General features: G+C 38.6%; 2 protein-coding genes and 1 long non-coding RNA gene across 3 annotated transcripts; 1 reads left to right on the forward strand and 2 right to left on the reverse strand.

Annotated features, from left to right (window-relative positions):
• Nucleotides 1-12,719: 12,719 nt before the first annotated feature.
• On the reverse strand, nt 12,720-29,862 carry LOC309805398 (V-type proton ATPase subunit S1-like protein; the record flags this gene model as incomplete). The annotated part of the gene is given in 7 exon segments (XM_082623310.1): nt 12,720-13,059; nt 13,061-13,081; nt 17,954-18,194; nt 24,161-24,211; nt 29,442-29,491; nt 29,495-29,652; nt 29,850-29,862. Coding segments are annotated over 7 exon segments (816 nt in total). The 3' UTR covers nt 12,720-12,777.
• A 1,553-nt stretch (nt 29,863-31,415) lies between these two features.
• Nucleotides 31,416-49,825, reverse strand: LOC309804010. Its single transcript, XR_014294034.1, has 3 exons — nt 49,796-49,825; nt 31,716-31,762; nt 31,416-31,474 (listed from the first exon to the last, which is right to left on the reverse strand). It is a non-coding gene; the product is annotated as an uncharacterized lncRNA (long non-coding RNA).
• A 4,222-nt stretch (nt 49,826-54,047) lies between these two features.
• RPS23 (ribosomal protein S23) lies at nt 54,048-55,886 on the forward strand. Its single transcript, XM_082620994.1, has 4 exons — nt 54,048-54,152; nt 54,614-54,773; nt 55,445-55,565; nt 55,692-55,886. The coding sequence occupies exons 1-4, from the start codon at nt 54,149-54,151 to the stop codon at nt 55,836-55,838; spliced, it is 432 nt and encodes a 143-aa protein (XP_082477120.1). The 5' UTR covers nt 54,048-54,148; the 3' UTR covers nt 55,839-55,886.
• Nucleotides 55,887-61,392: the final 5,506 nt, after the last annotated feature.

Genomic DNA, 61,392 nt, shown 5'->3' on the forward strand with positions numbered 1-61,392 from the left:
GTCTATTAACAAAAGAGATGTGGAATGGTGCTTAGTCCATCTCTGCTCTAAGGCCCCAGAAGAAAAGCTATTTTCCATTTCCCCACTGGCTTCCTCCTGTCATATACAGAGTCATAGGACAGAGAGGACCAAATTCAGGGCGTGGGCTCACAAAGCCGAACTGTGGACTAGGATGGTTGCAAGCCTGAAGCCTAGAATCTGGAAAGCCTTAGACAGCTGGTTTTAATAGTATAAGAGAAGACTCTATCCAAAGAACAGCATTGCAAACTCTGTCAGAGTGGAGATGGTGCATTGTGACCATGGCAATTTAAAAGTATCTCTTTAGGGACTTCTGTGGTGGTGCAGTGGTTAAGAATCCGCCTGCCAATACAGGGGACACGGGTTCGAGCCCTGGTCCGGGAAGATGCCACATGGAGCAACTAAGCCTGTGTGCCACAACTACTGAAGCCCACGCGCCTAGAGCCCGTACTCTGCAACAAGAGAAGCCACTGCAATGATAAGCCCGTGCACCACAACGAAGAGTGGCCCCTGCTCGCTGCAACTAGAGAAAGCCCACATGCAGCAACAAAGACCCAGTGCAGCCATAAATAAATAAATAAATAAATAAATAAATAAATAAATTTATTAAAAATATAAAAATAAAACGTCAGCACCAAAATGAAAAAAGAAGTATCTCTTTAACTATAAACTTCCAGTTATAAGATGAATAAGTTCTGGGGATCTAATGTACATGTTTATTATTACTAATAATACTGTATTGTATACTTGAAAGTTGCTAAGTGATTGCATCTTCAATGATCTCACCACAAAATAGATATGGTAATTATGCTACACTACAAAGGTGTTAGTTAACACTATGGTGGTAATCATTTTGCAATATGTAAGTGTATCAAATGAATAGGTTGTACACTCTAAACTTACAAAATACTATATGTCAAATATATATCAATAAAGCTGGGATAAAAAAAGAAAATCAAAGTATAAAAAACAGTATCTCTTTGGTGTGCTATTTCAATTGACATTCCTTGGCTACAAAGATGGAAGAGTGCATCTTCCTTAAGCACCTCTCCCATTCTTGCATGGACTCTCAGTCTTTCCAGAGCCACTAACACAAACTTTACTCATCCAGGCTACCAGTACCAAGGAGACCAGCAACAATGGTTTGAGTGACACAGAGGATGGAGCAGCAGAAAATGTCTTACTGTCACATCTAACAGAACCTAAGAGCAAAACAAACTAGACAAGAAAACTTAGTTATTTCAGTGAGCTGTGGATCCTAAATAACATCCCAAATGCAAGTTTGTATATGAACAGCAAAAACCTTTGAAAATTTTATGATTTTCCAGACACAACAACAGGAAACATTAATGGACACTTGGGGATAAGCAATAAGCAGTCAGAAAATGCCCTGCATGTAGACTGGCATTTACCTGAAGTACTTTGAAAGACTCCAAACTTCCCAGGATTAGCTTGCCACAAAACTGAAATTTTTCATTGTTAGAGTAACTCCTTCTGTGACTTAGAGTCTGCAAGAAACCACTATAGAAATATAAATGTGTTTCAGATATATTTGAAAATAGAAGTCACAGATTCATTAACAATTTATTATTTTTCTATTAGAGTTCAAATCCTGAGCAAAAAAAGAATTTAAAAGGAAGGCTTGATGAAAAAATGTTGATGGGACAGAGGAAGAACTCAGGAACCTCAGGTAGCCAGGGGTTCACATAAAGACACAGGGCACAGAAGGGGTAGAAAGAAGAGTCTTGCAATGACTTTGTGTCCTTCAATAGTTTGCCTGGAGCCAGTCTAGTGGAGAATGATGGAGACTGGGAAGGGGAGGAGGAGTGCACAGGGAGAAGACTCTATCCAGACACTTGGCGTTTCCTTTTGGGTCCAGTTTCATGTCAAGATTTCCTACTGCTACTGTGACAAATCACCACAAACTTAGTGGCTTAAAACTCATATTTATTATCTTATAGTTCTGGAGGTCAGAAGTCCTAAAATCAAGGTGACAGCAGGGTTGTATTCCTTCTAGAGCCTCTACAGGAGAATTTATTTCCTTACCTTTTCCACTTCTTAAGGCCACCTGCATTCTTTGGTTTATGGCTCCTTCCTTGTATCACTCCAGCCTCCAATTCCATTGTCACATCCACATCCTACTCTCTGATTGTCTCTCTCCTGTCTCCCTCTTTCTCTTATGAGAACTTTGGCAGTTACATTGGGTCCACCTGGATAAAAGAGAGTAAGTTCCCCATCTCAAGACCCTTAACTTAATCACATCTGCAAAGTCCCTTTTGCCACGAAAGCTAACACATTCACAGATTCCAGGGGTTCGGACATGGACAGCTTCGTGGAAGGGGTATTATTCTGTTCACCCCAGTCCATATCAAACACATACACCAAGAGTTTAGGAATTATATATCCTTCCCCTAGAAGTAAGTATAATTAGGAGTAATGAGAAACAAAAGCTGAAATCCTGGGAGATTGTGCATGAGGAGTCAGCTTGAAGTGTCAGTGGTGGATAAGGATGTTGTATGGAGCCTGTGGCAGGCTGCTCTTAGTGAATCACAATGAAGACCCTTAGGATTTTGAAGCAGAACTACGCTATCCTGTGCAAATAACTACTCTCCTCTTGAGAAACAGCTTTTGGCTTTCTACTTGACCTTAGTAGACCTAAACACTTGACCATGGGCCACCAAGTTACCATGTGACCTGAGGTGCCCTTCATGAAAGAGACAGTCTGACTCACCAAGCCCATAAAGCTAGGCACGTACAGCTGTGGCATTCCATCATCAAGTAAAAGTGGTATATAGAAAGCAGGCTCAATAAGGTCTTGAAGGCACAAGTCAGCTGAATGAGAAAGTTGCCGAGATGCCCATGCCCCCACTCTTGATAACTGCCTTCTCTCTCAACCCACACCTATGGCCTTGTGGGGAGTTCTCTATGAACAGTTAACTAAGAAAGAAAAAACTCAGGCTTGGTTTACAGATGGTTCTACTTAATATATGCAGGCAGAACCTGAAAGTGGGTGGCTATAGCACTATAGCCCTATGCTGGGATGGCCTTCATGAACAGTGGTAAAGGGAAATCCTCCCTGTAGACAGAACTTTGAGTGATGTACCTGGCTGTTCATTTTTCCTGGTAGGAAAAATAACCAGAGGTATGGGTCTACAATAATTCTTGCGGTATGGTTAATGGTTTGGCTGGGTGGTCAAGGAATTAGATGAAACACAATTGGAAAACTGGTAACATAAAGATCTGGAGAAGTATTGGATAAACATCTCGAAATGGGCACAGAATGCAAAATGTTTTGTGTTCCATGTGTATGCTCACCAAAGTGTGACCTCAACAGAGAGGGATTTTAATAGTTGAGTGGATAGGATGAGATATTCTGGGACTGTCGGTGAACTTCTTTCTCCAACTACTTCTGTTATTGTCAAATGGGCTCAAATATAATGGCCATATTGGCAGGGATAGAGGTAATGCATGAACCTAGTAAAATGGACTTCTACTCATCAAGCCTTATCTGGATACAGCACTGCTGAGTACTCAATCTGCCAGCAGCAGAGACCAAAACTGAGCCCCTAAAATGTCACCATTCCCTAGGGACAATTAGCCAGATACCTGAAGGTGGACTGATTACATTATCACTTCTGTCATGAAAGGAGCTGCACTTTGTTCTCACTGGATAAGCACTTACCATAGGCATGGATTTCTCTTCCCTGCCCACAATGCTTCTGCCATTGTCTGTGGCCTTACAGAATGCCTTATCCACCATCATGTTATAATACAGCATTGCTTCCAGCCAAGCATTTCACAGCAAATGAAGTGCAGCCAATAGGCCCATCCCCATGGAATTCACTGGTCTTCCCATGATGCCCATCATCCTGAAGTAGCTGACTTGATAGAACAACGGAATGGCTTTTTGAACACTCAGTTATAGTGCCAGATAGTTAACAGTACCTTTCAAGGCTATGGCAATATGGACCAGGAGGTAGTATATAACCTGACAACAAATGTACAGTCCTGTTTCTCCCATAACCAGGACTCATGAATCTAGGAATCAAGGAATAGAAATAGGAATAGCAGCTCTCACTAATACCTCTAGTGATTCACTAACAAAGTGTTTGCTTTCCATCCCTGCAACTTTAGGCTCGGCTGATTTGGAGGCTGTAGTTCCCCAAAGAGCAATGCTTTCAGCAAGAGACAGAACAGTGATTCCATTAACTGGAAATTGAGACTATCACATAGCCACTTTGGGGTCCTTATGTCTATGAATCGACTGGCAAAAGAAAAGGGTTACTGGGGGCAATTTTGTCCAGAGGACATTTGTAACATCTAGAGATATCTTTTGTTGTTGTTGTGATAATTGCAGGAGGAGAGTGAACTAGTACCTGGTGGTTAGAGGTCAAGGATGTGGCTAAACTTCATACAATGCACAGGACAGCCCACTACAACAAAGAATTATCTAGCCCAAAATGCCAATAGTATGGAAATCCTGGATTGCTCAAATCATCCTGGTGATTGATCCTCACTATCAAGAGGAAACTGGATTGCTACTGCACAGTGAGGGCAGAGGGAAACCCTGGGAGAGCCTTTCAGCATTCCTTTGTTATGTGATTAAAGTCAATGGAAAACTAAAACAAGTCAATTCATGCAAGACTACTAACGGTCCAGAAACTTCAGGAAAAAATGTTTAGGTTACCTCACCAGGAGAGGAACTCCAACCAAGAAGAAGGCAATTATAAATACCAGCTAGACCATGTAACTAGCTGCAGAAATGAGAAGTATGGTAGTTGTATTTCTTCTTTATTTTGATATGAATGTATCATATCAAATACTGTACACTAAACAAATACTTTTATTTTCTTTCCTACTCCCATTTCCTGAGCAACTAACATAAGATATATGGATAATTGTTAACCTTATATCTCAGTATTTAAGTTACAGGATAACAAAGGGGGAGTTTGAATAACTTAAGAATGAACATGATCAAAAACACAAAAGGGAATTAGTATCCACTTAGGGGGAAAGGGTTAGCATATTTTCAGTTGTACATAGGGTAGTTGTATCAGGTTAGGCAGAAGTATGACTTTGTTAATGTATTTATTTTTAAAATAAGTATAATTTACAGAGATGTATATGGGTAGCAAGGTGACAATGGGCAGACTATGGTGGTTTTGTAATACATCAGTATACCTAGGCTGAACCATGTTTCCTAGCATTCACTTCCCTGTATGTTTCTGGTTATGGTGAACCATATTTGAGAGACTTATTTGCATGAGATTTAGACGGTGGAAGTGAAGCAGCAGCCATATTATATTTAACCTTCAAAAGGTGGAGTCAGGTACATTTGTAGCTCAAGCACATTATCATTGATCTGCTGGTTTACCTTGTTGGCCACAGGGCAGCACCCAGGCCTGCAGCTGCTCCACCTTCTCCTGGGATCCTCCTTCAACATCTTCCTGAGACATTTGCTTAGCTCTGTAAAAAAGGGCACTATTTTATAAAGATGAAGGCAGTGAAAACTGACACAGGTCCCAGTTCATTCTCATGATCCTGGCTCCTCTTTGTGGATTCTAGCTTGTCCTTGCTCTCCCCCACTTTACATCCATCTTCCCTTCCCAATTGTTTGCTATGCAGACTTCAAGTTTTAGCATCTGACATGAAGACAACAGGCCCAGAGAGACTATTTAACCAGCATCCACAGTTGTGTATAATGTCAAATCTCTGTAAAAATCCCATACACACACACACACACACACACACACACACACAATTTATACAGGTCTCTTCCATGGCCCTAGAAGGGTCCTTAGCCTTACATTCTCATGAAAGTATGTTTTTGAAAAAGTTGTAAAAATAAACTATTTCAAACTCAGTCAACTTTTAAAATTTTTGTTATTATGTTTTCTCTTTCTAAATAGATAATCACCTTTATGCCTAATTTATATTTATAATTTTATATTCATTTTCCTAAAGAGGGTCTTCTAAATAGTGCTTCAAAATCTGCATCTGTCCCTGCAGAGGTTTTCCTGCACTCGAGGTCAGTCCAGAATTGATCTCCCTGAAACCAAATCAGAAAAGCCTTTTGCAGCTGCAGGGTGAAACAGATGCAAACTGCAAACAAATGGAGAAGGCTGGCAAGTCCTGAGTTCTAACCACAAGGCATTTAAACATGAAGTGAACTCATTTCAGTCTGCATTAAGGAAAACATCACTGTAAGAAGGGGCTGTACTGGAAAATCAGGCTCAGTCTTGGCAACATGCACATCCTCAACAAGAAGAGGGGTGGAATCGAGGGCACAGGAGCTGCAGAAAGGGGGAAAAGACTAATTAAGGTTAGAACATTTAATCCAAATCTCCACAAGCATAATCTCCTGGACCTTGGATCCTCCAAAAAGCAGAAAAATTTGTAACACATAAAGAGATTTTCAGAACTCATTGAAATGATTCATTGAAGTAGGAACAAGAGTATGCCTTGTTTAAGGAGAAGAACTGAGACTACTGAGTAGGTTTCTAAATCCAATGCCTTACATAAATGTGACAACAAACTCTTAAGGCCAAAGATGAGCTTTGCTCAGAATGCCATTGCTGGATAAAAATGAACACTTTATGACTGTAATAGGTTGGAAATAAAATTTAGCTTCTTAAAAACTGTGATAATATGCATTCTACAGTTAAGTATTTTACTAAGAACACAAAAATTTCTTTGTTTCATATTTCCTAAGCTTTTCTGTGATAACTTTCGAAGAGCTAGTATGCATCTTTTACAGCCTAAACATATAGACTTTTTAAACATCTTTCAAGTTTTTTTAACATTGTAAAACCACATTCATCTTACATATGTACCAGATGGATGGATAAAGGAAAGAGAGAGAGAGATGGGTCAATAGATGAAGAGATGTTATTTTAAACCTGGCTGTCCCAAAGAGTTACAGGAAAACTGGATCTGTTCATTTCATTACCATCTAACTCTTAAAGGTGAGGTCATGAAAAGCACAAGCAGGGATAGAGACAGAAGGGACAACTGTTCAGTATTCTCCCTGGAAGGTTGTTCCTTCTATGTGTCTCCACTGAAGAAGCACAAGTACCTTCTCCACACCATCCCCAGAAGAAAATCTATAACACAGAGGACCTTGTTCCACCAATTTACTCCCCTCTCTGGAGTATATATTTTTAAACTTTCTCTACACCCTGGACTCTATATCCTTCCTTCCAGTCCAAGGGTTCCCAACTATAGAGGCAATCAACTTTATGGGATGCCCATACAACTTGTTGGCAATGATTGTTTATACTATTTGCATAAATCAGAGAGTAGTCAAGGGCTGCCCTATAATAGCACACTCTCACATTCCAATATGCTTTTTTAAGTAAGAAAGCCTCAGTTTGTTACCTGGGAATTGTCTGTAGCCTGTAGCTACCTATTTCTGTTACCCACGGACCTTTATGCAGCAGGGATCTCAGAAGACTACCAGGCTGTAGGGCCCTGAAAATTGGTGCACAGAGTAACATGTGGGCATGTCTATGGGAGATTATTACACATGTGAACATCATCGTTCATAATGTCACAGGAGGCAAAAAAAAAAAAAAAAAAATCCGCCACAACCTCAGAACTGCTAACTTACCCTACAACATAACTCAAGTTTCTTCTATCTTATTAAAATGTTTTAAATTCTTTCTGAAAAACTGCTAGCTATAAAAAATTGCAACAAATAAATTTTAATTTTTCTAAACCTCTGTATAAGTCTGATTCCCAACAGGAAGCAGGCACCCTCAAAATAGGATAATTTAAGGAGGGTTTATTTACAAAGAAGCCATTACATAGGTCCCAGTAGGGTACAGGAGATCCATAAGGGACAATGCAGTAACCTGAGGCTACTATCAATGGCGTTGTTACCACCTCTGAGTCCAAAGAGACAAGGGAATAAGAAATTACCGAAAGCCAGGAGAGAGTCATGTGTAGGAGGCCATGTTAAAAGAGGCAGTGACCTTCAGAGAAGGGACACAACCAGTCCAAGTTATTCCCTCCAGGAGAAAACTGGGGCAATAGATACCCAGAGTATCTCTAATCTCTCTTTTTCCATGAAGTTTGATGTTCATCGATGACCTCCTATTGATCAATCCAAGGAATAAACACTTCTTAAGTTCTTTTCTTACTTGATCTGTCTCCAGAATTTGACATAACTGACTACTCCCCTCATCCTGAAAGCCTTTTCCCCTTTAATTTCTAAGACAATGTTCTTTTCTTGGTTTGCCTTCTTTCTTCTCCAATTGCTCCTACTCTAGCTCCTTTACAGAGTTCTCTTTCTCATTCTACTCCGAAAATAATGGCATTCCCCAGAGATCCATTATCAAACCACCCTTTCTCCTTGGCTGATCTCATTCATTTCTCCATCACCACTACCACCTTGTTTTCAACATTCCCCCTATGACCACTACTGCTTGTCTTAGTTTGGGTTTCCTGAGAAGCAGACCCCAAGACAAGGATTTGAAGGCAAGCAGTATATTTTGGAGGTGATGCCAGGAAACATCATTAGGGGAGCAGGAAAGTAAGACAGGGCAAAGAAGGGAGTTAATAAAATGAACATTATCAAGCAAAGATGCCCCAATGGGCAAAAGAGCATAGTCTTTGAGGAGCTCCAGGAAATGGTGTAAACACTCTAGAGTTATTCCAGTCAAGGGGAAAATGAGCTGGGGTATTTATACACAACTCCTCAGGGTCATTATACGAAGGTTACTCCCAGGGGACATTAATTCCTCAGCACTTCCAGCCTGCCATGAACACAGGCAGAGCAGCCTCTGAGGGCAGTTACTGGCGAAGGAGAGATGGGCCAAGATGCACTGAAATGGTAAGGTGCAAAAGTGGACACTGACAGCAGCTGCTACATTTCCCAATTTCTATTTCTAGTCCAGACCTCTTCATTGTACCCCATATTCATACATTCAACCACCTACTTGGACCTCTACTACAGGACCTGCCTACAGGAATCTCCCATTTCCCACTCCCACCCTCACCTGTTTCTCCCTGATTGCAGAGATCAGCATCACCTTCCACCAGCACCCAAAATAAGTTATCTACCAGTCATTTGTGACTTGCCACCTGGTCACTATGTCTTATTGAACCAACCTCTGAATCCTTCAAAATCCTCTCAATGGCCTCTCCATTAACTCAAGTCATGATTCTAAGTCTTTACTTGAGCACAATGATCTGTTTCCTCTCTCCATTTCCAGCTGCATCTCTCTTTCACTCTCCAAATACATTGTATGTGCCAACCCATATACATGTATTTATCATGTTCTCTGCACATGATAAGGTCCAATCTTTGCATATGTGTTTCCTTCTGCCATATCTGTCCTTTTCCATGTTACCTGTCTGGTTAACTGCTACTCATGTCAAATACCACTTTCTTTGCCATATTTTTCCAGACGTTCCAGGGAGACAGACATCTCTTAGGCTGTGCTCCTGCATCACTAACAATTACAGGACAATAATCACATACATACTAGGTTAATAATAAAAGTACCCATGGGAATAGTGTCAGTTATTTACCTAAAAGTCAGAACATACCAGAAGTGATACAAAAAGACAGATACCTGATGGACAAACATAAAATTGTTCATGATAATACTCAACATCAGATACAAAGACCAAAGACCTTCTTTTAATAGGTCTCTTCTTCAGTCAAGGGCTCTCTTCTTAAGTCATGAACAGACTCAGCTCCATGAGTCCACCATGATGGCTCAAGTAAGGTCTTTTTTACACCAGAACTAGATCATTTATTATTATTATTATTATTATAATTATTAAGATAAATAAGTATTCCAATGGACTGTCTAGCCAAATCTACCATAGAACACTTTACCATTAATAAACATAACCTAACCTGATTAACACTCTGCCCTTCAGTCCCTTAAGGCTGCTCTGCTGCTATTTGACCCCTGCCACTCCAGGATCCCAGCTTCCCTATAAGACTAAGTGGAATCCTTAGTTCAAGGATAGCACCTCTTACCTTCACCCATAGACTACAGAGGACAGTTGCTGGAACACTTTTCAAAAATGCTAATACTATGTTCCCAATGTGTTTCTCAGTGCTATGACAAAAGGAGTATCCTCTGGTCCTTCACAGAGGAAAATAGTTATAAGGATGGAGAACAGGTCATACATGATAAATCCATTCCTATATCCCAATTTTCTAAGTTTAAATTTTTTTTTCTCCATAGTATACCAATAAATTTCTGGCCTATTTTATTTTGTGTCTGTCACTGTTGAGTTTCAGATTGTAATCAACCAACTGAGAAAACTGTTATAAATACTCCCAGCTGCTCAAACAACCACAATTAATCCAAAATCTGGTAAGAGAACCTATCTCAAAAGATTCAGCCTGATCTAAAATTATACACCTCACTCTCTGAGCTAGCACCTCCAGAATCCATTCACACATATATTCCCCAAGTCTTATTCTGCATAAATTAGCAAAACCTTGCAATTTTATTCTCCCATATTTAACTTCGCAATTGGTTCCCTGGGATATGCTAAAATATGACACTAATTGTCTAGAGGCATTGAGGAAAATGGGCAACGTAACTGTCTCTGATGAGGTCATCACAGGACCTTCAAGCAAGGCAAGAATCATTTCATCTCAGAGAGAATGCTTCTGCTAGCAAGAAAAACTTAATGGAGTTTGGGATTCAATATACCTTAAGTTGTCTAAATTCTCCCAACAGTTACCATTCCTATTTCAGTCTCCTTCTATTTTGAAACAAATGTTCTCATGTATATGTAAGAGACCTGGCAAGGCTGTGAATTCCACATGCAATGCAGTTTACCAATTTGCAGGATCAGACCTGTGTCTGATTTTCAACTATGTCAGCCCTTTGACAAGAGGTAAGAGATCCTTGCAGATCAGTTACAGAAACTCCCTGGATTTTTTTTTAACCATGCCTTGAGCTGTGAATTTAAAATCCTGAGCTATCATTTTCTTTCTGTAAACCCTCCAGCACAGTTAGAAAGAGCTAGCCTACCTTACAGGGTTACCACCATACCTAAGGTGACTATATACCCCAGTTTGCCTGGAGTCATCCCATTTATGTCTGTTATCTTAGAATGGTCAATGACACTCACTTTTACTTTCAAAAGTGTCCCAGCTTGAACAATAAATTATGTTGACCCTTCATGTACTTACAGCCTCTCACAGCAACCATTTATACCACCAGTGGACACTCAAAGCAACCACAATGAAAATTTCATTATGGAATAGCATGGGCTCTCAGTTTCCATCCTCTAATGCTAACCAAGTCCCCTCTAATTTTAAGCTAAACAGAGTCAGATAATCAATCCTAGATTCCCATTTTCTTGAGGGTGTGCTCCCTGCAATCATCTTTGGTACAAATAAGTACATAAATTAAGATTCTTAGCTGCAGGCTACAGAATCTACTCCAGGTATTAAAACAGAAAGGATGTAAATCAAGTACACTTCAATTAAAAAAAACAAAAAGGAATTCACTACAGACTAATAGGAGCTTACAGAATTCTGAGAGGGCTGCAACCAAATCTACATTCACAGCCAAGAATAATGCAGCCAAAAGAAATGTCCAACATGAGACTGTTTTATCAGAAATCCCCCAGTCATGATCAGTCACACTTGGCATCAAAGATGAGACTAGACTATAGACCCATCACCACAGCTGCCCAGAGGATCCGATTTCTCTGTGCATGACCCCCTATCTTGCATTGTTCTCAACTGCTTTCGAGGTTTTGTGCAGGGTATCTTAGTAGAACCTAGCTCATGTGTGAAACCCTAGTTAGGGAAATGCAATGTAGTTTTTACATATAAGATCTCTTTAACACAGAAGGCATACTAGTGAAGCTTTAGTGAGGATGCAGAGTGAGCCATTCTTCAGTATCTGCCAAGAACTGAAAAGGATTATGGGGAAATCCATGTGGAAGAAAATGGTTATAAGAAGATCAGTGGTGGTTCCAGAATTTCTTTAGGGAATGCTATCTCACTGGAAGGGGACTTGGAGATGTATCTGCATAGTACGCAAATTGTTTTTATTTAGCTTAGTTGTTCAAGTGGTACCTAGGAGAGCTGATGGAAGTCTAAATCAGACACACGAGGCAAGTCTTGGCACCACAATGAAATAAGAAAGGTAAGATACTGCCAAGACTATTATTGCTCCTTCAGAGACTGAATCGGGCTGCCTCTGAATAGCAAAGAAAAAGACAAGAATGCCCTTGAATAAAGTGTTCCACCATATTGACAGGAGTCTTCCCTAAACAGTTCTGTGAGAGAGAAAAAAAAGACTATTTTTTAAAACAAAATTGGGACATAACTTCTGAGAATGCAAACTATGTTACAAAATACTTTAAATTCTGAACTTCCAGATAACCTTATATTTATCATTTCTATATTTATCACATCCAAACTGACAAAGGCAAGGAAGACCAAGTGTGTTTTCCCTTCTTTATATTGCATCATTCTTTTTTTTGGGGGGGGGGGTCCCTAACTTGAAATATTCTTTTACTTTCAAGACACCTTGGGGCAGCAATCATATTTATCTCCATGGGATTCCTGAGATACCTTTATCATTGCTCCAAGTCTATCTAAGAAGGCCAGTGGATGTTCCAAAATGTATTCTTTGCATGTATTTCCTTTAAAAAAAGAAAATCAAGCCTTTTGGTGAAAATCTTCTATCACAAGTCAAACAGCACACAACAGGAACGCCTCCTTTCAGAGCCTATCGTGGACTTCCTGAGGAAGAGGGACCTGTGCTGTTAAACATAAATTTTGCAGATCTGTTGGCTTCTCAGTTCATAGCATCCGACTCCCTGGCTCCTCAGCAGCTCCTTCTCTTCTGATGCATCTCGAGCTTTCAACTGGCAGAAGTGAGCCGGAGAGGAGATGAAATCATAGTGCCAGTCCAGATAGCGCAGGTAGATGAGCATGTGCAGGGCATAGGCCAGCACCAGCAGCAGGATCTGGGACATTGCCAGGCTGATTGGAATGGCTGGTGAGAAGGAAGAGGTGCAGTTTCGGGCCTTGGCAAACTGTCCCCTCCTTAATGGTAAAGCCTTGGATCTGTCAGCAGAAAGAAAAGAGCTGAAGTGACATACTCTTTCCTCTGAAAATCTGCTTCACAGTTGGGCTAGGGGTCCTAGAGCCCTAATCAGTCAAATTTAAACACTGGGGCCATACTTGCTGAATAATTTAAACACATTATCTAACAAATGTGAGTGTGCTCTTGGGGACAGTGAAACTTAATTTTAAATCAAGACTGACCCAGAAACTCTGGGATACATGGTTGTCATAATTAAGTGGCCAGAGAAATTCAAGGCTCTGAAATAAAACCTCTTTTATCTGATCCTTAGTTCACCTAAAACCACGTCTGTTGTCTCTAAAATTCAAAGCCTACTCAAAATTTTATGTGTTAATATAAATTTCACAAAGAATATTAATTCTCACTTTCTCTGCCTTTGATTCTGTTGACAGGAAGTAGATAGGAAGAGTCTTTTAAGAGAAGATATGATTCCCAGTGACATAAAATATAGATAATAAAAGCTAACACTTATTGAAGATCTTTTTTTACATACCAGACACTACCTTAACTCATTTAATACTTACAAGAGCCTATGAATAAGTTACTATTTTATCCTAATTTATGAATGAGGAAACAGGCACAGAAAAGTTAAGTAACTTGCCCAGAGTCACACAGTATTAAGTACAATGAAGCTGTAATTCAAACCTTAGCAGTCTGGTTTCAGAGTCACTTCTCAGTTTACAACTCCATAACTCCTGGTATATTGTGTCTCTTTTTTCCCCCATCACTAACTAACTCTCTTTCTTTTTCAGTTGTACCATGTAGACTTGGTACTGTTTTTGGAAGAGCTCTATACCACTTGCAGTCTGCTCAGAGAATAGAAAGAAAAGCCTTCTCATATGTGCAATGAAGTGATTTAATTACTTGGAACTAGGAGAGGTTCAAATCGACAACTGGCCCCGTTATCTAAATACTATCACAATAAAGAAACAGGGGCTACAGAGTCTACAGAGTAATGATTCTAAATGAGAACAATCATTTGTAGAAGGCAGCTTCCACATTCAGCTGGCTTTTAGAATCTAACCCTACAGTGTCAACTCATTCAGTCACCTAGTTGGTTTTAAAAGGGTACATCAGAGGGCTTCCCTGGTGGCACAGTGGTTGAGAGTCCGCCTGCAGATGCAGGGGACACGGGTTCGTGCCCCGGTCTGGGAAGATCCCACATGCCGCGGAAAGGCTAGGCCCGTGAGCCATGGCCGCTGAGCCTGTGCATCCGGCACCTGTACTCCACAACGGGAGAGGCCACAACAATGAGAGGCCCGCATACCGCAAAAAAAAAAAAAAAAAAAAAGGTACATCAGAAAATTGAATTACCCATGAATGCTTTATTGAGGATTCATTTTTAAGACTTAGGTGGGCACTTTACCATGTTTCCATGCTAAAATGACTGTAGCCACCCATCATACCATAGACATTAGGGGCCTTGCTTGCCCAACTACCTGTGCTTAGACTGAAACAAAACAACTACTGAAGGAGACTCTTGGCCTGGCTTTTAGGATACTTGGCCTGCCCACTCTATGAAGAGGCAAAGTGGCCTTCTCTTCAGGCACTAGCCTGAAGAGTCAAGCTCCTCAATGACAAAAGATGGCCTCATTTGATGCTACAACTCCAGCCAAAGAGAATGTCCTCACACTGACTGCCACTTAACTCTTAAGATCTGACTGAGAACAATATCTGTGGAGGATGCCTGAGGGACACATTGTCTATCCATTTCTGGACTAGAGATTGCAAACACTCTGTATCTAGCCCACAGGTAAGTTTTGTCTGGCCCAGAGTTCTGAACATCCTGAAAACCTCCCCTAGGAATCTACATTTCTATCTTTAATTGAAAAGTCAGAAGATCCAGCAAGATTGGGCCTGCATTCCTACAAAGCAAAAATAAGCCGAAGTTTTATAAAATATACCTGTTGTGATGCCGGCTACATTTTGCCAAAGTCCCCAGCTGGCCCACCTGAGGCATGTGAGCTTTCACCTGAGGCACCCGAGTTTGCCATGCATGTGACATCACTCTATACTTTATTCCTAGAATAAACCAGATAGATCAGCAAAGCTGTAGATGTGGACTGCAGCCTTTTGTATGCATACCTTAACCCCCATCACCACCAGCACTACCTCTTCCCCGGACTGGGCTTGCTTCTGTATCTGTCCACATGAAGAGTGTTTTACAAGGTCCGCATCTGACACCCAGCGCCCCGTCCCCCATGAGGCTGCTGCTGAGGAGATTGTCCCGCATCGCACAACACCAGGGATGAACGTGCTCCTCACAAGCACATTCTCAGTAGTCTTATGAACCCCATGAACACGTAAAGGGTGATTCTTTCTTATGCTGGCTGCTCAAGAGCTTCAGAGCGAAATTACTGCACTGCTTCCAGCCAGGGCAGACACGTGGTTTCATGGTTTTGTGCACTAACTTCACTAGTGGTTTAGCTAATCTTTTCTTCCTTTTGTTTTCCTTAATCCCATGTCTTTCCATTTTTTTGGTTTATATTTTTTATTGTAAAATACACATAAAATCTACCATCTTATCCATTTTTAGGTGTACGGTTCAGGGGCATCAAGTATATTCACATCATTGTGCAACCATCACCACCATCCATCTCCAAAACTCTTTTCATCTTGCAAAACTGACACTCTGTACCAATTAAACACTAACTCTCCAGTCCCCTCTTCCCCCAGCCCCTAGCAACTGCCATTCTACTTTCTGTCTTCAAATGTGACTACTCTAGTACCTCATAAGTAGAATCATAAAAATATTTGTCCTTTTGTGTCTGGTTTATTTCACTTAGCATAATACCCTCAAGTTTCATTCATGCTGTTGCATTTATGTGAATTTCCTTCCTTTCTAAGGCTAAATGATATTTCATTGTATGTATATGATAGATTTTGTTTTTCAGTCATCCACTGATTGAAAAACCATAACTGACATTTGGGTTATGTCCATCTTTTGGCTGCTGTCAATAATGCTGCTATGAACATGGATGCACAAATATCTGTTCATGTCTCTGTTTTCAATTCTTTTAGGTATATAATCGGAAGTGGAATTATTGAATCACATGGTAATTCTATGTTTAAGTTTTTGAGGAACCACCATACTGTTTTCCATAGTGGCTGCACCATTTTACATTTCTACCAGCAATGTACAAGGGTTCTAATTTCTCCACATCCTTGCAACAGCTGTTATTTTCAGTTTGGGGGATTTTTTTTTTTTTTTTTTTTTTGCGTTACACAGGCCTCTCACTGTTGTGGCCTCTCCCGTTGCGGAGCACAGGGTCCGGACGCATAGGCTCAGCAGCCATGGCTCACGGGCCCAGCCGCTCCGCGGCATGTGGGATGCTCCCGGACCAGGGCACGAACCCGTGTCCCCTGCATCAGCAGGGGGACTCTCAACCACTGCGCCACCAGGGAAGCCCCCCTTTTTTTTTTTTTATAATAATCAACTTAATGGGTGTGAAGTGGTTTGCCCATTTTTCAAAGTTATTTTTCTTGAAGTATTTCTAATAAGTCATTGTAAGTCATTTCTGGAACAAGGTAGAGACATAAATCTCAATTCATCTGTTAGGCAAGATTATGTGTGAATTATTCCTTGTTTTCATTATTACCTCCTCATTGCCCTTTCCACCTACTTCTCTTTTAAAAGTGTGAAATAGATACAATATATACTTTATAAATATTACATAAATAGATATATACATGTATTATAAATTGTCTTTGGAGCCAGTCCACAATTCAAATTCTGCCTCTACCAGTTACCAATTATATCACTTTGAACAATTATGTAATCATCAGAGTTTCAGTCATCTCATTTGTAAAACAGGGATAATAACAGCTATCTTGCAGCATTATGATAAGTTTTGAAGACAAAATATGTAAAATAACTACAACAGTGCCAACATACAAAGAGGACTCATAAGTATTAGTTATTGTTAATCCATGCCTAACACGGTCCTGGGTGTTGCCACATATATATTAGGCCATGAATTCTTTACATCCATAAAGATAGGTCAGAAATCAAGAGGGTGGAGTAACTTGCCCAAGTGGCTGAAAAGTAATTCAAAACTATGTCTTTCGAACTCCAATATGCAAACTCCTTCCCTACCCCAAACTACCTCACCACACTTCTCCAAGCTGGGGGGAAGGGGAATAAATATATATTTATATATGGAAAAGATTGGGAAGAACCCATAAAAGGGACATGTAAAACCCTATTTCAGGGAGTTGGAAGAACAAGTTAAGCTTTTTTCACAGGTAAACAGGTCAGAGGAAGTTGACAGATGTCTCTCAGCCCGAGATTCTGTTGGTGAAAAGGAACTTCTTATGCCTCTATGCCTTTCCCCAAATACTTTCAAGAGGATCTTTAGGATATTTTTGACTCCCTGGCTGACAGTTCCATTCCTATGCTAAATGCCAAAGCTGTCACTCACACTTCAGATGTACTTCTTATCTGCCCTGATAGGATCACTGCTCCTCTCCCTGAAGGAAATAAAATAATTGTCCGACAATTCCTCTCCCCAGAAGGGCCTCTTGCTCCAGGAAGTGTCAGTCACTGGGCTCATGCCACAGCTTCACTCTGGCTTACATTGCTGGCATTCCTCACTGATAATTATTAGTGACTGGATAAACCTTTATATAAAAGAAAGTCCTTGTGGGGGGCAGGGGGGATCACTGTGCAGGAAGAGGAAATACTTGATCCTATTCTATTTCATACCTTAGAAGATAAAGAACATAATTCATACCAATATAATTTTAAAGATATCTACTCCTCTCTTTTCCTTAAACATCTATGTTTTCAAACAAACAGAATTTCTTTGGCACCAAACACACAGGTGCATTGAGCATATGCTTTAGTTTATTACCTGGAAATCAACAAAAGTGACATCCCACAGGCTTGACATATCATTGGTGTCTCTGGGCAACAAAAGGGCATCATACCGCTGCAGGCTGCTGACGCGCTGGCAGTGGTAGGAGTAACTTGACGGAGCAAATTTGCCAGTTGCATTAAAAGCTGCTGGAATTGAATTATTGAAAATAACCTCGACTCGGTGCAAACTAAACCAGCTCTGGATGGACAACTTGTTGTAAATGGTAAGCGTGAATCTGACAATGATTATAAAACAGTATTACCCCCAAAGCACTTTTACATTTGCTGATGCAGGACACTGTTGACGAACAGTACAACTGCGCCCTCTTTTGTCAGGTAGTAGAACCGGCTCAGAGAGAGGCTTTTACTTTCTAGTTCTGAACAAGAGCCTCCTGATGGGTGGGAATGAAAGCAAGTAACAGGAGAACCCCCCAAAGTGAGCAATACAAATTCCTACAAAAGGAAAAACACAAAAAGCTTGGGGATTTTTTTCTTTTTTTTTAATTAAAATAATTTTATTATTGCAAAAAAACTGAGAAAAACTAAATGGACAATAATATAGAAGTAGCTAAATAAATAATGGTCAAAAATAAAAGTAATAGCTCTTATTATGTGTCAAGCATCTCTCTAAATTCTTTATATTTTATTTAATCTTCACTACAACACCATGAGATAGAGAATATTATTAACCTCATTTTGCAGATGAGGAATCTAAGATACAAAGGGGTTAAGTAACTAACTTGTGCAAGTTTACTCAAAGAGTAAGCACTGGAGCTGGGCTTAGAATCCCATCTGAGACCAGAGCCCTTACTCTTAGCCATTTTGGAATCGAATATTCTCTAGCAATAAAAAAGTTATAATATGCATATGTCATGATCACCTTTTTCATTAAAAATGTGTGACTGCATAGAAAAAAATTCTGGAAAGATAGAGATCAAAATGTTAATACGATTACCCATTTTGTTATACACCTGAAACTAACACAACATTGTAAATCAACTATATTTCAATTTTTTAAAATGGAAAAAAGAAAAAGAAAGCAGCTGAGATCAGTATAGCTCAGGGTGAAAGCTTGGGTTTTGATCCTGGCTCTGCCCACCTGTAGGTTATGTTCCTGCTCCTTTTGGGAAGAGCATCTTGGTGTGTATAGGGCTGACCCTCTCCCCTCTCAGTGAAGTCTCCCGGGCCCTGCCAATCAGTGTATTGCGGCCCTTTAGTCACTGTGACCGGTTTAGAGAGAGGCATATGCTCCAGGTATATGGGTCAATAAGATGTAAGCTGTGCTATAGCTATCAAGCAACAGAGTTCTTTTATGTTGCTTAAGTGGATAACTGTCAGCTGGCCACCATCTTTCCAGCCTGAGAATGAAACTGACACAAGGACAGCAGAGCCAAGAGATGGAGAAAGATGCTGCCCTGGTGAGGTAAGTCAAGTGTCTGAAGCTAACACTTTCAATTCTATTAATCAGTTACCTTTTGACTTTATGCAGCCAAAAGAGTTCTCACAAATACAGCTCTTATTAGTGGTATGGTAAGTGTTGTTAAACAACCTAACTGGGCCTTACTTTCCTCATCTGTAAAATAGGTTGTGTTTGTTTAAATAGAGTGCTCTGTGCTGGCCTGGTGTTATAAAACATTCGTTGTTATCTGGGACAGCCCCTGCTCACCCTGGGCTCCTGACTCAGATACAGAAAGGTTTTCTGAGGGGTGCAATTGAGTCTGGCCACCCCCGCCCACTGCAACAAACCACTGAGAATGCTGAAGGCCAGAAGGATGGAGGTTGTGGACATCTCAGATCTGGACTCTGGAGCCAGCTGTTCCAGAGGGCAATGGGAGAGACAAACCATTCCCAGAAAGGGCAGGCTGACTCTGGATTCCCTGGCAGTGACTTCTGTTGTGGTCAGGGCTGGGGTGGAGCCTGCCACATTGTTTGCAGCCCTGTTTCAGAAAATGGCCTGAGACTGAGGCTGTTCTGACACAGCCTCAGTGAGGTGGGAACATTAATGCACCAATGGAACTGCTCGAAAAAATCCTTCCTGGTGAAAACACCAGGTCGTTTTGCCAAACAGCTGTCCAGCCCACAGGGTTTTTGGTTCTGTGTCTCTTGGCCCACTTGAGGGCAGGAATGGCACACCCATGGGCCTGGGGGACATGACACCCTCTGCCCCGGCCTCTCAAACCTGTGCTGGTTCCTGGAGCAGAGCCTGACCAAGGATTTGTGGGTGAGTGATTTTTTTAAGAAAATCCCAGGAGGACAGGAGAGGAAAGATGTGAAACAGGCGGAGGGAGGGGAGAACAAGTAAGGGTGTGCATCCAGCAGGGTCCCTGGAGGGTGACTTTGGCTCTGTCCTGCTGGGATATCTGGAAACGCCTGTTGGTTAGGGCTGCCCTGGGGGATGTCTGGCCCTCTGGCGGACATGCAGGCAAAGGGTGCTCCAGCAGCCCAGGAGAGCCCTTGGCAATCACACAGGTGCCTGTTGTTAAACAAGGAGAGGGAGGGAGGGAAGTAGATGGAGCAGCTCAGTGCCTACTTCTGTTCCTGCCCTTCCAAGTTGCTCTTTTAAAAGGATACGTTGGAAAAGTCAGACATAAAAGGTCATACGTTGTATGATCCCATTTATATGAAATGTCCAGAACAGGCAAATCCAGAGACAGAAAGCAGACTGGTGGTTGCCAGGGGCTAGGAGGGGGAATGGGGAGTGACTGCTAAGGGGTAGGGAGTTTCCTTTTGGAGTGACAAAATGCTCTGGAACTACACAGAGGTGATGGTTGTACAATACTGTGAATGTACTAAGTGCCACAGACGTGAACACTTTAAAATGGTAACTTTTATGTTATGTAACTTTTGCCACAATAAAAAAAAGTATAAATAGAAAAAACAAATGTTAATTGTGATGACCATTGGTGGTTGGATTATGAATGATTTTCATTTTCTTTTTATAGCTCAGTATTTTCCAATCTTTCTGTTTTCAACAGATATATATAACCTTGTCTTAGTTTGGGCTCCTACAGCAGACTCTGAGACAAGGATGTGAATACAAGCATCTTGTGGAGGTGATCCCAAATTTATTGGGGAATTTAGTCATTCAAAAAATGTAGAGGACTTCCCTGTTGGTGCAGTGGTTGAGAGTCCGCCTGCCGATGCAGGGGACACGGGTTCGTGCCCTGGTCCGGGAAGATCCCACATGCCGCAGAGCGGCTGGGCCTGTGAGCCATGGCCGCTGAGCCTGCGCATCCGGAGCCTGTGCTCCGCCACGGGAGAGGCCACAACAGTGAGAGGCCCACGTACCACAAAAAAAAAAAGAAAAAATGTAGAATATCATATGACATTTGTCTTTCTCTTTCTGACTTACTTCACTTAGTATGATAATCTCTAGGTCCATCCATGTTGCTGCAAATGACATTATTTCATTCTTTTTTATGGCTGAGTAGTATTCTATTGTTTTTTTTTTAAATGGGGTACAGTTGTTTTACAATGTTGTGTTAGTTTCTACTGTACAGAAAAGTGAGGTAGAATTCCCTGTGTTATACAGCAGGTTCTCATTAATTATCTATTTTATACATATTAGTGTATATATGTCAATCCCAATCTCCCAATTCATCCCACCCCTCCTTTTTCCCCCCTTGGTGTCCATACATTTGTTCTCTACATCTGTGTCTCTATTTCTGCCTTGCAAACTGGTTCATCTGTACCATTTTTGTAGATTCCACATATATGTGTTAATATACGATATTTGTTTTTCTCTTTCTGACTTACTTTACTCTGTATGACAGTCTCTAGGTCCATCCACAACTCTACAAATGCTCACTTATATGTGGAATCTAAAAACTGATACAAAACAGAAACAGACTTAACAGACATAAAAAACAAACTTATGGTTACCAAAGGGGAAGGGGTGGGGAGGGATAAATTAGGAGTTTGGGATTAGCAGATACAAACTACTATATATATAATAAATAAACAACAAGATCCTACTGTATAGCACAGGGAACTATATTCAGTGTCCTGAAATAAACCATAATGGAAAAGAATATGAAAAAGAATATATATATACACACACATATATGTGTGTGTGTATAACTGAATCACTTTGCTGTACAAAACTTATACAGCATTGTAAATGAACTATAGTTGAAGTATACTTCTATTAAAAAAATTTTTTAATGAAGTATTGCAAATAAAAACAAACAAAAGTATGTAGAAGAGAGAGAAGAGAAATGACAGAAGAATGGAAGGCAGCCCCAAAGGACAAAGGTAAGCAAGTTTCCACCATGAGCGACGGGGGCTTAATGCCCACAGGGAATCCTGGGAGACAGCGTAGAACACACACCTCTGAGTTATCTCACCCGAGGGTGAGGGAGCTAGGATATTTACAGACTTCTTTCAGTCATTGCTGGGGTACAGATGGGAGGCAGTGGGCTCCTTTGGCCAGAGAAAGCTTTTAGGCAAAGAAAGGCTGGCAGTTGAAAGTTGAGCTGGTGGGGACTTCCCTGGGGGTCCAGTGGTATAGAATCCACCTTCCAATGCAGGGGATGCAGGTTTGATCCCTGGTCAGGGAACTAAGACCCCACAAGTCATGGAGCAACTAAGCCCGTGCGCCACAACTACTGAACTCACACGCCTCAACTACAGCCCGCGTACCACAAACCACAGAGCCCACGCACCCTGGAACCTGTGCTCCACAACTAAAGAGAGAAAACCTGCATTCCTCAACTAGAGAGAAGCCCACACACCGCAATGCAAGATCCCGCATGCTGCAACTAACACCTGACGCAGCCAAAAATAAATAAATAAATGATAAATAAATCTTTAAATAAATTAATTAATAAAAAAAAAAGTTGAGCTGGTGGACTATAGTGCTCTCAAATGGAAATGCCCAAGAGGATATAGACAAGGTACGCTGACAATGTCAGCCACATAGCTTTATCATCAGAAAAAATAATAATCAAAAAGCTACTTTCCTCTAGGGAAAAAATTTTTAAAAGGTGCTATTTGAATCAAAACTATTCCCCATTCCTATATCAAACAGGTATGTATATGTGTCTGGTCACCTTGTGAGATTCTATAAAGTGCCTCTGAAAGATGATGGCATGTATGTTCTAAATTATGACCAGTGAAACACTCGTATCCAATGATATGTAGGCACATGTTGAGGAAAGAGCTTTCCAAGGTTAAACATAGGAAATGCTAGGTTAGAGGCAAAAAAAGAAAGAAAGGGGGACTGGAGACAAGACGGCAGAGTAGAAGGACTTGAGCTCATCTCCTCTTACAAAAACACCAAAATCACAACTAACTGCTGAACAACCATCAACAACAAGAAAAGACAAGAAATGCTAGGTTAATCAAAGTCACCAAGTGCAGCAATCTTCCTTAAGAGCGCGTCTTCACAGAAACTTCAATATACAGATTTATACCGTGAATCTCCAAGAGGACACACTGTGCAGTCTTTCTCAAACACGTTTGACCACAGGACCCCTTTTCTGGAAATATTATAAACATTTACACAGAGCAAAAGTGTTCCATAGAACACAGCTTAGGAAAGACTGCCCTAGCACATCCTTCTGTTTTTTCAAGAAATGTTAAAGACACGGCTGCTTATCTCCACTAAAAGGTTGCTTCTACAGGAAAGGAAACATTATATTTTTATAAGAAAAAAATTTTTAATGCCTTCAAATTGCTCCCCACCCCTGGAGCAGTTCCTAACTGCTTGGATAAGCCAATGTTGGCAGATGCATTATTCCATACATAAACACAGAAAAATGCAGGCTTATGTTGATTGTCTGCTGGGGAATTCAGCTAACAGAGAATTTTTAGTTACAGTTAAATGATAAGTGTGACTCAGTTGTAAGGAGCTATACAGAAAATAACTTCAAACTAGAGCCTCAGTTTTAGAGCTTTAAACATATTTTATTCTTTGCTCAGAGGAAAGAGGTATCACATTCTCGGTTCATGTATTTTCTAGGTCGCTAAAGGAAGAAGGAAAAAGTATAGTTGCTTTGGTAGAAACTAAAGAAAGTATTACTATAGGATTCCATCATAACATCACTGAATTTTCAGTGTAATTAGATAAATGTGGCATTTCATGTGTCACAATACTGGGCACACAGCAGTCCCATGATACTTCCATGTTGAATGAATAAATTATATGGAGCTAATCTGAAGTGCTGAACCTATGACATTCCAAAGTGCTATCCATACCTACCTTATATCAATACCTCTGGGATTTTCAGTATCACCAAACTTCAGAGACAACCTTAGAAAACAGAAACACAGTCCATCAAAATAGGAATAACCCTTACTCCACACTATACTCAAAAATTACCTCCAAATGGATCACAGGTCTAAATGTAACAACTAAAACTATAAAACACATAGAAGAAACATAAAATAACATTTGTGCAATCTTGGGGTAAGAAACACCTTCTTGAAAAAATGTAAAAGTGTGAACTATAAAAGAAAAAACTGATAAATTGCACTTTATCTAATTTTAAAAACTTTTGCTCTTCAAAAGATACTGTTAAGAAAATGAAAAAGGCAAGTCACAGAATGGGAGAAAATATTCACAACACATATACACAAAGAATTTGTATCTGAAATACAGCAAACAGCACTAACAACTCAATAATAAGGAGACAGCCCAACTTTAAAGTGTTCAAAAGACATGCACTTCACAAAGGAAGATATACAAATAACCAGTAAGTACATAAAAAGATGTCAATATCATTAGTCATTAGTCTAATTAGTCAAGCAAATATAAAATGAAACCACAATAAGATGCCATGGTACAGTAATCGGTATGGTTAAAACTTTAAAAAAAAAAAAACACTCTTAAGCTTTTAGTATCTATATTTGTTCACATTTTTTGGAACATTAACACAAGATTTCCTGGAGGGGAGATAGATTATCACTAACCCAGAGCAATAACCACATTGGTTCCCCTTTTAGCCCAATTCTTCCCCTGCTGAAAGCCAGATGCCATCCTGCACATACTGGGATTTACAACACAGGTAAGGAACACTAAAATTATGAACCTGGGAGCTCATATAGGAGACAGTGGTTCCTCCTTCAACTCCTGAGAGAAGGGAGAAAGACATTTACTTCTTTAGTGTCAGAAATTTTCCTTGGAAAAATAAAAGTGTATGAGTTTTATTAGCCTTTGGATGGGAGCAAACAGCTCACCATAAAGGAAACAAATGGGTGCATGTCTAATACCCATGGAGGTAAATAAAGTCTCCAAGGAGACGATAAGAAGCTTCTCTGGGTTTCCAAGCCCTGGAATATCTCGATGGTGCTGAGTTTCATTACTCCTTGACATGTAATCACATTCCTCTGAGGAGGTACATCTCTTACTAACTCCAAGGCTTATCTTTTAACCCAGGTCCGAGCAAAATTTGTTTAGAAATTGCTAGCCATACAAAAACATAATAATATTTTCTCTGTAGTCCCAAACTGATCATACCTTATGTTGGTAAGGATGTGAAGTAGCTGGAACTCTCATACAACGCTGGTTGAAAGGTAAACGCTACAACCACTTTAAAAAACCATTTGGCAGTTTCTTAATAAACTAAACATACACATACCATATGATCTAGCCAATACTCCTAGGTATTCACCTAAGAGAAATGAAAATATATGCTCCTATAAAGACTAGTACATGAATATTTACAGCAACTTTATTTGGAAAGTTATCTAAAAACTGGAGGAAAAAACAAATTTCCATCAAGATAAATAAGTTGTGATATATCCATACAAAGGAATACTTACTACTCATCAGTAAAAAGAAATACACCTTTGACACATGCAACAATGTAGAAGAATATCAAAATCATTATACTAAGTGAAGGAAGCTAAACTAAAAAAGAGTGTACACTATATGATTATAGTTATATAAAATTCTAGAAAATGCAAACTAATCTATAACAATAGGAAGCAGAACAGTGGTTACCTAGAAAGGTGGGAATGGCAGAGGGATGGATTACAAGGGGGCACAAAGAAACCTCTGAGTGTGATGAAAATGTTTGCTGTCTTGCTTGCAATGATGGTTTCACAGGTATAAACGTATGTCAAAACTGACCAAATTGTATACCTGAAATATGTGCAGTTTATTATATTTCATTTAAATTTCAATAAGGTTGAAAAATAAGAATGATGAAAAGCTAAATACAATTGAAATGGGAAAATGTGAGAAATTTAAATATATAAAGGATGACGCTGATATGTGACATTATAATGTCTTGAAGTTATAACACCTCAATATACATTATAAAAACAAAAAAGCCAAAGTAGATGGTTATAAAATGTCCAATTACAAATTTGAAAAAAATCACACAATATAATCTCATCAATTTGGTCCCACTTATCAAGAAATAGAAATGTCAGTGACTGAGCTCGTTTATCTTACTACTACTTATGGAGAAAGGGAAGGAGTATTTACAAAATTAACCATATTAATAAGATTGCTAAAAGAAATATCTTTATTTCCTAACATCATAAGCTTAGATACCTTAGAAGCACTCATTTACAAACACTTTATAAGCTAATTTACTCAGTAAAGCAAGTTTTCAAGGGGATTTTTCTCTAACAATATTCTGATAATGTTACAAATTACTGAAAATACTTTAAAGAAATGAAGTGCATTTCTTGGATTGTACTTTATAAATTTGACTGGTCACTTACTCTAACAGAAGTTCTCTAGTTCTTCCAAGGAATCAGAATAGCTTAGTTACCCACAAATTGGCTCTCCAGCTAATGAACTGAAGCTCCAAGCAAAGCCACGGTGCGCCCACCCGAATCTCTGGTGGAGCAGCTCAATGGCCTCCATGCTTCTGATGTCCCAGGAGCTTTCTCCAGCGGTCCTGGTTTCAATGAAAGCTGTTAACGTGCTCTGCTGTGGAGTAAAGAACATGAGGCCCAATTTAACAAAGCAAATTCAGCAATCATTCAGTGAGATTTTTTTATGTGCCAAGCACTGCACCACATGCTGCACCATAAAGGGGAAATACAACCTAGGGAGTCACTCAAAAAAGAGCTTCATTTACTTTTCCAAGCACCCTACCCTCCCATGTTTAAAACAGATTCTGAATTCTTGAGACTTTAATTGCCTAAATTCAAAATACACACAGATGCTGGGATTATGCTCTGTTTGTAAGGCTTTCACTATTTAAAAAGACTTCTGTAGCAAATCTGTCTGCCAACAATTTGCCTTTCCCTGAACATTTTGTTTCCAAGCACTAAAATATGGTCATTTTTTAAAAATCTGTGCTTTTGACCTTACATGGTTATGTCTTAGCTTGGGTTTGTTCTTTCCGCAACTCCCTTTCTGGTTCTTGAATATAAGATTTCCTTGCCAGCACAACAAAGGCATCTCACTAATCTATGCAATTCACAGGAATCAGGGACAGTCTCAGCAGCTGGTCCTTGAACGCTTCACATCCTGGGAAGCCTTCCCCTCATGCCCTTGGGTGGGCTCTCCAGGATGCCTGCACACTCACCTGAGCAGGACTCCAAAAGGTGGATGATACATGCTCAGAACTCACCCACTAGAATTCTTGGGCAGTGACAAAGAAAAAGAAAAATCATTAATTTGTGTATTATGAAAACCAAAGGTTCCTTAGGCCTCTCTACCAGGTAACTAGACACTATTTTACTCTAGTTGACATTAGTATCTTATACTTTGAGTAGCACTTGGCAAAGTTCTCATGCATACATTTCCTCATTTGATTTTCACACTGCAATGAGACAGGGCCAAGAGAGAGGAGGGAAAATGGCATTGTTAAAGATGTTTTAGACCCCAGCTCTATTACCATACAGGCTGTATGATCTTAGCAAGTTTCCTAACCTCACGAGCTTTGATTTCTTCACCTGAAACACCGATGATAACTGTACCTGTGACTCAGGGACTTAACTCGCAATAGCATTGTGAGGAATAACAGATAATATACCTGTGAAGTCCTCACAAGGTGCCTGGCCAATTCCAAGTGCTCCAGTCCTGTTAGCTGCTAGTAATAGATGCCACCATCTCCATCACACACACCATGATGATCTTAGAGTGGCTCCTGTTTATAAAGTCACAGAGCTCAATGGCAGAAGTGGGCCTAGAAGCTAAGTTTTCATTCTTTCTGTCTCTAGGTTCCCAGTGATAATCAAGGTTTCTAAAGTCCAGCAAAAAGCTGTGGTGCCCTGATCTTCCTCACAAATTCCCTGGGGTCAGGATAAATGGAATCAAAGAGGGCCAGTCAGCCATGGACAGGCAAGACTATCCCCAGGCAATCAGCCTCTCTCCCTGCAGCTGACCACAAATAAAGAGCACTGTAGGGAATTAATTAGAGGCTGAGGAAAAAGTCCTGAGCTTTCAGCAATGTTGGAGTCTCTTTGATAGTTATGCTGTAACAGAATAAACAAATCCGGGAGGACTCTGGATTTTGCTTACAATTCCCTAGCTCTCTGATAAGAGATAGTCATTGTGAATAGCAACATACTTACTAAAACTTGTAATGTAACTTGTAAGCATACATGAATATAATCCATTTTTTACCCATCATCAAGAATTTTTAAATGAGAAGTTAAGAAATAAAAAAGTGTTTCCACCAAAGTATATAAGAATAATACAGAGAAACACTCACACACACACACACACAAACACAGAGCATGTTATGGTTTATACAAAGCATTCTAAACCAGGCCAGAACAAATGCAGAGAATCTTCCAAAAGCCTCCATTATGCCAACAAATGTTGAAAGCAAGGAGCTTTATAGAAAGCAAGTGGGACATGCCAGACTTCCTCCCTCTGGACCAAAACAAATACAAGCAAAAAATATCTGCTTGGATGGCTGAAAAGCAGAGAAAGGCACTGGAAATTGACTTCCTCTTCGAAAGGGATAGTTGTTTAATCTGCTTATCTCAAGTCAAAAATAATTATTCTAATCATCTTTTAAATGTCCTAAAGAATTCTCTGAAATCTGGCCATTCAAAGTTACCCTTGCACATTTGCAAACAGGCAATGTTCCATAACTTCAGAACACTTCCTAGAATCAAATATCTGCCCTGACTAGATGGAGTCAGCTTTCTTTGTTTCACCCACTAGAATATGTATGATTCTGCTCACCGATATGCTATTTCCTTCCTGCTGGGACAAAAGTAGTTTGACACCTCACATTTGGAGTTGACAGAGAGCCTGGAATCCTTTCTCTTTTTCAGAACGAGTTTGGGAAACTTCATTTTCAGAATCCTGAACTTCCACAAAGTATTATAGCAATTAGCTAAAGTGTTCAGAAGAAAATTACTGGGAAAAAAATAAGAAATTAAAAAAATTAATTTCTGACTTGTTCTTTCATTTTAGACATTAGACGTTTCCTCAGAAATGTATGTCAGGGTCATGTACAAAGGAGCCTACTTCTACTTTCCGAAATGACAGAAAACTGGACCACCCAGTTAAAAGGCTACACTCACCCTAAGGGCTTGCTCCAGCAAAGCAGTCAACTTACATGGCACTTCCTTCACTGCAATTTGAGTTGCCAGAGTCCACTGTTGCCTTCTAGCCAATGGTTTCATCTGTAAGGTCCAGCCAGGTCTGATTCTTAAATTTAATTGTTATTCTTTTGGCCCAAAAGAGAATGCAGGGAATTCCATCCACGGAGACATTAACCGGGCTATGATGGCTGAATGCATTCCAAGGTTCTTTTTCTAAATCTTTGTCTGCTCAGATTGTAGTTGAGAGCCTAATTAACCAAATAAATGAAATTTAAGATAGGAATTTGTATCCATGGTACAAAAGGCTTCTTGGAAGTAAAAGAGCCAATTCAAAACCTGTTGAAACTCTGCTAGCTTCAGAGTCCATGCTATTGTGGGGAAAAGATGGGTGGACCTATCAAGCCTAAAAATGATAGGTATACCTGAGAGGCACATGAACCCAGTTCCACAAAGCACCAAAAATGTAAAGGACCAAATTATAAAAACAAACAAACCAAAAACCAACTTTGAAAGTAATAATATTAGCAATAATGACTTTAAAAAGTCACCAGTCACCATGCTGAGGGAGGAAGAGGGGATAAATAGGTGGAGTGCACCAGATTTTTAGGGCCGTGAAACTATTAGTCTGTATAGTACTGTAATAGTAGATAGATATCATTATACATTTGTAAAAACCCATAAAATATGCGACACGAAGAATGAATGCTAATGTAAACTATGGACTTTAGTTAATAATGTATCAGTAGTGGATTACCAGTTTTAACAAATGCATCACACTAATGAAAGATTTTAAATACAGGGGAAATTAGCAGGGGTGGGGGCTGCAGACTGGAGAGGTATATGGGAATATTCTGTAGTTGTGGTCAATTTTTTCTGTAAACCTAAAACTACTAAAAAAAAAAGTCTATTAATTTTTTTAAAAAATTCACCATGCCTTGAAACTAATGGCGGTAATCTTTTCAAAAAATAATATCATAAGAACCCAAATAATTCAGAACTTTAAATAAATTCATTAATATGTTAAACAAAGAAAACAAGAGGTTTCTGAAAATCAAGCGTAATTCTCCAGACCATTAATGTCCAACAGAACTTCCTGTGATATTGGCTATTATGCACTGGAAATGTAGCCAGTACAATTGAGGAGCTTAATTTTTAATTTTACTTAACATTATCCAATTTGAATTTAAATTTAAATAGTGGCATGTGGCTAGTGTCTACTTTCTGGACAGTGTAGTTCCAGGTCATTTAATATACATAAACTAGCAAGGTATTCTAACCTTATTCTTTTTTTTTTTTTTTTTTTTTTTTTTGCGGTATGCGGGCCTCTCACTGTTGTGGCCTCCCCCGTTGTGGAGCACAGGCTCCGGATGCGCAGGCCCAGCGGCCATGGCTCACGGGCCCAGCCGCTCCGCGGCATATGGGATCCTCCCAGACCGGGGCACGAACCCGTATCCCCTGCATCGGCAGGCGGACTCTCAACCACTGCGCCACCAGGGAGGCCCTAACCTTATTCTAAATCTTATGAAACCTTTGCAGATTTCCAGGAAGCCCAAGACAATGCACTTCAGTATGTCACTCTGGAGATCATAAAGGTAGGTCTCTATCCAAAAGAAGATCCACTTATCTAGAGCAACTATTCCATACCAATTACTCCAGTGTAAACAGAGATAAAAGTGAAATTGAATAGGCAGCAACAACCCAAGTTTATCAGTAACCAAAGATAAACTGTTACTATAGTGATCCTATCTGGAAAGTAACAAAAGTAAAACTGAATATTGTAATGAAAATACTGTATACGACAGCAAGTGAAACTTTAGTGTTTTCTCAACTATAAGATTACCATAATACATTTCCTCACCTAAAGTTTAAGCAAGAATGTTAGTTATTAATAGAATTATTACTTATATTTTCACAGTGGCTCTGACCTGATTGAAATGTGTTTACTTTTTTTTATGATACAATCTAGTTTCCTAACATGTTCATACCTGTGTGATTCGTATTGTTGTAAAATCCTGCACTGGTTTCATACCTCCATTATTCTGGTGATCTGTCAAATAAAATGATATGAGTACAAAGGCTAAGTGTCATATATTTATTAATGTAATTGAGTGACAATAATATGCTAAGCACAGGCTTAAGTCTCTTTTGGCTCATAATTTAGAATACTGTAGTTTAAGAGATTTTCACATCAGACTGCTGATGCCAGTACTGGTGTTCAGGGAAGCCCATCACAGACAGAACCCTTCCTCCACCCCCCAAGGAATCATAAGGGAAATTACAAGTCTTACCATTGTTCATAACCACTTCTTTATTTGAAGATGTTGGAGAGCTGAAACTAGAAGAAAAAAAAATAAAAAGATGCTGAAAAAATATCTACATTTTAGATTTTATACGTAATTTTAAGGAAATTTTGGTTTATTACATCTCAGAGTATAGGAGCAGAACCTTAGTCTGTCAAAACTGTTCACTTTTTTTTTTTCCTTTTTTTTTTTTTTGCGGTACGCGGGCCTCTCACTGTTGTGGCTTCTCCCGTTGCGGAGCATAGGCTCCGGACACACAGGCTCAGCAGCCATGGCTCACGGGCCCAGCCGCTCCACGGCATGTAGGATCTTCCTGGACCGGGGCACGAACCCGTGTCCCCTGCGTCGGCAGGCGGACTCTCAACCACTGCGCCACTAGGGAAGCCCAAAACTGTTCACTTTTGAATAGTGAATTTCTGATTTAAAAAGTAATACTATATATGTTCTTCAAGGAAAAGACTGAAAATTTTAAAGTAGAAAAGAATTTTAAATATCAACCCTAATGTTCATTCATTGAATAAACAATCTACTCTGAGAGTTTACTATGTGCCAAGCAGTATGCTAGACACTGAGGTTTAACCAAAAATAAATAATAACCAAATAATAAAACATAATAAAATACTTTACAGTGAAATTTTATACCACATTGTACTGTTAACATATTAAAGCAAAAATATTCAACCCTTTTTATTTAATAAAAAGACAGACTCTACTGCCAAAAAGGTATTTCTGAAAATTATGAAGATATAAATTATAATAATATATCCTTCCAGCGTTTCACTCTACATACATTCATACACACCCTACACACAAATATAATTTATTTTTTATATCATTTAAACAGATTTTTATAACATCCTGTTTTAAAGCATGTAATTTTTTGACTTAAAAATATATCACAAATATGTTCCCATGTTATTACATATTTTTCTGACATAATTTTGAATTCCATGTGGTATTACATCATACAAATATATTAATTTATTTAAACTAAAAACCTATTAAGTATTTAAGTTGTTTCCAATTAATAAACAATACTACATTGAACATTATCATGGATTATTTGTTCATACTCCTGAGAAGTTCCTTAAGATAAATTCCTAGAAGTGAAATTGCTACGTTAGAAGATATATACATCTTTTTATCATGGAATATTGCAAACATACACAAATTTAAACAGAAAAATATAAGCTCCTTCACCCTCCCCAAGTACCTGTGCCCATCATCCAGCTTTAGTAATTATCAAGTCATAACCAATCCTGTTTTACCTATGTGCCCACCCACTTCCCCACTCTAGTATTATTTATGAAGAAAATATCAGAAATTATATCTATTTAGGTACGTATTTCTAAAAGATAAGGACTTAAAAAGTAACAGCCCAATTATATCTAGAAAATATTAATAGTTCTTTAATATTAAATATCATATCAGTTTAAATCTCCAATTGTGTCATGTCATAAAAATTTTTAGTTTACTGCATATTTTTAATTTTTCATAAGTTGTACCTGTAATATATGAGACTGCAGATCAAATTCTATTTTTAGAGATTCCTATCCAAGACCTGTATATATAACTATCATATAAACTCAACATTTTTACAATTAGAGAAATATATATATTACACATTATTATCTATATGCAAAACATAATTTTGGATAAAGAGTTACTAAATCTATATTATAGTGAAATGCTTTAGAATTAATTATATGGAACCAATTACAAATTAAATGCACCACTCTCCTTGTAATACAACCTCTAACAGCTAGTGAGAATTTCTTAAGATGATAAATTGGTAACTATAATGTCTACTAGATGCTGTTAATAAATTCATATATGCGTGCAATTATTTTTTCACTTTATCAGCTCTATTGACATATAATTTAAGTACAGTAAACTGCATTAATCCATTCAACGTGTACAATTTGATGGATTTGGGCATAGACACATACCTATGACACACTGCCACAAAAAAGATACAGAATATTTACATCCCACAGAAGTTTCCTCATGCACTTTTGCAGTGAAGAGATGTTTCCTTCACCTCAGCCACAGGCAACTACAGACTTACTTTCTGTCAATTTAGATTAGTTTGTATCTTCTCCAATTATAAATAGAAGCATGTAACATATATTCTTCGGTGCCTGGATTCTTTCAGATTTATAATGACTAAAATTCACTGATGTTGTTACATGTATCAATATTTCATTCCTTTTTATTACTGAGAAATATTTCATTGTATGGATATACCACATTTTGTCTATGAACCCATTGATGGACACTTATGGGGTTTTGTGGAGTATGTTTTTGTTTCTCTTGAATACATACCCAAAGTAGAATGGCTGAGTCATAATGTATAAGTTTGTTTAACTTTTAAACTGCCAATCGGTTTCAGCACGTGAGCTTTCCTGTAGCTCCACATTCTTATGACAAAACATTTGGTATTGTCAATCTGCTTAATTGTAGCCATTCTAATGGGCATGGGTTGCTATCTCATTGTAGTTTTAATTTTCATTTCCCTGATGACTAATAATGCTGAGCACCTTGTGTCTAATGGCCATTCATATATTTTCTTTTGTAAAGTGTGTGTTTAAAACTTTTTCCAATTTTTAAAAATAAGTTCATGGTCCTCTTATGAGTTGAAAGAATTATTTGTATGTTCTAGATACAAGTTCTCTGTCAGATATATGCATTGAAAATCATTTTTTCCATTCTATGTCTTTTTCATTTTCTTAATGGTGACTTTCAAAAAGCAAAAGTTTTAAATTTCAAAAGTCTAATGAATTTGTTTTTCTTTTATTGTCCATTTTTTTGTGTCTAAAAGAAATATTTCCTAACATAAGGTCACAAAGATTTTTTCTTGCATTTTACCTAGAAGTTTTAAAGTTTCAGCATTTACATTTAGCTATGTGAGGATCCATCCTGAGTTGATATTTGTGAGATAAGGTACTTGTAACATTTTGAAGACTGGAAGAAAGAAAATGTCCTATAAGCTTCCAGAAATAAAAAACAAGAACCATGCAAGGATTCAGAAAATGTATTTCTTACACAAAAGCTAATGGAGGACATGCTCCACCAAAGTAAGGGATAAAACCAAGAAAGAGGAAAGCACAGGTTCTAATAAACAGTGGATCAAACTCAGAAGAACAGTGAAGAGAAACCTAAGGATGACTACTGCACATCAGACCTAGAGAGAATCAATCCAGATTGAAGCAACAGGACAAAAGGGCTCTGAAGAAGGGAAACCTAGAGGGAGATCTCTATGCAAAAGGAGGATCTGAGAGACCATGTTATATGTTAAATACTCTGTTGATAATAAAAGGAAGTTGTTACACAAAATCTAAAATGTATAAATTGAGAAATCATCTGCGTATATCATTTAAATAATAATATTTAATACATACAGTGGTGGACTGTATGATTGTTCCCAACTAACTCCCTAGGAACAGCAATCCCAGAGATGAATGTATCCCTGTCTTTGGCCATATTCCTTGTAGTACCTCCCTGTGGGGGCAATATTTCCTGCCCCATCATCAGGCTTGGCTATATGTCTTGGAATATGGGCCAATGGAATATGAGTGGAAGCAATAATGTGCCAGTTCCACAGAAACTTTAAGAGATGTTACATGCGTCTGCCACCCCTTGCCCTTTTCTCTTTGATATGGTAATGGCATGTCCAAATAGAGACTGCTCTTTCAAGTCTGGGTCTTGAAATGAGAAGACATGGGAAACAGAGCTGGAGCAGGGCCATGGCAGCCCACCTGTAGCTGTCAACATGTAACAGGGGTGAGAAATAAATGTTTGAGATTGTAAGATTCTGGAATTTTGGAGTTGTTTGTTACTAGAGAAAAGCTGACGAAATGGGAGACAGTTTTTTAATAATTTATTATGTGTCTTGGTACCATTTGATTGTTTTAATCATGTATATGTATTACTTTGATAAATTTTTCTAATTTATTCTTTTTTAAAAGATGCCTTACTTTAAAAATTTATAAATTAGCATTCTGATTTATACTCTGTCTCTTGTGAGTATGGTTAGTATTAATCAGTCCTCTGAACCAAATCACACCTAGGAGCACTAAGAAATTAAATTTCCTAAGCAGCAAGCGTGAGGCTCCAATCAAAATAATCATATAACCACAACAGATATATGCTTTAGCCAAAAGATCTCTACCTAAACTCCAAATTCTATAGTACAAATTAAACAGTAACTGAATACATGAAAGAAACACTAACACCCCAGAAATATTTCTTGAAAAGTTTCAAGCTTTCTAATATCACCATATACAAATAAGATTTTTAAATTTTTTTAATTTGAACTTTATCCAAAAATCATAATTCATGATACAAGGTTAAGGATTCAATTTTAAAATGTTTTAATGAACAAAAACAGAAAATTGAGATATATTTTACCTAAATAAGATAATAATATATCAAGTCATTTGAAAATATCTAGTCAGCAAAGGAGTTTAATGTTTACTGAATAAAAGTATATGATTAAATGAATGAGTTATCATATCATTAATATGCTTGGCTTGAGACTCTACTAATTAAAATTTTCCACGTGTTCTCTAATGAAAAGCTCTTAGCACACAAAATAGGCTTATTTTCATTTCAATGAATCTATGGACATACAGTAATGCTGCTATATTCTTTTTCAAATAAACTCTAATTTGGATAGGCCTTGCCCACACCCATAAGCCTAAACTAATGAGGTTTTAAAGGAAGCCATAGTCTCAACCAAAGACAAAATACAGTGCACATGCATTTTCACATCACTACATGATCTCTGAACTAAAGTAGAACTAAAGGATTATCTGGTTAAAATTATCCATGTGAATAAACTAAGAAACACTGATTTTCAATGTGAAAAAAGTAAACCTACATTAGCACTAAAATATTCAGACCCTTTTCCAGTAAAAGGGAACTCTGCAATACATGAAAAGTAATCAAGAGCCCTAGGCTTGCAGTGGCTGGTGAAATATTTTTGATTTACCAGGTGTTCCATCATGAGTCTCCCAAGTATGCCTTCATGAAGATGAAGGTGAAGTAGGTCCTTCATGGTTCTGCTCAGGGTGAAGATCAGGTTCCTACCAAGGCCTACAAGGCCCTGAAAGGCCTCAGCCTGCTAGTTATGCTCATTTGGCCTCCGCCCCTCTCTCCTCCAGCTACACTAGCATTCTTTAGTTCAGTTCCCTGAATGCTTCATGTTCCCTTCTTCCCTCATAAGAGTCTTAGCACCTGCTGTCCCCTCTACCTGGAATGTTCTCCATCCTGCCCTTCCCCCTACCTCCTTGTCATGCCCTCCATATTCTCCAGATCACAGCTCAAATATAACTTCCTCAGAAACACTGTCCCTAACTTTTCAGACTAGTTCAGATCACCCTATTATATGTGTTCACAGTCTACCATACTTTTCTTTCAAAGCACATTTCACAGTTTATTTGTAATAATATCATTCATTTGATTAATGAGCACCTCTGCTCTAGATGTAAAGGTCCATGAGGGCAGAGACTATATCTGTTTTGCTCACCATTGTACAACCAGCACCTAGCACTGTGCCTACTTAAAAGTATCAAGTATTAAAAATATGTGTTACATGCATAAATGAACTAACAATTTAATGAACGAACAAACTCTGAAAGGCAAGTGAAAAATGGGAGATCACGGGGGGTGCTGTGTGAGAGGGAAAAGATTTCCTTTTTGTTTAAGTATAAACCCAATTTGAGGAAGGAATATGTAAATGAAGAGTGACGACCCCTACTTTCTCTAAGCTTAGGTAACAGGTATCAGGCTTAAAATACAATCACCCTTCCTAGAGACTTAAGAACCTTGAATTACTCATAGAATTGAAATATATTTTAAATTCCAGATCTATGATTTGAAAGAACATTCACAAAACAGCAACTGTTGTTTCCTTCATAATGAATTAATATGACATATTATTAGATTCAAATGATCATTGATTTGTATGATTTCTAGGGTCTCTTCTGGAGCTAAAATTATTTAAACCCATTAATCTTGCTTCAAAAACAGAATTGGGATTTTTACAGTTCTTGGTGTATATTTTACCAGTGTAATACACAAATCAGTCATTTCTGTATAAACCAGGTGAGGAAACATTACTAAGCTTTAATCACCTAAGGAGTATAGGTCACTTATTACTTGAAAGTGAACCTGAAGGAAAGCACTAACTGATTTGGAAACAATGTGGGGAAACAAATAAAAAATACCTGTACTTACTGTTTTTATTAGCTGATGACCTAAGCTTTCCTTAACACAAGTTTTGGCAGATCATCCTGCTTGACACCTTCCTTTGTGCTCACACTAAATCCCCTGATGGATTTGTTGCGAGAGCACATAATGAGTAATTGGGGGATATGACATAAGTTAATTGCTATTCAGATTTTGCATGTTCTTCTTTATACAGAAATCTCTATATGTTCCCTTACATGGTATGGAAAGAAGCCAAAAGGACAAAGGAAATAGAAATAGAAATTTTGCTTGTTAGTTTTAAATAGTATGTACTCCACACAATTACTGTCTCCTACCAGTTAAAATGATTTAATACCTGTTCTTTGGGGGACAGGTAACATATTTCTGAGGTTTTTAAATGTGTTCTTACTCTCTTCTCACATAAAAGCAGCAGGAGAAACTGAAATTAACATTTACTTATAAGTATAAAAGAAACATGAACACTGATTTGAGTCATTTTCTCATAAAGATATACTTTGATATATAATACAAATGTTTCTTGGATATTTTGAACAAATAAATTAACTCTTCCCTCTTATAATAAAAATTATGTTTTAATCTTTTATTTATAAACTCTCGTTCAATGATTTTAGTAGCTACCAAATGATCTAATCTAGTATATCCATTTTGAATTGTTAACAAATGTAGCTGTGCAACAATATAAAGAAATTACAGAACCACCTAATTTCATACTTGCACTGAAGTTCGCAGATGCATTATATTAAAAGATGTGCAGTTACTCACCTTACGTTCTTCCTGGCAAGTAACTGGTCCAAGGTTAGTGAAAATCCCATACATAAAAAAATAAAGTGAAAAACTAAAGATTTTTCTTCTCATCAAGAAATGAATCCGTTTTTTCAAACCAGGCACATCTGTTAATTCATAAATGCAAACAGAGCAGAGGCAGTACTTTTTACGCCTTGTGACTAACTAATATATTCAACCAATAAAAAGATTGCTTTTCCAGGATGTATTATGTATGGGAGAGGGTGGAAGGAGGGGCCTGATACTGCTTAATTTAGAGCACAGAGTGAAACTAATGAGTCTGTTTAGTTTGTTTGATTATTCATCACAATGAAAGATTATTAAGCTCTTTTTAGAAATTGGCATAGTTTTGGTACTCTCTTAAGAATCTCATAATGCTTTTCAGGAAACAAATTCTCCTCAAAAATCTATGAAGTATACAATATCATACGCATTTTTCAGGTGAATAACTAAGTAAAACTCTCTGAGGCTAAACTAATTTTATGTATGTATCCTAGAACACAGTTTCCTATTGAATTCATGACTCTCCATTTGCTGAGAGGCATGGAATGCAATGGTAAAGCACACTGGCTTTGGAGTCAGACAGCACTCAAGTGCATTCCCAGCTCCAGCTCTTACTAGCTATCTGATATTAGGCAAGTTACTTTTCTTCATTTGCAGAGTAGGGACAAAAGTACTTAACTCAAAGAATTGTTGTGAAGATTAAACAAGGCCCTGAATAGCCAAATCTACCTTGAGAAAGAAGAACAAAGCTGGAGGTATCACACTTCATGATTTCAAAATACATTACAAAGCTACAGTAATTAAAACACAACAGTACTGGCATAAAGACAGACATATAGAACAATAGAACAGACTAGAGACCCTAGAAATAAATACATGCACATAAGGGTAACTGGTCAACAAGGGTGCCAAGAACATACAATGGGAAAAGGACAGTCTCTTCAACAAATGATGCTGGGAAAACTGGATACCCACATGCAAAAGAATGAAATTGGATCCTTATCTCACACCATACACAAAAATCAACTCAAAATGGATTAAAGACTTAAAACCTAGAAGAAAGCATAGGGGAAAAGCTTCAGGACATTGGTTTCGTCAATAATTTTATGGCTATGCTCCCAAAGCATGGGCAATAAAAGCAAAAACAGACATAGGACTACATCAAACTAAAAAGCTTCTACACAGCAAAGGAAACAATCAACAGAGTAAAAAGGCAACCTATAGAATGAGAGAAAATATTTGCAAAACATATGTCTGATATAGCATTAATTTCCAAAATATATAAGGAACTCCTACAACTCAATAGCATAAAACAAATAACACAATTTTAAAATGGGCGAACAATTTGAATAGACATTTCTCCAAAGAAGACACACAAATGGCCAACATGTATATGAAAAGTGCTCAGTGTCATTAATCATCAGGGAAATAAAAATCAAAACCACAAAGAGACATCATCTCACACCTGTCAAGGTGGTTATTATCAAAAAAAAGAAGTGTTGTCAAGGATGTGGAGAAATTGGAACCCATGTACACTGTTGGTGGGAATACAAAATGGTGCAGTTGCTATGGAAAACAATATGCAGATTCCTCAAAAAATTAAAAATAGAACTACCATATGATCCTACAATTGTGCTTATGGATCATTATCCTCAAGAATTGAAATCAGGATCTCAAAGAGGTATTAGCACTCCCATGTTCACTGCAGCACCATTCACTATAGCCAAGAGGTAGAAAAAACCTAAGTCTCTGTTGATGGATGAATGGATAAACAATACGAGATATATACATACAATGAAATATTATTCAGCCTTTAAATAAAAAGGAAATTCTGCGATATGTGACAACATGGATGAACCTTGAGGACATTATCTAAGTGAAATAAGCCAGTCACAAATACTACATGATTCCATTTATACGAGGTGTCTAACAGAGGCAAATTCATAGACTCAAAGAGTGGAATGGTGGTTGCCAAGGGCTGGGGAATGAGGAAATGGGACTTGCTAATTAATTGGCACAAAGCTTCAGTTAAGTAATATTAATATATTCTAGAGATCTGCTGTACAAGACTGCATCTATATTTAACAATAATGTACTGCACACTTAAAAATTTGTTAAGAGACTGCATCTCATATTGTGTTTTTATCACAATATAATAAAATTTTAAATAAATAATTAACATAGATGAAAGCTTTTTCTTACTTCAATGCCGAGCTAAATAAAGAATATCTATTGTTATTCCTTCTTTGCCAGCCTCCACTTCCACCCACCACCACCTAAAAAGCATCAAACAAACAACAAAATTCCTAACAGTTGTTTTACATAAAAACATACAATTAAAAAGCCACAATAAAGAAAATCCTCCAAAATTAAAGTGTCAGCATTTTTGACACTTAAGAACCTTAATCTTTTTAATGGCAAACTACTGGTAGCTGAAAGAGGCTATTTGTAAGTGGCATTTCAGAGAGGATGCATTATAGGAAGACTTGGGACTTGACCCTGATGAGATACTACCTTCTTCACTGTCCACTGTGCACAAATACCATCTTCTAACATGGCTCTAGGGAGCCCTATAGAAAATGAGGAGATTAAATCACAATGACTGGGAGAAGTGGGAGAAATAAGGAAGAAAATTGCTAATGAAAATTATAAAATAAAAAAGGTCTGTCCATGCCCCATCTTATTCCTACTTCTCAGCATGTATTTCTTTTCTTCTCTGTTCTTTCACTGCACCCAACTTCCACCCTTCACCTTTTCTTTTACCTTTCTGTCCTCTTCCTGATTCCATGGAATTTCAAGGAGCAAGACAGGTCTGGGCAGGAGGAGTTTTGTCATAGGCAGTGTTGCCAAATAGAATTTGGGACACTTGGTTAAATGTGAACTTCAGATAAAAAAACAAATAATTTTATTACTAAGTATGCCCCATGCAATACTTGGGACATATTATACTAAGAAATTATTTGTTGTTTATCTGAAAACTAAATTCCACTGGACATCTTGTATTTTTATTTGCTAAATCTGGCAATCCTAGTCTTAGGGACTCTCTGCTACTCAAATTTTAACATGCATACAAATCACATGAGATTTTCTAAAAATGCAAATTCTGATTCAGTAGGTCTGGGGTGGGGCATGAGCTTCTTTGTTTCTAACAAGTTTCCGGATGATGCTGATGCTGCTTGCCTGAGGATTGCTCTGTGAGTAGCAAAGATCTAAAACATTGTTCAGTAGAAATAAAATAAGAGCTATTGTACATATGTAATTTAAAGTTTTCTAGTAGCCACATTGAAAGAATTAAAAATAAGCAGGTGAAATTAGTTTTAATAATATATTTTATTTAACCTGATACATCTAAAATATTATTCCAAACATAAGTAATTTTTAAAATTATTAATGAGATATTTTACCTTCCTTTTCTGCCCTAAGTCTGAAATCTGGTATATTGATTTAATCTACACTTATACACATCTCAATTCAGACTAAACAAACTTCAAGTGCTCAATAACCACATGTGGCTAGTGGCTGCTGTACTGGACAGTGCAAACACAGAACATCTCCAGCTGCCAGAGCAATACCTCATAGTCTCCCACGGTAGTAGAAGGAATACCTGATCACATTGCTCCTCAAACGCCTGGTCAGGAGGAGGTGAGAGCCCAAGCCCATGATGATCCTGTACTGTGATAATAATGGTTCTGTGAACACTCAGAAACCACAGTGTTAGTCCCTTAGTGCTTATCATGTAACAAACTTTCTTGAAAATACGCTTCCTTTATATTTTCAGGCACATAGACATATACAATATTTTTTATTTAAATCAAGTATCATTTTAATATATTTTATGACTGGATGATTCTAAAATTTTAATATAGCATTCTTTCTGTTGTCAAAATTTTTTCCCATTTGGTTAAGAATATTTAAGGCAGAAGAATTAGTAGTTAGTAGGTTTCACACATGTATTTTAGAATAGAAGTCACACTTAAGATGTGATTGTCTGAGAACAGCTCATCTTGTGACTCTGGAGGAGAAAATCAGTGACAAAAAAATTGCTAATATGATAGCTTGCAGGCTGCAAAGCACAGGGTATCACCTGTGTGGCATTGTACCTGCCTGCTCAGATGGCTAAGGGGTCTCTGTCCAAAACTTTGAAGGTCTGAGGTTTTTCCCAACTTGGGAGCTAACAGGTTAGCCTGTTATGGCTTCGTGGATGCTAGCAGAAGACAAGACTCATGGGTCAGAGACAAAGGACTTTATTTACTACTCACCACAGAACAAGCAGTATGAGCATCAGTCTATTTGTGTTAGTTCCCTTTGCCCATAAAGCAATATAAGCGGGCCCAGATGGATGCTTGTACACACGATGGGTTTCATTTCAGGAGAAAAACCCTGAGTTTCTAAGGCTATAAACAAACCTGCCCCTCTGCTAGAGAGAAAGACATTATTTCTACCTTTCAAGGCTGTTCACTATACAAACATCCTAAAGATATTCCAAAACAAAGAGCAATTAGTGACTTACAAGATAAACAGAAAATACAGAGGTGCATGGAAAATATTCCCTCAACATTTTCCATGAGACAACAGGAAGTTGTACATCCATGCTGCCTTCTTTTCAACTGAAAATACTTGGATTTCCTTCATTTTCTGATTTACTATATATTATTAAATGAAATGTTACCTGAAAATATGAATATCAAAAATCTATCTTCCATAATCATATATAACTATACAGAATTGAGTTCTCATGGGAAAAAAATGGATCTATCTTAATTCTAATATTTACTTCAAGGAGCATCTAGCGTTTGTCAGTCTCTATTCATCCAAATGCTTTCAGACTGAAAATCGCATTAGTCAAATGTTCAAATCAATTACAATGGTCTTTGCACACTGATTCAAAATCCAAATCCATATACCTCCTACAAAGCCTGCATGACCTGGCCCTTGCTGGTCTCTCTCGTCTCATTTAAGGCCGCCCTTCTTCCACCACGCTCCAGCACACTGGCTTGCACTCAGCTTCTCAACACCCTCCATATGCCAAGCTTTTTTGCACCTCAATGATTCTGCACATATTGTTCCTTCTGTAGGGATCACCTCACACCCCTCTAGCTCTCCCTGCCTCCTGTTCACTCTCATCGTAACATATATCACAATTTGTACCAAGACATTTATTTTCTTGTTACTTATTTACATTGCGTTTCCTCATCAGAAGGCCTGCTCCATGAGGGCAGGGAACATGTCTAATTAACTGATGTACACCAAGACACTGCTGGTCCAAGTTGGTGCTAAATAAAGTGGACAGAATAATGAATAAACCTATCAAAAATGTTACATAATTAATTCCCACTTCATGCCACATGGCTGTGACTCCTAGCGCCTGAATAATTAGGCAATTGTAGCTAGAAAATCAACTAATTCAAGTATTCCATCAAATTCAGTAGCTTGAAAATGCAAATGGACAAAACCCACATTACATTAGTTTATTAGCAGAATACCATAGTATGTATGTACTTCTTGCTCCTTGTCAGGGGTGTGACTCTGTGATGGTTAATGTGTGTCAACTTAACTGGGCTGTTAAGTACCCAGATACTTGGTTGTGTCTCTCAGGGTGTTTCTGAATGAGATGAACATTTTGAATCAGTAGATTGAGCAAAGCAGATTGCCCTTTCCAAGGTGAGTGGTCCTCATCCAACCCACTGAAGGTCCAAACAGAACAAAAAGGTGGAGTAAGGGAGACTGCACTTTCTCTACCTGTCTTGTAGCAAGGACATCAGTCTTTTCCTGTCTGACTCAGACTACAAATGGAACATTTGGCTCTCCTGGGTCTCCAGCTTGCTGACTATAGATGTTGGGACTTCTCAGCCTCTATAACTGCAAAAGCCAACTCCTATATTAAATCATATATTCATATTCATATGTGTGCATAAATATGTATATATCTCCTATTGGTTTTCTCTGGACAATCCAGACTAATATGGATTCTTTATCAAGTTCAGAGCCTAATTGCTGCCATGATTTCTACCAATTTTCATCAAATCAACTTGAGTTGATTAGAATCAGGTTAGCAAATGAAACACAAGTGCTTCTGATTTAAATGTTAATGTTTCTTACTTGAGATCCCCCTTTGACTTCGTGGAATGTGGATAATGTGCACATTATTATAAATCAGTGGCACACTTTTACATTCTTGTTTCTCAAGCTAAACTGAACCAGGAGGCCTGATGTTTCATAAATCTGTCCATTATGCAAACATTGATTGTCATATGCTAGATGCCAGGAATACAAGGTAAAAAGGACCTAGTCTTTGCCCCATAAAAGATCTCAAACGAGTGATATGCAGAGATGTGAACACATAATTGCTGCGGTAAACACTTTGGGGACGTTTCACCTAGCAAACTTCGCTGAAGTCCCACCTCCACTCCAAGCAACGGCTGATTAGATGAAGGGGAGAGAGGCAGGTATATAATAGACAAAGAGATAAGAGATGAGTCATAACTATCTCTTTTGAAGAGTTGAAGCAGCTTTCCTAGGGAAGAAAATGCCTCTACTGCTCTCAAAAATGCTCTCACAGGCACCTGCACAGTCCTCACCTCAACAGACAGGAATCAGAATTTTAATTCATAAAATAAAACTCACATTGAGAATATGTGCTATTTGATGTTGCCCTACACTTTAAGCTGCCGTTTATAGAAAGAGCAAAATGGATTCTTTGGACAAAAATTAATACTTCAGAGCATTATGTACAACTACTCGGTAAAAATCCAAGATGTTGTCTGCTACATAATTAACATAAGCCTGGAAATTTTAACTGAAAACCTATATAAGTAAATTTCAAAATTCATTGGCACATAGTACAAAAAATGATCTTATATATGAACTGGTTATAGATTCATTCATTTGGGTTATCTTCATAATCAGCAATGACTGCTAGAACCAACAAGATCAAAAAGTAATGTTTTAGAGCAGTGGAAAAATTACCTCTGTCCTTTGTGTAGCTATAAAAACCCAGAACCCCGCACTTCTTCTTTTCTTCCTCTCTTCCTCCACTTCCTCATTCCTTCTTTTTCTCTTTTTTCTTTCAATTTATGGAAAAAAATCTTGTTTAACCTTATTTAAAGTCCTTTAAACAATAAAAATCTTAGTAACGGAAAATGCTCAAAATTTTACACATTTACTTTCATAAAAGTTTTATGTTTATATATTATAATATTAATACATTTAAATAATCTAGAAATAGTCCTGGTGAAACTTCATTTTACTATGGAATGAAAAGGCAGAAAGAGTGACACCAGCCATTCTCCATCACAAACATCAACTGGTCCCCACTGAAATCAGACAGCACAGATTTGGCCCATCTACAGGTTCTTAAACCTCTCCAGGGAATAAGATTCTAAAACTTAATGTTCCATTGAGTGAAGAAAGTTATTTTCTTTTCCTAGTGAGAAAAATTATCTTTCATTTCTTATAATTCAAAGGTCCCTGATGAAATAGAGGCCTATGTTCTTTTGTTTGGTTTTCAGCCAAGTTAGAGAACACCTGGAGAATAACTTTTAACATGCATATTAAAATAACTCTCTTCCAGGAACTTCACAAAGGGCATCAAAGAACAGCATTGTCAATTCCCCTTAGATCCTACACAGAGGTTTAATTAAATAACAAGATTTTAAAGATCAGGCTTGAATGTTAGTAAGATTATATGGCAATACACATATTTCTTTAGTTCCACAGAATAGGTATATGAGAAGAAACAACAACTACATCAAAAAGTAGCTAGAATGAGAGGATAAGAAATCTCATTAATTTTGGATAAAGGAAAAGTTGTGTTTAATAATTTAATCAGGTAAAATGAAGCACTCAACATTTATTAATAGTAGTTATACAGAGCGTATACACACTGGTCTTACTTTTACTGCTTATTTATTTTTTGCAGTACACGGGCTTCTCACTGTTGTGGCCTCTCCCATTGCAGAGCACAGGCTCCAGACGCGCAGGCTCAGCAGCCATGGTTCATGGGCCCAGCCGCTCCGCGGCATGTGGGACCCTCCGGGACTGGAGCACGAACCCGTGTCCCCTGAATCGGCAGGCGGACTCTCAACCACTGTGCCACCAGGGAAGCCCCATAAAGCTGTTATTTTATCTTGTCACATTTCCACAGCAACTAATGCCTCCATTTTTATAGCTAAAACACTAGGAGTAACTTCTAACTATTCCAAATGCTCCAGAATCAATTGTCAACATTGTTAAAACTCTTAGCCATTCTTCCCCAAAAGCTAACTTCTTGCCCATACAGAACAAAGAAACAGCATCACCCTTGACCTAAGTCTCCTCATCAACTGATCTAATTTATGAAGATCAATCTTTCTTCTTAGTTGGGGGGCTCTGAGAGAAGTCAAATAATAATACTCTTCTGCCCCACCTGAGTGCTAAACTAACTGAGATATAAAACAAGGAGTAAGACAAGCAGAGGCCCAAATACCATCTTTATTACTATGAAAGGCCAGGTTGGAGGACAAAGCTTAGTGCAGGAGCAAAATGGATTGTAACTGAACCCCTCCCCGCAGAAGACAGACATGGCAGCCTATCACAGCAGCACTGGGCTCTCAATAGGAAAGAGAGGCCTGCCCCAGAAGAAACAGGAGGAAATGTGTGCTCCATGGCAGGCTGGGTCCCATAAACGAAAAAAGGAAGAACTGAACATGCCTAAACTATTTTTTCTAAATTTACCACATGAAGAGAGATGTCACCTCATCTCACCTGGCATGGAATGAGTAAATTGGCAGAGAAATAAGGAGTTAAACTAATTTAACACCTTCTACTTGGAGGAAATACTAGGAAAAGCTTGTTCTCCTTCCTGCCCCCATTCCCCCAACATTTTAAGAACTACCAAATAGGATCTTTTGTGACAAAGTGTCTGTCGGTTTTCACATATCTCTAGTAACCCATGGATATGGGGTTGCAATTTATATTAAGAATACTTTAATCTTAACAACTATACCCCTTAGATTTCCTGGTGTTTTGCTGGCTAGAAAATTATTTCCCATCAATTTTGCACCACATATACTTTACGTTCATCAAAAAAAATTCTAAACTCTTTAAAAATCAAAATTGTGTCTTATAACTAATCTAGAAACCAACAAATGTGTTCTGGTTAAGAAAGTTAACTTCTTTAAGTCTCAACTTAAATGGTAAAATGGGTCTAATAACAGCACCTACCACATAGGAGTTGTTCTGAGGATAAAAGAAATTATGCATGTGAAATCCTAAGCCTGACACTAAACAGTACTCAATATCTGTTAGATGGTCATGATGGTGGTGGTGGTGATAGTGATGATGATGATGTCAATGATTTTGCTCTTTCCAACATGATCTAACTCCAAATTATATTCTGACCCTTATGACATCTCTCCACCTCCAATGCTACTTATCTATGATCTCTCACCTATTCTACTGCAACAGTCCCCTCCTTGGATAGCCCGAGTCCTCTCTTGTCCCTCCGTGGTGGCCTACCATGGCGGGCACAGTGATATTTTTAAGATGCAGACCAGATTTTGTCATTCTTTCACCTGAAGCCTCCAGTGGCTTCTCATCACACTCAGAATAAAACCCAAACTCCTTATCCTGGCCTACAGGTTGGACGTGAGCTTGATCCTGCCCACCTCTCAGACTTCACCTTCCTCTGTTTTCCAGCTGGCTCACTACACTTTAGCCATGGCAGCTTTCTTTTCCTCTAATTCCTCAAGCTGATTCTTGTTTGGGTACCCTTTTAGAAAATTCAGGGTCCAAGGTCAAAGGAAATTCTGTCTCCTTTCAGGCTCCAAACTACATAATAAGTTCTTTATCATGAAGTAAAAAATTCAAAGCTCCAAAAACAAAAATTAAATCCTTTTTAAAAAATTTTCATAGCTATAGTAATCAAAATCCTTGGTTCATAACACATTCTGACCATTGGTTCATGCTTTATTTATTTGTTGGTTTATATAATAATATAATAATTAAACCCACTACCTAAAGTAAACATAACCCAACATCCAACTATGATCCCCACTCTCTCCACATAATGTCACTATCATCCTGAATACAGGATACAGAAGACCTGAACAGCACTATCAACCACCTTGGGCTAATTAACATTTATATGACATTCTTCCTCAGCAAAATATACTTTCTTTTCAAGTGTACATGGAGAATGCACCAAGAGTGACTATATTCTGGTCCATAAAGCAAACCTCAACACATTTTAAAAATATTGCAATCAAAAAAGGATGTTCTTAGACCATAATGGAATTAAATTAGAAATAAATAACAGATATTTAGAAAATCTCCAAATATTTGGAAATTAAATAACACAATTCTAAATAATCCATAGGTCAAAAAGAAAATCAAAAGAGAAATTAGCAAATGTTTTGAAATGAATTAAAACTAAAATATAACATATCAAAACTCACAGCATGCAGCTCAAGCAGTACTTAGAAGGATAGTCATACTACATATATTAAAAAAGAACAAAGACCTCAAAGCAATGCCATAAGCTTCCATTTAAATCTAAAACAAGCAGAAGAAAGTAAATAATAAAAAAGATCAGAAATCAATAAAAATGAAAACAGAAAAACAATAGAGGAAATCAGTGAAAGCAAAAGCTGGTTCTTGGAGTACATCAATAAGATTACAAAACTTCTAACTGACCAAGAAAAAAAGAGAAAGAAGATACAACTTACCAATATCAGGAATGGAAGATGAGACATCACTATAAATCTACAGATATTTAAAAGATTATAAAGGAATAGTACAAACAACTTTATGCCCATAAATTTGACAACTTAGATGAAACGGACAAATTCCTTGAAAGGCACACATTACCAAAGCTCACTCAAAACGAAAGAGATAACCTGTATAGTACTATATACTACTATGTAGTACTATACATTCACTGTTAAAAACCTTCCAAAAACAAATATATATAAAATACATATATTCATGCATAAGAGAATGTCATAACACCTTTATGAAACAATTTTGAAAACTTAAATGAAACAGACAAACTCTTTAAAAAAATGACTTACCAGGTCTGACTCAAGAAGAAATCACAGTTCCCTGAATAGTTCTGTAAATTAAGAGACTTAGTTTAAATGAGAGATTTAATTAAAGAGATTTAAGCTGAGGTTTATAACCTTCCCACAAAGAAAACACCCAGCCCAGATGATTTTACAGGATGTTTTACTAAACTTTCAGGCAACAAACCATCCCAACTTTATATGAACAGTTCCTGTGAATATCAACTCAGTTTGTAACTTGTTTTCTTGCTTTCTTTCAGGTGTTCTTGCTGAACAAAGGTTCTTAATATGGTCAAATGTATCATTCTTTTCTTCTTCTTTAGAAATATTTTCCTTTCCTAAGTTCATGGAGATATTCACCTTTGTTTTCTATTAAGAATTTTAAAATTGTATTGCTGACATACAGGCCCTCAATCTGCCTGGAGTTGATTTTTGTTTTTAGCCTGAGATGGTGATTCAATTTAATTTGGGTAACCACTTTTTGTGCAGTTCCATCTGTTTGACAATCCTTCCTTTACACATTGATCTGACATCTAATTCTGTCATTTAATAATATTCTATACTAATTTTATAGGACTCTTTTGCTGAGCTCTCTATTCATTAGTCAATTTATCTACTTCTGTACTAATGCTGCACTATCTTACTTAGCCTCATAGAAATTTCTCATATCTGGTAGGGCCAGGCCTTCAGAACTGTTTTGCCTATCCCTGGCTCTTTACTCCTCCAGCTTCAATCTCATGGAAAGAGAGATTCCTTATAATCACTCTCAACTCCCTTGCCCTTCCTCCATCACATTCACCTAACTAGATCCCACTCCCAGGCCTGTTAAAAGCTAACTCTCTACCTACTCAGTCACTACACTGAACGAATCTGAACAATACACAAAACCATGTTAACTGATGTAACTTTGTAACTACGGTTTCAAATGGGTCCTCAAAATTGTTCAACAATCCTACATTCTCGTCAATCTATCCTCCCACACTTCTAAATTAGAAGGCAAAATTCATGTTGAGACCTAATCCCCAATGTGATAACATTAGTAGGTGGGGGGCCTTTGGGAGTAAATTAGGTTATGAGGATGGAGCCCTCATGCATGGGATTAGTACTCCTTATAAGCAGGCTCCAATATGTCAAATATATCTCAATAAAACTGGAAAAAAACACACAACAACAAAAAAACAGAATATAAATAAAAGCGACCCCAGAGCTGCCTTGGACCTTCTGCCACTTGAGGTTATTGCAAAAGAGTCTATGAACTGGGAAGCAGGCTCCCACCATACACCAAATCTTATAGCACCTTTGTCTTGGACTTTCCAGTCTCCAGAGCTGTGAGAAATAAATTTCTGCTGTTTATAAGCCATCCAGTCTATGGTATTCTGTTACAGCGGTGTGACTGGATTAAGACACTATTCCTCAGTAAAACAGAGGTAATAAAAGTATTTACCTTTTAGAATTATGAGAATTAAATGAGTTAATATATGTAAAGCACATAAAATATGTGGCACACAGCAAATACTATTTAATGCTAGCGTTGTTATTCTACGTGATTTCACATCTTACCCCCTCTACTCAAATCCCTTTTCCCTACTCCTTCTCTTCACTGAAGACCCTGCTAATTTCATTGAGATAAGAGTAGTCAAAAGTGAAGTTCCACGTCTTATCAACAGATCTTCCAATTTACTTGCAGTTGTACCCCTATACTCTGCCTTCTCTATTACTGTAGACAAATTGTTATTATTCCTCAGGTCAACTGTAGACAAATTGTTATTATTCCTCAGGTCAACTCCTCCACTTAGGGACTTCTCTGGTGGTCCAGTGGTTAAGACTCTGCGCTTCCACTGCAGGGGGTGCAGGTTCGATCCCTGAACTGTAACTAAGATCACACAGGCCGCATGCACAGCCAAAAAAAAAATTCCTCCACTTAGGCACCCCTCTGGTCTACTCAAGGACTTGCTCATGCAATCATCCCTTTTCTCTATGAATTATCTATTTTTTACTTCTCTACTGGAATAATCCCATCAGTACACAAAAATGTCATATAATGGGCCCTCTTAAATTCATCCTGGCTCCACAACCCTCTCCAGATATGGCCCCCTTTCTCTGCACATTATAGAAAAACTCCTTGCAAAAACTGTCCATAATTGCTGTCTATAGTTCCTTCTCTCCCATATTCTCTTGACTCCAACCCAATCAAGCTTACATCTTCACCACTCCACGGGATCCCCTCTTGACAAAGGCACCAACAACCTCCACATTGCCAAATCCAAAAGACATTTCTCAGCCCTCTTCTTACCCTTCCTTCACACTTGCTCACTTCCACCTTCTTCACTTGGCTTTGATTAGAGTACAGCATTGGCCACTCCTTCTCAGTCTATTTCACTTCATCTCTCTTTCATACCACTAAGTTTCCGTGTGCCTAAGGCTCAGGCATCCAACCTCTCTCTGTTCCACCTACAGTCATCCCCTAAACGATCTCACTCAGAGCCATGGCTTTCAATGCTATCTATTCACCTCTCCTGAACACCATACCTGTATATCCAACTGCCCACCTCACACCCCTACCTGGAAGTCTAACAAACTTCTCAAAATTAATGCATCCCTAACAGCACCCTTAACATCCCTTTCTAAATCTGCTCCTCTCCCAGTATTTCCCATTCTGTAAATAACACAAGTAATTCAGTTGCTCAGGTCGCAAATCATAATTAACTTCCCTCTCACATCCTATAGTCCTGAGCAAATCCTGTTGGCTCTACCATCAAACTGTAAATCTAATCCAACCACTTTTACCACCTTGGACTGAGAGGGGTATCATCTCCCAACTGAAGTAGCGTTAACACTCTCCCAACTGGCCTCACAGATTCATCTCTTAACAGTTTTTTTCTCCTCACAACAGCCAGAGTTAAACTATAAAAATATAAACCCTATCTTGTTACTCCCCTGCTGAAAACTTTCCAAAGGCATTCAATCACAGGAAGAGTAAACAAAGTCTTGACCATGGTCTACAGGCTCCAAATGGCCTTGTGCACCTCTCAAACTTCACCTAGCACCACACTACTCTTCAAGCACTCAGCTCCCCCCTCCCTGATCCCTCAGTTCTTGAGAAGTGCCAGCCCATTTTACTTATGGAGAATCCCTCTTCTTGGATCTCCCATACACTTGTCTGAATGGCTCCCTCTCTTTAGGATCTCGGCTCAAATGTAATCGCCACAGAGATACCTTCTACCACCACCCTACCCAAGGTAGCCACCTACATCCCCAAGTCACTATCACCTAACCAATGGCATTTTCTCTATAGCACCTTATCCATATATAAAACTATCTTTTTATTTTAAATACACTTATATTTTGTCTTCTCGTACCTAGAATATAAACTTTATAAGAGCAGAAACCTTCACTCTCTTGTTAACTGTTGTATCCTCGAGTGCCTAGAACAGTGCCGGGAACAGAGAATACATTTTAAAAACGAGCTGTGGTGGGCTTCCCTGGTGGCGCAGTGGTTGAGAGTCCGCCTGCCGATGCAGGGGACATGGGTTCGTGCCCTGGTCCGGGAGGATCCCATATGCCGCGGAGCGGCTGGGTCCGTGAGCCATGGCCGCTGAGCCTGCGCGTCCGGAGCCTGTGCTCCACAACGGGAGAGGCCACAACAGTGAGAGGCCCGCGTACAACAAAAAAAAAACCCAAAAACTAGTTGTGGAATGAACCAACATCCCCGAAAACTTTCATATCTATTTCATTCTCCAGGAGAAACTGAAGTTTAAAGACTCAATTAAATGAATCACCCAAGATTCCACAACCAAGACGGCAGCTTTGAGGTTTAAGGCCGGGTCTCTCACTAAAGCATAGGTTTTTAAATACTACGTCACCTTGCCTCACTAAATGTTTTTCAATTTACTGTACTTCTTGTGAGTAGGAGTTAAGGCTCCGAGGTCTAATTTTCCAAACTGTAAGCATCCATGTCCCCACTCGACAGCACATAAGACCCACACGCCTGGCCTCTCCGTCCTCCGACCCAGCGCCACAAAGCCCGCCCTGTGGGTTTGCCCAGAGCGCCTGCGCCATGAGCGGGGCTCGTGCAAAGGCTTCTGGGATTGGTAGTCCCTGTTTCTTCTGTCTAAGGCATTCACATAAAAAGAAATAAACCACAGTGCAAATTAGATACCTCTGAAGTGCGCACAAATTAAACACGATGCAGATTCTGGAAAGTGGTGCAGACTTCTCGTTTTCTACCGAGAGGCGCCAGCCGGACCAGGCGCTGCGCAGACAGCCGCAAGGGCCCTCATCTGGGCGGGGCTTGCTCGCGATGGTTTGTGGCTCCTTCCTGCACTGCTTCTCTCTTTCGCTCAGGCCCGTGGCGCCGGCAGGATGGGTGAGGTGTCCCGGGCCGGGGTGAGGGGGTTACGCGTGCAAACTGGGGTTTCGGGGACGGGCGGACAGATAGAAACAGAAGGGTGAGGGAGAGCCACGGTGGGTAGCAGATGGGCAGCGCCGGGGGAACGCCGCTGCCGCAGGCACATGGCCGGGCGGGAAGGGGCCAGGGCTGCTCGGAGGCCGCGGAGCCGGAGTTCAAGAGGGACGCGGGGGCGTTGGGGAGGGCGCCGCTTCCCCCGAGCTTTGGCGCGGGGCTTCGTTCGTTGGGGAGAGCACACCTGTTGGAGCGCTTGTGTCCACGTCTTAGTTGGTTCAAGGGAAACTTTGCGGTTCGGACCAGGGCCAGGGTGTGATGTCAGAACCTACCGGCCTGTAGTCTAGAGGAGGCTAGTACCTGAGATAATGTAAAATAAGGTTTGGGTGTTTTTACTGGGGATCTAAGGTGATTTTCCATTTTAGGCAAGTGTCGCGGTCTTCGTACTGCCAGGAAGCTCCGTAGCCACCGACGAGACCAGAAGTGGCATGATAAACAGTACAAGAAAGCCCATTTGGGCACAGCCCTGAAGGCCAACCCTTTTGGAGGTGCTTCTCATGCCAAGGGAATTGTGCTTGAAAAAGTGTAAGTGAAAGTCCATCGCTGTTTCCTTCATGGTTTTAGTATGGTAACTCGGGATAGATGCGCTTAAAGAAAGCTTCATGTAAATTCTAGGTCTTTGTGTATCTGCGTTTTTTGGGAAGTTAAATAACCCCCAGAGGTTTTTAAACTTTCAACATTAGTTTGGAGGGAACTGGGGTGGCATTGGAGGGGAGAAAGTAGCGATAATGAAACAAGGGACATTATGAGAGCTTAATATGTGTGGAAACTAAGTAATTCACACCCATCAACTATTTCATCTTCACAATTACATCTCTTCCGGTGAGAAAACTAATATGAAGAAGTGTCTTGCCTGATGTTCTACAGCTAAGATTGAGCCACATGAATTTGCCAGCACTCAACCGTTTTTTGACTTTACGAAATGATCCCATCAAATTTAGTGGTACTGATTTGAATCCAGGATTTCTAGCTCTATTTCTTGGTTCGTGTTTTACAACTATAAAGAGGCCAGAAGTTTCCCCTGTTGGTCTAATGAAACTAAGACTAAAGAAAAACTTGGTTTAAGTTTAGCAATTTAGGATTATGTTGAAAAGGTAGGAATACTACAATTTCTAATAAGTTTTATGCTTAATGAACTAAAATGTGTCCCTTTTCAGAAAGGCAGCTTACTGTGTTACATGCTGTTTATGTTTCAGAGGGGTTGAAGCCAAACAGCCAAATTCTGCCATCAGGAAGTGTGTCAGGGTTCAACTAATCAAGAATGGCAAAAAAATCACTGCCTTTGTACCCAATGATGGTTGTTTGAATTTTATTGAGGTAAGTGTTTTAGTCTGTTAGCTTCTGTTTCTGGGGTAGCAACTGTTTCCCTCAGTTGTTTATAGGATGAATGGGTATTTTTAGTGATTGCCACTTACACCAAGTAAACTGTTGATTTTATTCCAGGAAAATGATGAAGTTCTGGTTGCTGGATTTGGTCGCAAAGGTCATGCTGTTGGTGACATTCCTGGAGTCCGCTTTAAGGTTGTCAAAGTAGCCAATGTCTCTCTTTTGGCCTTATACAAAGGCAAGAAGGAAAGACCAAGATCATAAGTTTTGATGATCAAAGCAGGATAGTAATAAATTTCCATATGCCAAAAATACGTTTTGTGTCTTTTCTCACCACAGAGATGCATTGTATGCTTTACCAATTTTAGGAGATTGGGAAAACAGTTAATTCAGGATTTTCTAGAGTAAATGGAATTCATAACAAATGTTTTTCCCTTCTCCATGGAATAAACAATATTGGTTAAATCTGAAATAAATATACAGTGTTCCTGTGTAAGGGCCTAAAAAACTCTTTGAGCTTCTAGTGGGAATCATCTTGGGATCCCTGAGAAATGTAATTTCCTGGATCCATATCCTTAGGGACCCAATATGATAGATACTATGGTCAGGTTACTCCCTGCTCTGGTGATGTTCATTTATCTAAAAGTCATCAGGATCCATCTGGTAATTTTGTGTTTATGATAGCAAAACTTAGGCACTACACAGTTTAGTAGACAGGAGTTAATGGAAGTGTATTCCAGGCAAATTAAGGCGTAAGGGAGACCAGTTATGGAAAGATTGATCTAAGTACTCTTGTCTTGAGCTTGTCAGTAATATAGATTTTGACGTTGAGATTTACTTCGAGGCACACAAAGTAGTGGAAGTGACTAGGTAGAAATGGTCCAGATGGGTTGGTTGTCTTTTGGTAACTGAAGTGGGTGTTGGTTGGGTACATAGGGGTCCTCTGTCCACAAATTGCTTGAAGATTTCGATAGGAAAAAATGGTAAAATTATATCTAAAAAAGTTTATTAGCCTTATGAAGTCTGTGATCTGAAGAACTGCTTTTGGCAGCATTAGTAGGTATGAGTTAATTTGTTCTCTGAGTTATGTTTAAGATCTTTGGAAAATGGAAATTTTTGGCTTACTATCTCCCATAAGATCAAGACCAGGATCCATACCTGGCATAGGAGACCCTGTGTGTTGTCTTTTCTCTGCCTGCTCAGCAGCACGACCTCTCACTTGCTCAAACCTGCATTCCCCAGCCAGCTTCAGGTAGTGCCTGGCAGGTCACCTGCTGCTCCTTCCACCTCAGACCTCTCTGATCCCAAATTCACACTTCACACTTGTGCTTATACTTGTACTCTCTGTGCTTATACTTGTCGCATTTGTGTGATGGTCTTTCCACGAGGGTGGAGACAGGCTGTTTTTTATTTTTTTAATTGAAATATATTTGACATATTACTAAGATGTACATGTTAATTTGGTACTTTTTTTTTAATAGGGGAAAAGCTTTTATTCACACACACAACTTGAATAATACCAGGGGAGTGTACTAAATTACCAGTGAGCAAGTTGGTTTTCGTAGACATGTTCTATCTTTAACAGGCTTTCTCCACTGAAAATTTCAACCAAAGATATCAAATATAGACGTACACACATAGTACCATTCTCTAATCAATTCCACAGGATTTGGAGAGAGGAGAAATCTCTTTCATGAGAGCAGGAGCTAATAAATACATTGTCAGTTTGCATATGCTTTTCTTTGTAAACATTATTGGAGTGTAATTGCTTTACAATGGTGTGTTTCTGCTTTATAACAAAGTGAATCAGCTATACATATACATATATCCCCATATCCCCTCCCTCTTGCGTCTCCCTCCCATCCCTATCCCACCCCTCTAGGTGGTCACAAAACACCGAGCTCATCTCCCTGTGCTACACAGCTGCTTCCCACTAGCTAGTTGTTTTACATTTGGTAGTGTATATATGTCCATGCCACTCTCACTTTGTCCCAGCTTACTGTTCCCCCTCCCTGTGTCCTCAAGTCCATTCTCTATGTGTCTTTATTCCCGTTGTGCTTGTCTCCTGGGTACACCCAGGACGCCTCTGTCCTGTGACAACTGACCCATAAATCCACCACAGGTGCCTCAGACCCAAATGTTTGACCCTGATGTGAGTTGCCTCTGCCTCCTGTGTATTCCCTCCATCCCACCCCCTACTCCCCCACCATCTGTGAATAAAGCCCCTTCATTCTTGAATCCTTCTCGAAGTTCTAGGGAGGGAAATGAAGCACTAACGTTGGGTGCAAAATTTAAGCAAAATCCCAGCAGCTCTTTTTGGTAGAAATAGAAAAGCTAATTCTAAAATTTGTATGGAAAGGCAAAGGAACTGGAATAGCTAAAACAATATCAAAAACGAAGAATAAAGGTGGAGGAATCACAAACTGGTTTTAAGACAATTTGTAGCTATAGTAATCAAGAGGGTGCGGTGTCAAGAGGAGGGACAGACATCAATAAACTAGGAGACTAGAAATAGACTTACACAGGTATGACCAACTGCTATGTGACAGATACTTTTTTCAATAGATAGTGGGGACTTCAATTAGCAGAAAAATGGACTTCAACCTAAACTTCACCCCTTTTACAAAAATTAACTCAAAATGGATCATACATCAATATAAAAAGTAAAGCTGTAAAAATTATAGACAAAAACAACATCTTCATGACTTAGCGTTAGGTGAAGAGTTCTAAGAGATTACACCAAAAGCACGTTCCACAAAAAAAAAAAAGGATAAAGTGGTCTTCATCAAAATTAAAATCTTTTGTTCTGTGAAATACCTTGTCAAGAGGATGAAAAACTACAGACTGGGAGAAAATATTTGCAAGTCACATATCCAATAAAAGACTTGTATCCAAAATACACGAAGAACTCCCTAATCTCAAAAGTAAGAAAATGATCCTATTACAAAATGGACGAATGAACAAACATTTCACTGAAGAGATGACAAGCACATGAAAAGATGATTAACATCAGCCATTAGGAAAATGCAAATTAAAATCATAAGGAGATATCACTATACACCTAGCAAATGACTAAAATTAAAAATACTGACAATACCAAGCACTGGAAAGACTGGAGCAACTGGATTGTTGGTGGGACTCTGAAATGGTAGTCACTCTAGAAAAGTTTGGCAGTTTCTTATAAAGTTAACATGCTTAGGATCCAGCAATTGCACTCCTGGGTAGTTATCTCACAGAAATGAAATGTCTGCCCACACAAAATCCTGTAAACAAATGTTCATGGCAACTGTATTTGTGACAGTCAAGAACTAGAAGCAACCTAGATGTCCTTCAGTGGGCAAATAAACGGTGGTTGCATCCATAAGTGAAATGCTACTCAGTCGTAAAAGACACTTGTTGCGTGCAACAATTTCTATGGATCTTAGTGGTATGCCAAGTACAAAAAGCCAATCTCAAAAGGTTACATATGTCTTGTATCATTTCATGTATATGAACTTCTTGAAATGACAAATTATAGCAATGGAGAAGAGATGGGTAGCTGCCAAGGATGAATGATGGGGATAGAGACAAACTATAAAAGAGTGGCAGGAGGGAGTGTCTTTGTGGTGATGGAACAGTCCTGTGTCCTGATTGTGGTGGTATTTACACAAATCAATACTTGTGATGGAATTTCATAGTCTCCAGAAAGTGCATATAAAAATTGATGAAATAAAGCAAGTTCTGTAGTTAATACTGTTGTAATGTCAATTTACTGTTTTTGAAAATATACTCTGGTCATCAAGTATGTTATTAAGGGGAAGTTGGGTGAAGTATACAAACTATACTGTTTTTGCAACTTCTTGTGAGTCTTAGTTACAAATTAAAAGGTTTAAAAATTGTGAATGAGTAAATATTTAAATTCTGTGACCTCTTACATTTGCCTAGCAAACCCCAAATAAATCAGAAATTGTTAGTGCAGAAAGAATCTGGAGATCACTTAGTCCTGTGGTTCCCAAATCCAGAACGTCAGAGTCCCTAAGGCATTTGTTAGATTATACCAATACTCCTGATCTTCTGGAAAACAATCTTTACAGTATTGCTGGAAAAAATCTGTCTTATCGACAAGCTTTCAGGCAGTCTTTATGAAGCTATCCCCTTGCTTTCCGCACTTATGGTGATACGACTGCTCTATTCTGGCCACCTCATTTTATAAGTCAGAAGCCAAAAAAAGATAGCTCTTAAGTATTTTTGAAATAATTTGCCCAAGTAATTGGCATAGCTGAAACTAGAAAAAGAGTCTGTCCTCTAAATTAAACTGTTCCTGTAGGAGATGCACCTCATAGCAAAATAATAAACACTACCTTACAGGTGGCTCCTTAGTGAATTATGGCATACATAATGCTGGGTATTTAATAAGAGTTTTTGTTGTAAACTGTATTATGGAAATACACAATACCTCAACTATATGGGTTTTTCTCCTTTTATTTTTTGAGAGAGCTGAGAGACAGTTCTAATTTGACAGCTATGCAAATTTGAATGTATATCTTTGTATAGATGAAATTTCTGTGTTTCATTCCAGGTAAATGTCTGGATTTTGTTATAATAGTCATCTGTGGGTAACATTCCTGGAGCCTGTTTCACGTTTGTCAAAGTAGCTAACATGTCTTTATTGATTTTACAAAGTTGAGAAAAGAGACTAAGGTCATAAATTACCATATTACAATAAAATTTTCACTAACAGCTGCTTGTATAATCTTTATTCTAACCTATAAAGTCTAAAATAAAATGGATCATCCAAGTATTAAGTCACATTTCTTATGATATTGTACTTGGGAGACTGCCTTGGCAGGATGTACTAAGCATTCTTAGTTTCTAGCACAATTTCTATCCGTATTATTTGGTAAAATGATGTTATATTTACTAGTATATGAGGAAAAGAAGTGGACTTTTTAAAGCTTATTGTCATGGTATTGTCACCACAGGAGTTTTAGAGCAAAGTATTAAAACATTTAACAACTGAATGTTTTAGAGTGATCATTTGAGGGGACCCAGGAGTGACAGATAACCAACATTTCCAAATATGCACACAAACAATTGCCACTTCATTCAGACTGTCACTTAAGCCTTCAATATGTGGTGTGTATCTTCAAAATGAGGGAGCCACTCACATACAGCCCTTAGAACTTGAGCCAGGCTTGATGAACATCATTGACCTCCCTTGCTTCCCAGAGGATCTGAAGCTTTCAAACAGCAATTCTGACGATAAGGAGAGCTTTCCCTGTAGGAGGGAGAGGAGGAAATTGTGGCCCCCAATCACCCCTTCAGACCTTCCAGTCTGAGAAGTGTCAGCTTCCTCTGCAGGTCCTTACCAGTGATCTGCTTACTTGTGGTAATAAATTATTGACATGAATTGTCTAATCTACTCACAGTGTAGGAGTTTTTGTTTAAGTCTAGCTTTCTGAACCCCTTTGACTGTAGTTAATTAGAAGTCGAACAATGGATCATGTTACTTGGCTGGGTTACAAGTGTAGGACATGCTGAGCATACCCAAATTTTCAAATAAGATGAGGTTAGATGCTGATAAATATATTATAATGCTTTCTTACCTCTAACAACCAGTGAACGTTTAAACCTGTACAATAGGGGGCAGAGTGAGCCACATTTTAAATAACTCTTTTTTTATGTCAATCACAGCTGAGAACAGTTGAGGGAAATGTTACTTGTTGAAACACGTTTTGTCCATTAACACCTGCTTTGGAAACAATGACATGAAATAGATTGTCTTGTCATATCTTTCTCCCCCAACAGCTTGGTGAATTTGTTTATCCAGTTTATAAGA

This window comes from Mesoplodon mirus (assembly GCF_964341445.2).
Source record: "Mesoplodon mirus genome assembly, chromosome: 5".
Classification (NCBI taxonomy): domain Eukaryota; kingdom Metazoa; phylum Chordata; class Mammalia; order Artiodactyla; family Ziphiidae; genus Mesoplodon; species Mesoplodon mirus.

Coding starts and splice junctions, on each gene's coding strand:
- RPS23 (XM_082620994.1), top strand. Junction 54,774..55,444: donor GGAATTGTGCTTGAAAAAGT/GTAAGTGAAAGT, acceptor TTTATGTTTCAG/AGGGGTTGAAGCCAAACAGC. Junction 55,566..55,691: donor GTTGTTTGAATTTTATTGAG/GTAAGTGTTTTA, acceptor ATTTTATTCCAG/GAAAATGATGAAGTTCTGGT.